Source organism: Arachis ipaensis, chromosome B10 (assembly GCF_059453495.1).
Source record: "Arachis ipaensis isolate K30076 ecotype BB chromosome B10, ASM5945349v1, whole genome shotgun sequence".
NCBI lineage: Eukaryota > Viridiplantae > Streptophyta > Magnoliopsida > Fabales > Fabaceae > Arachis > Arachis ipaensis.
In genome coordinates, this window is record NC_142435.1 from 29,001,972 (window position 1) to 29,074,060 (window position 72,089).

Below are 72,089 nucleotides of genomic sequence, written 5' to 3' on the forward strand. Positions count from 1 at the left end.
CCACTAATTCTTTAATTTAAGTTATGTTTTTGCGGTAATTATATATTTGCCATTATTATAATATGTTATAGTGACCATTATTACTATTGCCAGAAAATTATTATCTTTTATTACTTATAATTTTAATTTTTTTAAATTATTACAGTGGGCATTATCATTATTGCCACTAAACTTTATTATTACTTTCTTTTTATTATCCTTAAATGAAATTGAAAACTGGAGAGAGAAAGAGAAACTGAAAAAGGAAGAGAAGTATCGACACTGGGTTAATTCGCGTGCTTTCCTCCATCGCCGATCACCACCGCCGTAACCGTTACCATCGCCGACAGTCGCCGTCCATCATCCTACTCCTTGGACCTCATTTCCATCCGATCCACCTCAGATCCGCATCACTGTCATCATTTGTTCATCTCAGATTTTAGTCGCCAAGGTCTTCTAGCCACCGTTACTGTTCTTGTTACAACACCACACCTCCACTGCTTGTACCGCCGCCTGTACCACCGTCGTTCTTACATGTAGACGCACAAGATTGCCGCTGTCGGTAGGTCTTCTCCATTTATTTTTCGATTTAGGTTTCAATATTTAGAAGCTGTGATTCTCTCTCTGTATTACTACTTTTGCTCTGTTTGCTTGCTTGATCCTAATGAATCTGGCAGATCAAGCTAAAATTGAAGTGTTTAAGTGTTTCAGATCCTAATATTTTGTTTGCTCTGTCTTCTCCGTTCTTGCTTGCTTAATCTGCCATTCTTGCTTTCTTGCTCCGTTTATATTTGGATTTCAGATCCTAATTTTAAGTGTTTGAAATACTTTCTGTAGTGTTTCATTAAGATTTTGTTTGCATTATTGCTCAGAATATAAAAATGTTTCTAATTCTGTGGTTTTTCTAATTGTATGATTTTTAGAATATCATCCCTATACTTGGATGCAAGTTTAGAAAATGGATAACAATTCTGAGCTGGTTAAAAATTAGATGGACTGGTTCTGAACTAATTTAGAGCTTATTGAAAACTAGAGAAGTAGTCCATAATCAATATTGAAATTGCAGGTTTTTCTTTCACTTAAAAGTGTCTTATACTCCATCAAGAAATAGAAAAAGGATTGAGTTATCCATAATCAATATTGAAAACATGAAATCCACTTCAGGTTTTTCTTTCACTTAAAAGTATCTTATGTCCAAAGAGTTGGTATCACATATCAACTCAGTTCCTAATATCTTTACTTTTAATTTTTTTTATTTCAGGTTCAAGTAGAGGCCTCCTCTACCTTGGAAAGCAATCAATTACTCAGTCAGCATATTTCTCATCATTTTGCTTATTGGTTATATATAGCCATAAAACGAGTTAGCTTGATTCTATCAATACCGATAAGTGCATCAGTATAATGGGGGATATGTTTTTAAGGTTATCTAAAATTCTAAATTGTTTTATGTTTTTGTTATAATGGTATCTAAAATTTTGAATTACTTTTTGTTTTGTTATAATGGTATCTGAAATGCTGCTGCAAGTCAAGCTGCAAAGATGCCCTCTTCTTTTGGTGGCCCTGCTTATGATGAAAAGGTGCGTGTCTTTTTTTTCTTTTTCTTTTTTTTTTACAATCTAAATTTTATGAAAGCAATATTAAAATGACATAATAAATTTGGATGATGATGATGAGAGATTACAGAAAGACCTCATTGTGTGGGAATAACAACAGCAGCATTACCAAACACTTCCTACAGGTTCATTCTGTTGACAACATCATTGTACATTCTCATGACAACCTAATACCTCGTAATCTTCCATTCACAGATTTCACCCAACAAAGTTGTTTTCCAAGCCTCTGATACCCACTTCTCATGCCTCTTGTGCCCAAATATTGGAACCCCATTTGCACCATTATTCACACTACTCTGCTTTTGATCTAAAGTTCATTCTTTGTGGTGCATTATATAATATATGGATGCCACCGTGTTTCAAAGAACTTAGTCAATTTTGATGCAGATAAAGACAAGATTACCTCTTTATTTAGTTCTTTTCAAATTCTAACACATGGCTACAAGTCACTTACGTTGCCAATACTAGTTGTCGTTTTTGCTAGCAATCCAAATTAGTAGGGTGGTTAAAAGGAATATTGATTGCATGTGCAATAATTGATGAACCTTTCTGAAACCATAAAGTTAATTGAAACCAATCATTAGCTTAACTAGGGCCTAAAATGTATATGGCTAGCTTGATCTAATTTTGTTATATGTATACATTGTTTCTGGTAGAAATTAAATGGCAACTAAATCAAGCTATCAACTGTTTGTGTAATTTGTCATTTTATAGAAGAAATTAAAGATAGTACCTATTATTGATTGTTTAGTCTAACTCTTTAACTAATCTTTCATATCGTATTCTTTGACTGACTTATTAAGTCTTAACAACTAACCAGCCTTTTCTTTTCCAAATTAATATTAATATTAACACTCTGGTGATTGAATAATAAAATTAGATCTATTATTTTATTAATATAACTACATCTTAGAAATTTTTCAACTAGTTTGGTGGAAAATTTTAGAATTGCTGTCTTGTTCTTCTGTTAAAGAAACCTGAATTGAATTTAATTTTTGCAGGTGTCATTTAATTCTTGCAAGTTACATGGTATACGAGGTTGAATGCTCAGATCATTTGAAACAAAAGCTGGTAAAATGTCTTGTTTTATGATTAACAAATAACATGTCCTGCTTTGATGGAAAATTCTCCAAATCTTTATGTGTGTTCACTTCACATTATGGTTTAAGAAATAGTACTTCCTAATACTAGTATTGTATTATGTGGCTTTGAATCTACCATTCATTCTGCATTTTCTCATTCCTAAGATTTGCCATTCAAATATAATCATGCTCTTATGAAATGGGCAGGCTGAAAACATGATTGCTCATAAGGAAGAGATCTTTCTCTGCCCTAAAAGAACCTGGTTTATAGCAGAGACAGAAAAAAAGGTTGCTGCAAAACAACAAAGGTAAAATTTCTTGTTTCATTGTTGTGATATTCCTCAAATTACAAGCAATTAGTTTTTTCTTTTTTGTGAGGTCATTATAATGCATTTTGATATGGTTGACTCTTTCTCTTCTATTAAAGGCATCTATTAATAACGACAAGAGTTTTGGAAAGGTAATTAGTGCTCAGGAAGCCGAAGACCTCAAAATGAAGGAAAAAGGGAAGCGGGAGCGAGAGGTAAGGAGGTGACCCCCTATTTTGCATGCAGCTTTTTTATTATTGTACCTATTAGGATATATATTCAAACTTGTTTCCATGCATTATTCGGTAATTGCATGATGGATTTTTAACCAATGCAGAAAAATTTGTCGAGAAAGAAGCGTAGAAAATTGGAAGCGGCTAGAGAGATGTTGGAAGATGAAGGAGATGATGACAAACTAGAAGTATGCACTTCCTGTTTGCATTTACGGTTTAATCCGTATTCCTTAACCTCTGTTGAACTTTAATACATGAACTGCAGGTTAAGGGGGCAAATAAGAAAGAAAAGGGTGGACTTTCGCTTGTTGATGTCACTTATCGACGAGCAAAAGCAGTGAAGGCTGTCAAGAAGGCAATGGATTCAGGTAAGATCGTGAAGAAAAACAAAAAGAATACTGCTCGGAATAAATCCGTGGCGTGTTTAAGTCATTCGGAACTTCCAAGGTCAGAAAGATGCTTATTAACAAGGTTGCAGAACTCCATCCTACACAAGTTTGCATTTATTGCAAGGCGAAGTTGTGGAACATGCGGCAGGCCAGAATGATCCCTCAAAGTGCTAGTTCCTGGTTGGGTTCCTATGAAGATGGTGTTGAGTATTATGTGTGCCTCAATGGCCACATGCTTGGGACATGCACCTTGTTACCATTGTCTGATTCAGAAGAGGTATCCTCATCAGAGGAGGAATAGTTAACTGATTCTTAGGTACTTTCTCTCTACTTATTTATGTTTAAATATTTATATCCATAAGAGGTCTTCATGATAGAAGTATAAAAGGATACTGTGGAAGATTTAAATGGGAAGTGGCATCCTCATTTCAACATATAATCCCTAAATCCAATGCTATAACCTGGCCTCACTTTAGGCTCAATTATCATGCTATTTGGTGCTTTAGAAGTGTGCCTGTTTGTTAAATTTTATTTTTATTTTAGATCATTATCATGTTTAGTGCTAGCTTTAATGATTGAATTTGAAGGATTTCTGATGAGCGGATAATTTATACGCTTTTTGGCAGTGTTTTTACATAGTTTTTAGTATGATTTAGTTAGTTTTTAGTATATTTTTATTAGTTTTTAAATAAAAATCACATTTCTAGACTTTACTATGAGTTTGTGTATTTTTCTGTGATATCAGGTATTTTCTGGCTGAAATTGAGGGACCTGAGCAAAAATCTGATTCAGAGGCTGAAGAAGGACTGCAGATGTTGTTGGATTTTGACCTCCCTGTACTCAAAGTGGATTTTCTGGAGCTACAGAAGTCCAAATGGTGCGCTCTCAATTGCGTTGAAAATTAGACATCCAGGGCTTTCCATCAATATGTAATAGTCCATACTTTGCCCGAGTTTAGATGACGCAAACTGGCGTTCAACGCCAGCTCTCTGCCCTATTCTGGAGTTAAACGCCAGAAACAGGTTACAAACTGGCGTTTAACTCCAAGGAAGACCTCTACACGTGAAAGCTTTAATGCTCAGCCCAAGCACACACCAAGTGGGTCCGGAAGTGGATTTCTGCATCATTTACTTATTTCTGTAACCCTAGTAACTAGTTTAGTATAAATAGAACTTTTTACTATTGTATTTATATCTTGGAACCTTTTGATAATCTTTGGAACGTTTTTCCTTAGACTTGGGGGCTGGCCTCACGGCCATGCCTGGACCTTGTTCTTATGTATTTTCAACGGTAGAGTTTCTACACACCATAGATTAAGGTGTGGAGCTCTGCTATTCCTCATGAATTAATGCAAAGTATTATTGTTTTTCTATTCAACTCAAGCCTATCTCTTCTCTAAGATATTCATTCGCACACAAGAACATGATGAATGTGATGATTATGTGACGCTCATCACCATTCTCACTTATGAACGCGTGCCTAACAAACACTTCCGTTCTACATGAAAACAAGCTTGAATGCATATCTCTTAGCCTCCTGATCGTGAGATCAGAGTCTTCGTGGTATAGGCTAGAATTATTGGCGGCCATTCTTGAGATCCGAAAAGTCTAAACCTTGTCTGTGGTATTCCGAGTAGGATCTGGGAAGGGATGGCTGTGACGAGCTTCAGACTCGCGAGTGCTGGGCGTAGTGACAGATGCAAAAGGATTACTGAATCCTATTCCAGTATGATCGAGAACTGACAGATGATTAGCCGTGTGGTGACAGTGCATTTTGGACCATTTTCACTGGGAGGACGGGATGTAGCCATTGACAATGGTGATACCCTACATAAAGCTTGCCATAGAAAGGAGTATGAAGGATTGGATGAAAGCAGTAGGAAAGCAGAGATTCAGAAGGAACTAAGCATCTCCATACGCTTATCTGAAATTCTCACCATTGAATTACATAAGTATCTCTATCTTTATTTTATATTTTATTTATCTTTTAATTATCAAATCTCCATAACCAATTGAATCTGCCTGACTGAGATTTACAAGGTGACCATAGCTTGCTTCAAGCCGACAATCTCCATGGGATCGACCCTTACTCACGTAAGGTTTATTACTTGGACGACCCAGTGCACTTGCTGGTTAATTGTGCAAAGTTGTGACAAAGAACTAAGATTATGAACGTGCGTATTAAGTTTTTAGCGCCGTTACCAAGGAATGAACGATCACGATTTTGCCACACCAAGTTTTTGGCACCGTTGCTGGGGATTGTTCGAGTTTGGACAACTGACGGTTCATCTTGTTGCTCAGATTAGGTAATTTTATTTTAATTTTAAGCTTTTTGTTTTTATTATTTTTTATTTTCGAAAAATTTTCAAAAAAAAATTTAATAAATTATTCTATGTTCTTCAAAATTTTAAAGAAGGAATTCTAGAGTTTCTTCATGATCTGTTGAAGCCTGGTTGGCTGTCAAGTCATGTCTAATTTTTTTGGACTGAGGCTTCCACTTATCATGGCAAGAGTCCTTGGACTTTCATCTAATCATCTGTTATATGCCTGATTTGTATCTGCTGAAGCTTGGTTGGCCATTGGCCATGTCTAGTGTTTTGGACCGGAGCTTTCACTGAAAGCTTGGCTGGCTAGTAAGCCATGTCTAATTCCTGGACCGGAGCTTTAGACTAACATTGCATGATTCCTGGAATTCTTATTAAAAATTTTGAAATCCTCATTTTTCTTCTTCCAATTAATTTTTGAAAAAATAAAAAAAAATTTATAAAATCAAAAATAATTTGATGTTCCTTGTTTGAGTCTAGTGTCAAATTGTAAGTTTGGTGTCAATTGCATGCTTTTAATTTTTCTTTAAAATTTCGAAAACTCATGCATGTGTTCTTCATGATCTTCAAGTTGTTCTTGATGATCTTCTTTGTTTGATCTTTGCAATTTTATGTTTTATGTCTTTTCTTGTTTTTCATATGCATTTTCAATTTGTTAGTGTCTTAACATTAAAAATTTCTAAGTTTGGTGTCTTGCATATTTTTCTTTTCTTAAATATTTTCAAAAATAAGTTCTTGGTGTTCATCTTGACATTCAAAGTGTTCTTGGTGTTCATCTTGACATTCAAAGTGTTCTTGCATGCATCATGTGTTTTGATTCATAATTTTCATGTTTTGAGTCTTTTGGTTGTTTTTCGCTTTCATCATTAAAAATTCAAAAATAAAAAAATATCTTTCCCTTTTTCTTCTCATAAAATTCGAAAATTTGAGTTGACATTTTCAAAAATTTTTAAAATCTAGTTGTTTCTTATGAGTCAAATCAAATTTTCAATTTAAAAATTCTATCTTTTTCAAATCTTTTTCAAAAATCAAATCTTTTTTCATTTTTTCTTTCATATTTTCGAAAACTTTAAATTTTGATCTTCAAAATCTTTTTTTTATTTCCATTCCATATTTTCAAAATTAATGCTAACAATTAATGTGATTGATTAAAAAATTTTAAAGTTTGTTACTTGCCTAGTAAGAAAGGTTCAATCTTTAAATTTTTAAATCATATATTTTTGTTTCTTGTTAGTCAAGTAATCAACTTTAATTTTCAAAATCAAATCTTTTTAAATTTCTTTTTCAAATCTTTTTTTCAAAATAAATTTCAATCACATCTTTTTCAAAATCAATTTCAAAATCTTTTCTAACTTCTTATCTTTTCAAAATTAATTTTCAAATCTTTTTCAAATTAATCTTATCTTGTTTGATTCTTATCTTTTTCAAAATCACCTAACTAATTTTCCCTCTTTAATTTTCGAAAACTCTTTCCCACTTTTTCAAAGTTCCTTTTTAATTAACTTTTGTTTTAAAATTCTAATTTAATTTAATTTCATTTTTTTAAAAAACTTTCGAATTTTAATTTTAATTTTAAATTAAAAACAAAAATATTTTTCTTTTCTTTTCAATTATTTTCGAAAATTCTTCCCTCTCACCTCCTCCTAATTATTTATTTATCTACTAACGCTTCTCTTCTTCTTAAAAATTCGAACCCTCTCCCTCTTTTTGTGTTTGAATTCTTTTTCTTCTCTTCTACTCACATAAAGGAACCTCTCTACTGTGGCAAAGAGGATCCCTATTATTTTCTGTTCCCTTCTTTTTCATATGAGCAGGAGCAAGGACAAGAACATTCTTGTTGAAGCTGATCCTGAACCTGGAAGGACTCTGAAGAGGAAGCTAAGGGAAGCTAAAGCACAACTCTCTGGAGAAAATCTGACAGAAATTTTCGAAAAAGAAGGAGACATGGCCGAAAATAATAACAATGCAAGGAAGATGCTTGGTGACTTTACTGCACCAAATTCCAATTTACATGGAAGAAGCATCTCAATCCCTGCCATTGAAGCAAACAATTTTGAGCTAAAGCCTCAATTAGTTTCTCTGATGCAACAGAACTGCAAGTTTCATGGACTTCCATCAGAAGATCCTTTTCAGTTCTTAACTGAATTCTTGCAGATCTGTGATACTGTTAAGACCAATGGGGTTGACTCCGAGGTCTACAGGCTTATGCTTTTCCAGTTTGCTGTAAGAGACAGAGCTAGAATATGGTTGGACTCTCAACCTAAGGATAGCCTGAACTCTTGGGATAAGCTGGTCACGGCTTTCTTAGCCAAGTTCTTTCCTCTTCAAAAGCTTAGCAGGCTTAGAGTGGATGTTCAAACCTTCAAACAGAATGAAGGTGAATCCCTCTATGAAGCTTGGGAGATATACAAGCAACTGACCAAAAAGTATCCTTCTGACATGCTTTCAGAATGGACCATCCTGGATATATTCTATGATGGTCTGTCTGAATTATCTAAGATGTCATTGGACCATTCTACAGGTGGATCCATTCACCTAAAGAAAACACCTGCAGAAGCTCAAGAACTCATTGACATGGTTACAAATAACTAGTTCATGTACACTTCTGAAAGGAATCCTGTGAGTAATGGAACGCCTCAGAGGAAGGGAGTTCTTGAAATTGATACTCTGAATGCCATATTGGCTCAGAATAAAATATTGACTCAGCAAGTCAATATAATTTCTCAGAGTCTGAATGGATTGCAAGCTGCATCCAACAGTACTCAAGAGGCATCTTCTGAAGAAAAAGCTTATGATCCTGAGAACCCTGCAATAGCAGAGGTGAATTACATGGCGAAACCCTATGGAAATACCTATAATCCCTCATGGAGAAATCATCCAAATTTCTCATGGAAGGATCAACAAAAGCCTCAACAAGGCTTTAATAATGGTGGAAGAAATAGGTTTAGCAATAGCAAGCCTTTTCCATCATCTACTCAGCAACAAATAGAGAATTCTAAGCAGAATCCATCTAGCTTAGCAAATTTAGTCTCTGATCTATCTAAGGCCACTCTAAGTTTCATGAATGAAACAAGGTCCTCCATTAGAAATTTGGAGGCACAAGTGGGCCATCTAAGTAAAAGAGTCACTGAAACTCCTCCTAGTACTCTCCCAAGCAATACAGAAGAGAATCCAAAAAGAGAGTGCAAGGCCATTGATGAGCGGATAATTTATACGCTTTTTGGCATTGTTTTTAGTATGTTTTTAGTACATTTTAGTTATTTTTTATTATATTTTTATTAGTTTTTAAATAAAAATCACTTTTCTGGGCTTTACTATGAGTTTTTGTGTTTTTCTGTGATTTCAGGTATTTTCTGGCTGAAATTGAGGGACCTGAGCAAAAATCTAATTCAGAGGCTGAAAAAAGACTGCAGATGCTGTTGGATTCTGACCTCCCTACACTCGAAGTAGATTTTCTGGAGTTACAGAAACCCAATTGGTGCGCTCTCAATTGTGTTGGAAAGTAGACATCTTGAGCTTTCCAGCAATATATAATAGTCCATACTTTGCTCGAGATTTGATGGCCCAAACAGGCGTTCCAAGTCAGCCAAGAATTCTGGCGTTTAACTCCAGAACTGGCACAAAAGCTGGAGTTAAACGCCCAAACTGGCATAAAAGCTGGCGTTTAACTCCAAGAAATGTCTCTACACATGAAAGCTTCAATGCTCAGCCCAAGCACACACCAAGTGGGCCCCGGAAGTGGAATTTTACAATAAACACCCTAGCTTACTCATTTTCTGTAACCCTAGGTCACTAGTTTACTATAAATACTACTTTCAGTGATTCATATTGTACCTCATGACACTTTACACGTTTCTTATTGTATTCTCTATGGCATGAGTCTCTAAACCCCATTGTTGGGGGTGAGGAGCTCTGCTGTTCTTTATGAATTAATGCAATTACTACTGTTTTCCATTCTATCACGCTTGCTTCTATTCTAAGATATTCATTCGTACTTCAACCTGATGAATGTGATGATCCGTGACACTCATCATCATTCTCACCTATGAACGCGTGCCTGACAACCAGCTCCGTTCTACCTTAGATTGAATGCATATCTCTTAGCCTCATGATTCAGATCAGAGTCTTCGTGGTATAAGCTAGAATTATTGGCGGCCATTCCTGAGATCCGGAACGTCTAAACCTTGTCTGTGGTATTCTGAGTAGGATCAGGGAAGGGATGGCTGTGACGAGCTTCAAACTCGCGATTGTTAGGCGTGTGACAGACGCAAAAGGATCAATGGATCCTATTCCAGCATGATCGAGAACCGACAGATGATTAGCCGTGCGGTGACAGCACATTTGGAACATTTTCACTGAGAGGACGGGAAGTAGCCATTGACAACGGTGATGCCCAACATAAAGCTTGCCATGGAAGGAGCCTTGCGTGCATGAAGAAGAAGATAGTAGGAAAGCAGAGATTCAGAAGACAAAGCATCTCCAAAGCCTCAACCTGTTCTTCATTACTGCATAACAAGTATTTATTTCATGTTCTTTTACTTTTTACAATTAAATATGAGAATTATTGATATCCTGACTAAGAGTTACAAGATAACCATAGCTTGCTTCAAGCCGACAATCTCCGTGGGATCGACCCTTACTCACGTAAGGTATTACTTGGACGACCCAGTGCACTTGCTGGTTAGTTGTGCGGAGTTGCAAAAGTGTGATTGTAATTTTGTGCACCAAGTTTTTGGCGCCGTTGCCGGGGATTGTTCGAGTTTGGACAACTGACCGTTTATCTTGTTGCTTAGATTAGGAATATTTTATTTTTATTGGTTTAGAGTCTTTTATTTGAGTTTAGTTTTATATTTTAAGTTTGGTGTCAATTGCATGCTTTTATTTTCTTTTAATTTTTCGAAATTGCATGTCCTCAGTTCTTTCTTGATTTTTAAAAATTCTAAGTTTGGTGTCTTCTTTGTGTTTTCCTTTAATTTTTCGAAAATTTTTGTTTGATTCTCTAAAAATTTTAAGTTTGGTGTGTTTTTGTGCTTTTATTTACTTAAAAATTTTTCAAAAATTTGTTCTTGGTGTTCATCTTGATCTTCAAAGTGTTCTTGGTATTCATCTTGACATTCAAAGTTTTCTTGTTTGTTCTCTGTGTTTTGATCTAAAATTTCTAAGTTTAGTGTCATTTTGTTGTTTTTCTCTTTCCGCATTAAAATTCAAAAATAAAAAAAATCCTTTCCTTATTTTACTCATAAATTTCGAATTTTGCATTAATTTAGTCAAAGATTTTCAAAATCATATCTTTTTTTAGTCAAGTTAATATTCTAATTTCAAAAATTGATATTTTCAAATCTTTTTCAAAAATAAAATCTTTTTAATTTCTTCAATCATATCTTTTTTTTTTAATTTGCAATCATAGCTTTTAAATCATATCTTTTTAATTGCTAATTTCAAAATCTTTTTTTAATTAATTAATTAATTTAGTTTTCAATTTGCTTTTATTTTATTTTATTTTATTTTTGTTTTCAAAATTTTATTTTATTTTCCATTTATTTTACTTATTATTTTCGGTTACTTTTAAACAAAAAAAAATATAATTCATATCAATTCCCTTTTCTCCATCATGGACATAAGTGGAAGTGAACAGTCTAGAAGGACTCTGGGGTCATATGCTAACCCCATTACAGCTGCATATGGGAGTAGCATCTGTATACCTCGCATCAAAGCAAGCAGCTTTGAGCTAAATCCTCAGCTCATTATCATGGTGCAGCAAAATTGCCAGTATTCCGGTCTTCCACAGGAAGAACCTATTGAGTTTCTGGCACAGTTCTTACAAATTGCTAACACAGTACGTGATAAAGAAGTGGATCAGGATGTCTACAGATTATTATTGTTTTCATTTGCTGTAAAAGATCAAGCTAAGAGATGGTTAAATAACCAACCCACATCAAGCATAAAAACATGGAGACAATTAACAGACAAATTTCTGAATCAATTTTACCCTCCAAGAAGGATGACACAGCTAAGGCTGGACATCCAAGGCTTTAAACAAGAGGATCATGAATCCCTTTATAATGCTTGGGAGAGGTACAAATGGATGCTGAGAAAATGCCCCTCTGAAATGTTTTCAGAGTGGGTACAGTTAGACATCTTCTACTATGGACTTACAGAAAAAGCTCAGATGTCCCTAGACCACTCAACTGGTGGATCTATACACATGAGAAAAACAATTGAAGAAGCTCAAGAGCTCATAGATATAGTTGCTAGAAATCAACATCTGTACTCAAATAGTGAGTCCTCCATAAAAGAAAAGGCTATGGCAGTAACTACTAATCCTAATCCTCAAGAACAGATTGTTGAACTTAATCAGCAATTACTCCTTATGACAAAATAATTAGCAGAATTCAAAGAGATGCTCCAAGATACTAAAAATGCTAACAAGAATATAGAAGCACAATTGAATCAGACAAGACAGCAGCTATCTAAACAGATAACAGAAGGTTGCCAAGCTGTCCAACTAAAGAGCGGGAAGACATTGAATAACTCAGCTCAAAGTAGCAAAAAAGTCAAGAAAGGAACAAATGACAGAGGATGACCAAACCACTGCCCAAAATCCCTCTGAGGACATTAAGAGCCCAGAGAGGAATAACTCTGGCATTCAAACGCCGGAAAGGGGGGGAAAAACTGGTGTTAAACGCCAAATAGATGCCCAAATCTGGTGTTCAAACGCCAGAAAAGGGTGGGAACCTGGTGTTAAACGCCCATTCAGCCCCCATTCCTGGCGTTTAAATGCCAATGAGGGATCAGACACCTGCAAGTGCTGATAGTAACCCCTCTAAGAAGGCTTCTCCAACCACTTCTGTAGGGAATAAACCTGCAGTAACTAAGGTTGAAGAATATAAAGCCAAGATGCCTTATCCTCAGAAGCTCCGCCAAGCAGAACAGGATAAACAATTTGCCCGCTTTGCAGACTATCTCAGGACTCTTGAAATAAAGATCCCGTTTGCAGAGGTACTTGAGCAAATACCCTCTTATGCTAAGTTCATGAAAGAGATCTTAAGTCATAAGAAGGATTGGAGAGAAACTGAAAAAGTGTTTCTCACTGAAGAATGCAGTGCAGTCATTCTGAAAAGCTTACCAGAGAAGCTTCAAGATCCAGGAAACTTTATGATACCATGCACATTAGAGGGTGCTTGTACCAAGACAGCCCTATGTGACCTTGGAGCAAGTATTAACCTAATACCTGCATCTACTATTAGAAAGCTTGGCTTGACTGAAGAAGTCAAACCAACCCGGATATGTCTTCAAATTGCTGATGGCTCCATTAAATATCCATCAGGCATCATTGAGGATATGATTGTCAAGGTTGGGCCATTTGCCTTTTCCACTGATTTTGTAGTGCTGGAAATAGAGGAGCACAAGAGTGCTACTCTCATTCTAGGAAGACCTTTCCTAGTAACTGGACGAACTCTTATTGATGTATAAAAAGGGGAAGTGACCCTGAGAGTCAATGAGGATGAGTTCAAGTTAAATGCTGTCAAAGCTATGCAGCATCCAGACACATCAAATGACTGCATGAGCACTGATATTATTGACTCTTTGGTGGAAGAGATCAATATGACTGAAAGTCTTGAATCAGAGTTAGAGGACATCTTTAAAGATGTTCAGCCTGATCTGGAGGAATCAGAGGAAATAAAAGAACCTCTGAAAATCCCTCAGGAAGAGGAGAAACCTCCTAAACCCGAGCTCAAACCACTACCACCATCCCTGAAATATGCATTTCTGGGAGAGGGTGACACTTTTCCAGTGATCATAAGCTCTGCTTTAAATTCACAGAAAGAGAAAGCACTAATTCAAGTGCTAAAGACACACAAGACAGCTCTTGGGTGGTCCATAAGTGATCTTAAGGGCATTAGCCCAGCAAGATGTATGCACAAGATCCTATTGGAGGATGATGCTAAGCCAGTGGTTCAACCACAGAGGCGGCTAAATCCAGCCATGAAGGAAGTGGTGCAGAAAGAGGTCACTAAGTTACTAGAGGTTGGGATTATTTATCCTATTTCTGATAGCCCCTGGGTGAGCCCTGTCCAAGTTATCCCCAAGAAGGGAGGCATGACAGTGGTTCATAATGAAAAGAATGAACTGGTTCCCACAAGAACAGTTACAGGGTGGCATATGTGTATTGATTACAGAAAGCTCAATACAGCCACCAGAAAGGATCATTTTCCTTTACCATTCATAGACCAAATGCTAGAAAGACTAGCAGGTCATGAATACTACTGCTTTTTGGATGGCTATTCATGCTACAACCAAATTGCAGTGGATCCTCAAGACCAAGAGAAAACAGTATTCACATGTCCATCTGGAGTATTTGCTTACAGAAGAATGTCTTTTGGTCTCTGCAATGCACCTGCAACCTTTCAGAGGTGCATGCTCTCTATTTTCTCTGATATGGTAGAGAAGTTCCTGGAAGTCTTCATGGATGACTTCTCAGTATTTGGAGACTCATTCAGCTCCTGTCTTGATCATCTAGCACTTGTCCTGAAAAGGTGCCAAGAAACTAACTTGGTCTTAACTGGGAAAAATGTCACTTTATGGTGACTGAAGGAATTGTCCTTGGGCACAAAATTTCAAGCAAGGGAATAGAGGTAGATCAAGCCAAGGTAGAGGTAATTGAAAAATTACCGCCACCTGCCAATGTAAAGGCAATCAGAAGCTTTCTGGGGCATGCAGGATTCTATAGGAGGTTCATAAAGGATTTTTCAAAAATTGCAAAACCTCTGAGCAACCTGCTAGCTGCTAACACACCATTTGTGTTTGACACAGAGTGTCCGCAGGCGTTTAAAACCCTGAAAGCCAAGCTGGTCACAGCACCAGTCATCTCTGCATCTGACTGGACATTACCATTCGAATTAATGTGTGATGCTAGTGACCATGCCATTGGTGCAGTGTTGGGACAAAGGCATTACAAGCTTCTGCACGTTATTTACTATGCCAGTCGTGTTCTAAATGACGCACAGAAGAATTACACAACCACAGAAAAAGAGCTGCTTGCAGTGGTTTATGCCATTGACAAGTTTAGATCCTATTTAGTAGGATCAAAAGTGATTGTGTACACTGACCATGCTGCTCTTAAATATCTACTCACAAAGCAGGATTCAAAACCCAGTCTCATAAGATGGGTGTTGCTTCTGCAAGAGTTTGATATAGAAATAAGATACAGAAAAGGGACAGAGAACCAGGTAGCTGATCACCTGTCCCGGTTAGAACTAGTGGCTGGGACGTCCCTTCCTTCCACTGAGATCTCTGAGACCTTTCTGGATGAGCAACTCTTTGCCATTCAGGAGGCACCATGGTTTGCAGACATTGCAAATTATAAAGCTGTGAGGTTCATACCCCAGGAGTACAGCAGGATGCAAAAGAAAAAACTAATTTCTGATGCAAAGTACTACTTATGGGATGAACCATATCTCTTTAAGAGATGCACTGACGGAATGATCCGCAGATGCGTCCCTAGAGAGGAGGCACAGAAGATCCTGTGGCATTTCCATGGATCACAGTATGGAGGACATTTCGGAAGTGAGCGAACAGCCACTAAAGTCCTCCAATGTGGCTTCTATTGGCCTACTCTCTATAGAGATGCCCGAGAGTTTGTGCGTAACTGTGACAGTTGCCAAAGAGCTGGTAACTTGCCTCATGGTTATGCCATGCCTCAACAAGGGATCTTAGAGATTGAGTTGTTTGATGTATGGGGTATTGACTTCATGGGTCCTTTCCCACCATCATACTCAAACACTTACATTCTGGTGGCAGTAGGCTACGTATCTAAATGGGTGGAAGCAATTGCCACACCCACTAATGATACCAAGACTGTGCTGAAGTTCCTCTAGAAACATATTTTCAACATATTTGGTGTTCCCAGAGTACTAATCAGTGATGGGGGAACCCATTTCTGCAATAAACAGCTTTATTCTGCTATGGTTCGATATGGAATTAGCCACAAAGTAGCAACTCCGTATCATCCACAGACAAATGGGCAGGCTGAAGTCTCTAATAGAGAACTAAAAAGAATCCTGGAACGGACTGTAATTGCCCGTAGAAAGGATTGGGCAAAGAGCTTGGATGATGCTCTGTGGGCATACAGAACAGCATTCAAGACTCCTATAGGAACCTCTCCATACTAGCTTGTGTATGGTAAGGCTTGTCATCTGCCCGTGGAACTGGAACATAAAGCCTACTGGGCAACCAGATTCCTAAACATGGATGCTAAGTTAGCTGGCGAGAAAAAATTACTCCAGCTAAATGAGCTGGAAGAGTTCAGACTCAATGCTTTTGAAAATGCAAAAAATTATAAAGAAAAAGCAAAAAAGTGGCATGACAAGAAATTGTCATCCAGAGTCTTTGAGCTAGGACAAAAAGTTCTACTATTTAACTCTAGGCTCAGATTATTCCCTGGGAAATTAAAATCCCGGTGGAGGGGACCATATGTGATTACAGGAGTGTCACCATATGGATATGTTGAGCTTCAAGATATTGATTCTGACAAAAAGTTCATTGTCAATGGACAGAGAATCAAACATTATCTTGAAAGCAATTTTAAGCAAGAATGCTCAAAACTGAGGCTTGAATGAAGCTCAGTAAAGGTCCAGCTAAAGACAATAAAGAAGTGCTTGCTGGGAGGCAACCCAGCCATTAGCAAGTTATTTATTTTAAATTAATACTTGTAGAGGCTTGATATACATTTTCATCAAAGGTTAATCATCAAAAATGAAGGAATTTATAGAGTTACAGAAGGATTCAGTGCAAAAAGCAGAGAAAAGGAGCTTGCTGGCAAGAAAACGCCAGTAAGGGGCATTTTGGGTGTTAAACGCCAGAATGGGTATCATTCTGGGCGTTCAGCAAAACACCGAGTGATAAAGGAGTTTCTGGTGTTTAACGCCAGCCACGGTACCTGGCTGGGGGTTAAACGCTCATAATGGCCAACAACTGGGCGTTAAACGCCAGAATGGATACCATTCTGGGCGTTTAACACCAAAAAGGCAGGGGGAGGAGATTTTGTTTCCAACTTGAAATTTTTTCAAATTTTCATGTTTTGACTCATAATTTTCTGCATAAACATGTTTCAAACTTTCATCATTCACCCTCAATTTTCATCATTCAATAATTTTCTAAATTATTTTTCAAATTTCTTTCAAATCCTTTCCAAATCTTCTTCAAAAACTCAAATATCTTCTCAAATTCTTTCCATATCTTTTCATATCTCTCTCAAATTTTTTGAAAGCCATCCCCTCCTCCTATAAAAATAATTTTGGCCATCCCCTCCTCTACACCATTTGAATTTACCTCTTCTCCTCTCTCTCCCCTTTCCCTTCTTTTGCTTGAGGACAAGCAAACCTCTAAGTTTGGTGTGCTTTTCCATGATCACTGAGCTAAGACTCATCAAGATCATGGCACCTAAGGGAAAACAAACCAAATCAAGAGGCAAGAAAGAGAATACTTCAAAGAGTCTTTAGAATCAAGAGAGGTTCCTAACCAAAGAACATGCAGACTATTACTACAAAATAATGGGTCTGAGGTCAGTGATCCCGAAAGTTAAATTCAATCTGAAAGAAGATGAATATCCGGAGATCCAAGAGCAAATTTGAAACAGAGGATGGAAAATTCTAGCCAATCCTAACACAAAGGTTGGAAGAAACATGGTTCAGAAATTCTACTCAAATCTGTGGCTGACAGATAAGCAGAGAATGACTGGAACCGCTTTTTATACCTACAGAACCATGGTCAGAGGAAGAATTATTTGCTTCCATCTGGACAAAATAAGAGAGGTCTTCAAACTACCTCAACTACAAGATGATCCTGAATCCTTTAATAGGAGAATGGTGAGAGTAGATAAGGGGTTGGATTAAGTGCCTCCCTAGAACTAAGTGGATAACCAATTCCAAAGGTGTCCCAAACCAACTCAAGAGAGGAGATCTCAAACCAGTTGCAAGAGGCTGGCTGGACTTCATTGGGCGTTCTATATTGCCTACTAGCAACCGCTCTGAGGTCACTGTCAAAAGAGCAGTGATGATTCATTGTATTATGCTTGGAAAAGAAGTGGAGATTCATCATCTGATTTCTTGTGAGATTTACACAATTGCAAACAAGAACTCCACTGAAGCCAAACTGGCCTACCCAAGCTTAATTTCTCTGCTATGTAAAGATGCTGGGGTGAGGATGGGAGTAGATGAATTCATCCCAATTGAACACCCAATCACCAAGAAGTCAATGGAAGGACAAGTGCAAGACAACTCCATCAAAAAGAGGGCGCAGGAGTTCCTCCCAGAAATTCCTGAAATTGACTACTGGACCCGCTTAGAAGCATCTGTTACCAAGCTGCAGGAAGCTATAGAACAACTTAAGGAAGAACAGCAGAATCAAAACTGCATGCTCTGCAAGCTGCTGAAGGAACAGGAGAAGCAGGGGCGTGAGCTACAGGAGCTGAAGTGCCAGAAGCTCTCCCTTGAAGGACCAAGCACCCCACAAAAAGAGGGAGCATCCACTTCTCAAAATCAAGGTTGTTGAGTCCTAACTCTGTGATAACCTTTATTATTAAGAGTCTATTTTAAGAGTCATTTATTTTTCTGCTTTTAATTTTCTGTCTTCTATTATTATGGGTCTGCCTTTATATTTATTTTTGAGTCTTATTTTTATTCCATAATTAATAAAATTAAAGTTTATGTCTTAAAGCTATGAATGTCCTATGAATCCATCACCTTTCTTAAAAGGAAAATGTTCTTAATTGAAAAAGAAAAAGAAATACATGAATTTTGAATTTTAAAACAGTTTAATTATTTTGATGTGGTGGCAATACTATTGTCTTTCTGAATGAATGCTTGAACAGTGCATATTTTTGAATTTGATTGTTTATGAATGTTAAAATTGTTGGCTCTTGAAAGAATGAAAGAAAAAGGAGAAATGTTATTTGATAATTTGAAAAATCATAAAATTGATTCTTGAAGCAAGAAAAAGCAGTGAATAGAAAGCTTGCAAAAAAAAAAGAAAGAGAAAAGCAAGCAGAAAAAGCCAATACCCCTTTAAACCAAAAGGCAAGGGTGATAAAAAGGATCCAAGGCTTTGAGCATCAGTGGATAGGAGGGCCCACAGGAATAAAATCCTGGCCTAAGCGGCTAAACCAAGCTGTCCCTAACCATGTGCTTGTGGCGTGAAGGTGTCAAGTGAAAACTTGAGACTGAGCGGTTAAAGTCGTGGTCCAAAGCAAAAAGAGTGTGCTTAAGAACTCTGGACACCTCTAATTGGGGACTCTAGCAAAGCTGAGTCACAATCTGAAAAGGTTCACCCAGTTATGTGTCTGTGGCATTTATGTATCCGGTGGTAATACTGGAAAACAAAGTGCTTAGGGTCACGGCCAAGACTCATAAAGTAGCTGTGTTCAAGAATCAACATACTTAACTAGGAGAATCAATAACACTATCTGGATTCTGAGTTCCTATAGAAGCCAATCATTCTGAACTTCAAAGGATAAAGTGAGATGCCAAAACTGTTCAGAGGCAAAAAGCTAAAAGCCCCGCTCATCTAATTAATACTGATCTTCATAGATGTTTTTGGAGTTTATTGTATATTATCTTCTTTTTATCCTATTTGATTTTTAGTTGCTTGGGGACAAGCAACAATTTAAGTTTGGTGTTGTGATGAGCGGATAATTTATACGCTTTTTGGCATTATTTTTAGTATGTTTTTAGTACATTTTAGTTAGTTTTTATTATGTTTTTATTATTTTTTAAATAAAAATTACTTTTCTAGGTTTTACTATGAGTTTGTATGTTTTTCTGTGATTTCAGGTATTTTCTAGCTGAAATTGAGGGACCTGAGCAAAAATCTGATTTAGAGGCTGAAAAAAGACTGTAGATGCTGTTGGATTCTGACCTCCCTGCACTCGAAGTGGATTTTCTGGAGCTACAGAAGCCCAATTGGCACGCTCTCAATTGCGTTGGAAAGTAGACATTCTGGGCTTTCCAGCAATATATAATAGTCTATACTTTGCCCGATATTTGATGGTCCAAACAGGCGTTCCAAGTCAGCTCAAGAATTCTGGCATTTAACTCCAGAACTGGTACAAAAGCTGGAGTTAAACGCCCAAACTGGCATAAAAGCTGGCGTTTAACTCCAAGAAATGTCTCTACACATGAAAGCTTTAATGTTCAGCCCAAGCACACACCAAGTGGGCCCCAGAAGTGGAATTTTACAATAAACACCCTAGCTTACTCATTTTCTGTAACCCTAGGTCACTAGTTTACTATAAATACTACTTTCAGTGATTCATATTGTACGTCATGACACTTTACACATTTCTTATTGTATTCTCTACGGCATGATTCTCTAAACCCCATTGTTGGGGGTGAGGAGCTCTGCTTTTCTTCATGAATTAATGCAATTACTACTGTTTTCCATTCTATCACGCAAAAGTGTGATTGTACGACCTAGTGCAAAAACTTGGACGACCTAGTGCACTTGCTGGTTAGTTGTGCGGAGTTGCAAAAGTGTGATTGTAATTTTATGCACCAGCCATAACCTTACATGGTGTGGCCGAACCCAGAGAGGAGGAGAAGGACGTGAATCCTAGTGAGGAAGACCTCCTGGGACATTCACTGACCAATAAGGAGTATCCCTTTGAGGAACCAAAGGAATCTGAGGCTCATCTAGAGACCATAGAGATTCCATTAAACCTCCTTTTACCATTCATGAGCTCTGATGACTATTCTTCCTCTGAAGAGGATGAAGACATCAGTGAAGAGCAGGTTGCTAAATATCTAGGAGCCATCATGAAGTTGAATGCTAGTTTATTTGGTAATGATACTTGGGAGGATGAACCTCCCTTGCTCACCAACGAACTGAATGCATTGGATAAGCATCAGTTACCTCAAAAGAAATAGGATCCTGGTAAATTCCTAATTCCCTGTAACATAGGCACCATGACCTTTGAGAAGGCTCTGTGTGACCTGGGATCAGGAATAAACTTAATGCCACTCTCTGTAATGGAGAAACTTGGGATCTTTGAGGTGCAAGCTACCAGAATCTCATTAGAGATGGCAGACAACTCAAGAAAACAGGCTTATGGACAAGTAGAGGACGTGTTAGTAAAGGTTGAAGGCCTTTACATCCCTGCTGATTTCATAATCCTAGACACTGGGAAGGATGAGGATGAATCCATCATCCTTGAAAGACCCTTCCTAGCCACAGCAAAAGTTGTGATTGATATGGATAGAGGAGAGTTGGTCCTGCAACCAAATAAGGACAACCTTGTGTTTAAAACTCAAGGATCTCCTTCTGTAACCATGGAGAGTAAGCATGAAAAGCTTCTCTCTGCAGAGTCAACCAAAGCCCCCACAGTCAAACTTTAAGTTTGGTGTTGGGAGGCCACAACCAAACTCTAAGTTTGGTGTTGAACCCCCACATTCAAACTCTAAGTTTGGTGTTGGGAGGTTCCAACACTGCTTTGAACATCTGTGAGGCTCCATGAGAGCTCACTATCAAGCTATTGACATTAAAGAAGCGCTTGTTGGGAGGCAACCCAATGTTATTTAATTATATCCATTTATTTTCTATTGTTATTTTATGTTTTTCTAGGTTGATGATAATGTGGAGTCACAAAAACTACTGAAAAATCAAAAAACAAAATGAAAAATAGCTTTAAAAACAGCTCACCCTGGAGGAAGAACTTACTGGCGTTTAAACGCCAGTAAGAAGCATCAAACTGGCGTTTAACGCCAGAAAGAAGCATCAAGCTGGCGTTAAATGCCAGAAACAAGCACCAGACTGGTGTTTAACGCCAGAACAGAGCATGGAAATGGCGTTAAACGCCATAAATAAGCAGCAAGCTGGCGTTTAACGCCAGACATGCATACTAAGGGCGTTTTACACGCCTAATTGGAGCAGGGATGTTAAGTCCTTGATCCCACTGGATCTGTGGACCCCACAGGATCTCCACCTTTTCTTCTCTCCTCTTCATACCTTTTCATAACTCTCTTCCACAAATACCCTTCACCAATCACCTCAATCACTCTTCCCCATCACCTCTTCACCATTCACATCCATCCTCTCTTCCCCAAAAACCCCACCTACCTCCAAATTTCAAACTCTTTTCCCTCCCAAACCCAACCCTAATGGCCGAACCCTAAACCTTCCCCCACTCCTATATAAACCCCTCATTCCTTCTTTATTTTCACACAACACAACCCTTTCTTCTTTCCCTTGGCCGAATACACACCTCTCTCCCTCTCCTCCATTTTTCTTCTTCTTCTCCTTCTTTCTTTCTTCTTTTGTTCGGGGACGAGCAAACATTTTAAGTTTGGTGTGGTAAAAGCATTACTTTTTGTTTATCCATAACCATTAATGGCATCTAAGGCCAGAGAAACCTCAAGAAAGAGGAAAGGGAAGGCAATTGCTTCCACCTCTGAGTCATGGGAGATGGAGAGATTCATCTCAAAGATCCATCAAGACCACTTCTATGAAGTTGTGGCCAAGAAGAAAGTGATCCTTGATGTTCCTTTCACGCTAAAAAAGAATGAGTATCCGGAGATCCGACATGAGATCCGAAGAAGAGGTTGGAAAGTTCTCACCAACCCCATTCAACAAGTCGGGATCTTAATGGTTCAAGAGTTTTATGCAAACGCATGGATCACTAGGAACCATGATCAAAGTGTGAACCCGAATCCAAAGAATTGGCTTACAATGGTTCGGGGGAATTACTTAGATTTTAGTTCGGAAAATGTAAGGTTGGCGTTCAACTTGCCAATGATGCAAGAAAACGCACGCCCCTACACTAGAAGGGTCAACTTTGATCAAAGGTTGGACCAAGTTCTCATGGACATATGTGTGGAAGGTGCTCAATGGAAAGTTGACTCAAGAGGCAAGTCGGTTCAATTGAGAAGACTGGACCTTAAGCTTGTAGCTAGAGGATGGTTGGAGTTTATTCAATGCTCAATCATTCCTACTAGCAACCGGTCTGAAGTTACTATAGACCGGGCCATCATGATCCATAGTATCATGATTGGGGAGGAAGTAGAAGTTCATGAGATTATACCTCAAGAACTCTATAAGGTGGCTGACAAGTCTTCCACTTTGGCAAGGTTAGCATTTCCTCACCTCATTTGCCACCTCTGCAATTCGGCTAGAATTGACATAGAGGGAGACATCCTCATTGATGAGGACAAGCCCATCACTAAGAAAAGGATGGAACAAACAAGAGATCATGGACCTCAATAAGAGCATGAGGAAATTCCTCACTATAAAATCCCTGAGATGCCTCAAGGGATGCACTTCCCTCCATAAAACTATTGGGAACAAATCAATACTTTCCTAGGAGAATTAAGTTCCAACATGGAACAACTAAGGATGGAGCACCAAGAGCACTCCATCATCCTCCATGAGATTAGAGAAGATCAAAAAGCTATGAGGGAGGAGCAACAAAGACAAGGAAGAGACATAGAGGAGCTCAAGAGCACCACTGGTTCTTCAAGAAGAGGAAGACGCCACCCTCACTAAGGTGGACCCGTTCCTTAATCTCCTTGTTCTTATTTTCCTGTTTTTCGTTTACTATGCTTTATGTTTTATTTATGTTTGTGTCTTTACTATATGATCGTTAGTGTTTAAGTGTCTATGTCTTAAAGCTATGAATGTCCTATGAATCCATCACCTCTCTTAAATGAAAACTGTTCTAAAAATAAAAAAACAAGAAGTACATGGTTTCGAATTCATCCTTGAAACTAGTTTAATTATTTTGATGTGGTGACAATACTTTTTATTTTCTGAATGAATGCTTGAATAATGCATATGTCTTTTGATATTGTGGTTTATGAATGTTAAATATGTTGGCTCTTGAAAGAATGATGAAAAAGGAGAAATGTTATTGATAATCTGAAAAATCATAAAATTGATTCTTGAAGCAAGAAAAAGCAGTGAATACAAAAGCTTGTGAAAAAAAAGAGAAGAGAAAAGAAAAAAAAGAAAGAAAAAAAAGAAAAAGCAAGCAGAAAAAGCCAAGAGCTCTTTAAACCAAAAGGCAAGAGCAAAAAGCCAATAGCCCTTAAAACCAAAAGGCAAGGGTAATAAAAAGGATCCAAGGCTTTGAGCATCAGTGGATAGGAGGGCCTAAAGGAATAAAATCCTGGCCTAAGCGGCTAAACCAAGCTGTCCCTAACCATGTGCTTGTGGCGTGAAGGTGTCAAGTGAAAACTTGAGACTGAGCGGTTAAAGTCAAGGTCTAAAGCAAAAAAAGAGTGTGCTTAAGAACCCTGGACACCTCTAATTGGGGACTTTAGCAAAGCTGAGTCACAATCTGAAAAGGTTCACCCAGTTATGTGTCTGTGGCATGTATGTATCCGGTGGTAATACTGGAAAACAAAGTGCTTAGGGCCACGGCCAAGACTCATAAAGTAGCTGTGTTCAAGAATCAACATACTGAACTAGGAGAATCAATAACACTATCTGAAATCTAAGTTCCTATAGATGCCAATCATTCTGAACTTCAATGGATAAAGTGAGATGCCAAAACTATTCAAGAGGCAAAAAGCTACTAGTCCCGCTCATTTGATTGGAGCTAAGTTTCATTGATATTTTGGAATTTATAGTATATTCTCTTCTTTTTATCCTATTTGATTTTCAGTTGCTTGGGGACAAGCAACAATTTAAGTTTGGTGTTGTGATGAGCGGATAATTTATACGCTTTTTGGCAATGTTTTTACATAGTTTTTAGTATGATTTAGTTAGTTTTTAGTATATTTTTATTAGTTTTTAAATAAAAATCACATTTCTAGACTTTACTATGAGTTTGTGTTTTTCTGTGATTTCAGGTATTTTCTGGCGGAAATTGAGGGACCTGAGCAAAAATCTGATTCAGAGGCTAAAGAAGGACTGCAGATGCTGTTGGATTTTGACCTCCCTTCACTCAAAGTAGATTTTCTGGAGCTACAGGAGTCCAAATAGCGCGCTCTCAATTGAGTTGAAAAGTAGACATCTAGGGCTTTCCAGCAATATATAATAGTCCATTCTTTGCTTGAGTTTAGACGATGCAAACTGGCGTTCAATGCCAGCTCTCTGCCCTATTCTGGAGTTAAATGCCAGAAACAGGTTGCAAAGCAGAGTTAAACGCCAGAAACAGGTTACAAACTGGCGTTTGACTCCAAGGAAGACCTCTACACGTGAAAGCTTCAATGCTCAGCCCAAGCACACACCAAATGGGCCTGAAAGTGGATTTCTGCATCATTTACTTATTTCTGTAACCCTAGTAACTAGTTTAGTATAAATAGAACTTTTTACTATTGTATTTATATCTTGGAAACTTTTGATCATCTTTGGAACGTTTTTCCTAAGACTTGGGGGCTGGCCTCACGGCCATGCCTGGACCTTGTTCTTATGTATTTTCAACGGTAGAGTTTCTACACATCATAGATTAAGGTGTGGAGCTCTACTGTTCCTCATGAATTAATGCAAAGTACTATTGTTTTTCTATTCAACTCAAGCCTATCTCTTCTCTAAGATATTCATTCGCACACAAGAACATGATGAATGTGATGATTATGTGACGCTCATCACCATTCTCACTTATGAACGCATGCTGACAAACACTTCCGTTCTACATGAAAACAAGCTTGAATGCATATCTCTTAGCCTCCTGATTGTGAGATCAGAGTCTTCGTGGTATAGGCTAGAATTATTGGCGGCCATTCTTAAGATTCGGAAAGTCTAAACCTTGTCTGTGGTATTCTGAGTAGGATCTGGGAAGGGATGGCTGTGACGAGCTTCAAACTCGCGAGTGCTAGGCGTAGTGACAGACGCAAAAGGATTACTGAATCCTATTCTAGTATGATCGAGAACCGACAGATGATTAGCCGTGCGGTGACAGCGTATTTTGGACCATTTTCACTGAGAGGACGGGATGTAGCCATTGACAACGGTGATTCCCTACATAAAGCTTGCCATAGAAAGGAGTATGAAGGATTGGATGAAAGCAGTAGGAAGCAGAGATTCAGAAGGAACTAAGCATCTCCATATGCTTATCTGAAATTCTCACCAACGAATTACATAAGTATCTCTATCTTTATTTTATATTTTATTTATCTTTTAATTATCAAATCTCCATAACCAATTGAATCTGCCTGACTGAGATTTACAAGGTGACCATAGCTTGCTTCAAGCCGACAATCTCCGTGGGATCGACCCTTACTCACGTAAGGTTTATTACTTGGACGACCCAGTGCACTTGCTGGCTAATTGTGCGAAGTTGTGACAAAGAACTAAGATTATGAACGTGCGTATTAAGTTTTTAGCGCTGTTACCAAGGAATGAACGATCACGATTTTGCATACCAATTTCCTTGCACTAATTTATACATTTGTTAAAATTAGGCCTTTTTGCTATACCGTATAAGATCTGATAGTATTGGTCAATATTAATAAACAACTTTTTATAGTTATACGGTCTTATCCATTCTTGAAGGTATATGTGATAACTGCTACATTGCTCATAGCATCTCTCGTTGTCTTTGAATAGATTGGCAGCAAGTCCTGACAAGAAGGTTGAACTTCTGTGTCAGATTTCTCTTCAAGTGCGCCATTACCATTTAGCTTTGAGCTTTAGGTTGTGGTGTATCAAATCATGCCAGCATTTCCGAGGAAGGACCATGATGCTGCTAACCAACATTTCTCATGAATTTTGGCATGGATGGTTGTTAGTCATTACTGCTAACTATGTGATATACCATGTATCCAGTGAGACATGTACCATATCCAGTCACCAATAGAGGTGATTAAATGAGCAGCTCCTACCACCTGTGAGTTTTAATTGTTGCCTTTTGGTGCTTTTGTGTTATCATGGTGACTGGTTGAATACTGGTTATTTAGATGTTCCTAGTTGAATACCTTACTAATTCTTTGCTTAGACAGAATTGAAGTTGAAACTAAGATTTAAAAGAAAGTCAGTGATTTTTATTATCCTTTTTATAATCTTTCTATTAAAGCTGGTTTTCAATTGATTAGGCAAAGAGAGCTGGTTAAAAGTTGAAGAGCCGAATTGTAGCGGAGCAATCCATACATAAATGGTCTCATATAATTGAGCGATTGAGAACTTTGCTTTATTCTCTTTGCTGTATTATTGTATTTCATGTGAGCTAGGCTCTATTTGTTTTCTTTTGATCATTAACTATGTGATAATCATTGATGTAACATAGATTTGTAGTATTTGTGTTGTTTGAATTTGTATTATACTTTATTACATTTCAAGAGAACTTTGTGTATAAATATTTAATTATATTGAATTTAATAAAATTCTTCATTTTGTAGTAATTAATTTTAGTATATTTATATTATGTAGTATAATAATAATAATTAATGATAAAATTTGAAATTTTAGAAAAATGATAGGTGGTTATTTCTAAAAGAGTGAGTGTAATTAAAAAATCTTAAGATTTTAGCGGCAATAGTAATGGCAACTAAAAGTGAATAATATTACAATTTTAAAATTATTTTTAGTGGCAATATAAATTGCCGGTAAAATGAGTTTTGGTGGCAATAGTAATGGCTACTAAAAGTGAATAATATTGAAATCTTAGAATTACTTTTGGTGGCCATATAAATTGCCAAAAAATGGCTGCTAAAAATTATATAGTTTTTGCGGCCATTAAAAAGGTCTTTACCGGCAAATGTTATAATTGCCACTAAAACCTTTTAGCGGCAAAGCATAAGACGGCTAATGTCTAATTGCCGGTAAATGTATTAGAGGCTATTTTTATTGCCGCTAAAAGCAAAATAAATGGCTGCTAAAAGTGATGTTTCTTGTAGTGAGCATACTCTGTGTGTGACTATGTGCTACTTAGGATATCAGACTGGTATGTGTAGCATACGTATTTTGTGAGCATGCATTTGGGACTTTAAAGCATTAAACTTGAGATATTGAGATTGATCACCTTAATATCAATTATTTGGTGTGAATAGGGACCAAATGTCGTCTCAAAGATCCGAGCGAGGTGGCCAGAGGGAAAATCTTAGGACGGAACCGATGTAAGGACCTCGAGATGGAAGCTCGGGTGCTGGTACAAGCAATGCGGGTCAATACTACAGGTCTATGACCCCTACTGACTTCCTCAGGAGTGGTTCACCTCAGTTTAATAGAAATGTCAATGCGTTGGAGGCTGATCGGTGGTTTCGAGATGTAGAGAGATTTTTGTACACTCAGCACGTTCCTGAAGTACAGTCAGTGGAAATAGTGACCCACATGATGGAGGGAGATGCTCAGAAATGGTGGCAGGAGTTATGTCATACTTTGCAGACAGAGTTAACATATGTTCCTTGGAATAGATTCAAGACGAAATTTTACGAGAAATATTTCTTGCATGCATTTTGCACTGCAAAGGAGTTGGAGTTAATGCAGCTGAAGCAAAAGAATATGTCGGTTGCTGACTATACCCGTGAATTCAACAACCTGTGCCGTCTCTCAAGAGTTTGTCAAGGAAATCCAGCTGACTATGAGGAGTGGAAGTGTGCTCAGTATGAGAAAGGACTTAGGAGAGACACATTTAACTACGTGTATCCGCAAAGGTTAACGAATTTCATTGAATTGGTTAAGAAAAGTCAATTTGCAGAAAATCACTCTATGAAGTGGGCGATGTTACAGGAAGGCTATGGAGAGACTGCTCCAGATGAGTCGCATAGAGCCGGGCTAGGTGAATGTTACGTGTAAGGTCCCACATCGGTTGGAGAGGGGAACGAAGCATGCCTTATAAGGGTGTGGATACCTCTCCCTAGCATGACGCATTTTGACGAGTGAGTGTGGGGGGCTTCGGCTAGTATCCCTATCGTCAAAGGCAAAACCGTGAGGCCTTGTGTGCCAAAGCGGACAATATCATGCTAGCGGGTGGTCTGGGCTATTACAGATGGTATCAGAGCCAGAACCCGGATCGATGTGCCAGCGAGGGCGCTGGACTCCCTTAGAGGGGTGGATTGTAAGGTCTCACATCGGTTGGAGAGGGAAACGAAGCATGCCTTATAAGGGTGTGGATACCTCTCCCTAGCATGACGCGTTTTGACGAGTGAGTGTGGGGGGCTTCGGCTAGCATCCCTATCGTCAAAGGCAAAACCGTGAGGCCTTGTGTGCCAAAGCGGACAATATCATGCTAGCGGGTGGTCTGGGCTGTTACATTATGAGTGCGGAAAACCGGGGCATATGGCTCGAGACTGTTCACATAGGAAACGCCGAAATGTAGCCGAATCCGATTCTCAGACTTGAGGTAACCATAAATTAGCCGTTAAATTTCGAACTTCCTTGCATATTATTAATATGTGATATTCATTCGTAATATATGACACACGTTGATAATTGAAAAGCCCAAGTCAACAACTGGTCGAAGGCTATTAGTTGTTAAGATGGAGTAACGTTTATTTAACTTAAAAGGGTGAATCGGTTCGGACTGGCGTTAGGTTTAAAATAGATAAGGGTTAGAGATGAAGATATTCCGAAAACTACTTTCAGGACATGTTATGGTCATTATGAGTATACAGTGATGCCTTTTGGATTGACTAATGCTCCGGCAGTATTCATGGATTATATGAACAGAATTTTCTAGTCGTACCTGGACAAGTTTGTTATTGTCTTTATTGATGATATTCTTGTCTACTCTAAGACTGGAGAGGAGCATGCTAATCACTTGCAAACTATGCCGTAAATTCTGAAAGACAGGAAGTTATATGCTAAGTTATCTAAATGCGAGTTTTAGAAGAGTAAGGTAAAGTTTCTCGATCATGTGGTGAGTAAGCAGAGAATAGCTGTGGATCCTGCTAGGATGGAAGCAATAATTAGTTGGGAAACAGAGATCAAGAGTTTCCTAGGTTTGGCGGGATATTATCACAGATTCATTAAGGGATTTTCACAGCTCGCCTTACCTTTAACTAAGTTGACTAGGAAGGATACGCCTTTTGTGTGGTCTCCGAAATGTGAAGAGAGCTTTCAAGAATTGAAGCACATATTGACTTCTGCGCCCGTGTTGATATTGCTTAAATCAAGTAAACCGTTTGAAGTGTACTGTGATGCATCAATTGAAGGGTTTGGGGTGCGTTTTAATGCAGTACCGGAATGTTGTGGCATACGCCTTACGACAATTAAGGCCGCATGAGATGAACTATCCAACACATGATTTGGAACTTGCTACTGTTGTATTTACTTCAAAGATTTGGAAGCACTATTTCTATGGTGTTAAGTTTCATGTCTTCTCGGACCATAAAAGTTTGAAGTATCTCTTTGAGTAGAAAGAGTTGAATATGCGTCAAAGGAGATGGATGGAGCTTCTAAAAGATTATGATTTTGAATTGAAGTATTATCCAGGAAAAGCAAACGTTGTGGCGGACGCCTTGAGTCGAAAATCTTTATATGCAGCTTGGACGATGCTACGGGAAGAAGAATTACTAAGAGAATTTCAAGGTTTGAATTTGGGAATTAGAGAAGAATCTGGAATTTTGTGCAAATTTCAAGTGAATTTAAATAAGAACTTCTGAAGGCTCATCGAAACAGTGAAGCGTTACGTAAGGTATTACCAGCAGTTGAACAGGGAAAATAGTGGAGAGTGTTAGAAGGATAGGATGGTTTGTGGAGGTTCAAGAACCGGATTGTTGTGCCAGATATTGGAGACCAGTGATAAACCCCAATTTTGTGGTTTATCTTGTGCTTATTTATTTTATCACCTTTTCCCACATTTATTCAATGAAATAGCATGGTTTTGTAATTCTCCCTTAATTTGTGCTTAAGTGTAAAAACATGCTTTTTAGGCCCTAAATTGGTGATTTTAATTCACTTTAATTCCATTCGATGCCTTGATGTGTTTGTTGAGTGATTTCAGGTTTATAAGGCAAGTATTGGATGGAAGAAATGAAGAGGAAAGCATGCAAGTAGAGAATTCATGAAGAAATGAGCTCAATGGAGAATTGAGGGCCACGCGCACGAGTCATGCACGCGTACGCGTGTATTGAAGATTCGCAATCCACACGCACGCGTCAAGCACGTATACGCGTGAGTAGAGGTTTTGCCAGCGACGTGCACGCGTCGATGTTCGCATGTGACCCACTTAAAGTAAAATCGCTGGGGGCGATTTCTGAGCTGCTGATGAGCGGATATTTTATACGCTTTTTGGGGTTAATTTCATATAGTTTTTAGTATGTTTTAGTTAGTTTTTAGTTTATTTTCATTAGTTTTTAGGAAAAAATCATATTTCTGGACTTTACTATGAGTTGTGTGTTTTTCTGTAATTTCAGGTATTTTTCTGGCTGAAATTGAGGGAGCTGAGCAAAAATCTGATTCAGGCTGATAAAGGACTGCTGATGCTGTTGGATTTTGACCTCCCTGCACTCAAAGTGGATTTTCTGGAGCTACAGAACTCGAAATAGCGTGCTTCCAATTGCGTTGGAAAGTAGACATCCAGGGCTTTCCAGAAATATATAATAGTCCATACTTTGCTCAAGGATAGACGACGTAAACTGGCGTTCAACGCCAGTTCTCTGCCCAATTCTGGCGTCCAGCGCCAGAAAAGGATTAAAAGTTGGAGTTCAACGCCAGAAATGGATCCAAACCTGGCGTTGAACGCCCAAAATGGCCTTATGCACGTGAATTGCTTAAGTCTCAGCCCCAGCACACATCAAGTGGGCCCCAGAAGTGGATCTCTGCACCATCTGTCATAGTCTACTCACTTTTTGTAAACCTAGGCTACTGGTTTAGTATTTAAACAACTTTTAGAGACTTATTTTATATCTCATGACATTTTTAGATCTAAACTTTGTACTCTTTGATGGCATGAGTCTCTAAACTCCATTGTTGGGGGTGAGGAGCTCTGCTGTATCTCGATGAATTAATGCAAGTATTTCTGTTTTCCATTCAAACATGCGTGTTCCTATCTAAGATATCCATTCGCGCCTAACTATGGAGAAGGTGATGATCAGTGACACTCATCACCTTCCTCAATCCATGAACGTGTGCCTGACAATCACCTCCGTTCTACATCAGATTGAATGAATATCTCTTAGATTCCTTAATCAGAATCTCCGTGGTATAAGCTAGATTGATGGCGGCATTCATGAGAATCCGGAAAGTCTAAACCTTGTCTGTGGTATTCCGAGTAGGATTCAGGGATTGAATGACTATGACGAGCTTCAAACTCGCGAGTGCTGGGCGTAGTGACAGACGCAAAAGGAGGGTGAATCCTATTCCAGCACGATCGGGAACCTCAGATGATTAGCCGTGCTGTGACAGAGCATTTGGATCATTTTCACAAGAGGAGGGGATGTAACCATTGACAACGGTGATGCCCCAACACACAGCTTGCCATAGAAGGACGTGCGTGCGTGAACCAGAGGACAGAGGAAAGCAGAGGTTCAGAAGACAAAGCATCTCCAAAACTCCAACATATTCTCCATTACTGCATAACAAGTAACCTTTAACCCATGCTCTCTTGTTCATTCGCAATTCAACTGATAAATATAATTGACTTCCTGACTAAGAATTGCAAAATAACCATAGATTGCTTCAAACCAACAATCTCCGTGGGATTCGACCCTTACTCACGTAAGGTATTACTTGGACGACCCAGTGCACTTGCTGGTTAGTGGTACGAGTTGTGAAAAGTGTGATTCACATTTCGTGCACCAAGTTTTTGGCGCCGTTGCCGGGGATTGTTCGTGTTTGAACAACTGAAGGTTTATTTTGTTTCTTATATTAGAAAAATTTTTCTTTTTGGTTTAGAGTCCCTTATTATTGTCGTGTTAGAATTTTAGAATCCTTATTTTCTTTTTAAAATCTTTTTCAAAAATAATTTTTCTATTAAATCCTGTGCCAAACTTTAAGTTTGGTGTTTTCTTGTTGGTTTTTCTGTGTTTTTCGAAAATTTTAAGTTTGGTGTTCTTGTGAGTCTGCAAAGTGTTCTTGAGTTTTCCTTGTGTCTTGATCTTAAAATTTTTAAGTTTGGTGTTCCTTGGTGTTTTTCTCTTTCCTCACTAAATTCAAAAATATCTTTTCTCTCTAATTTTAAAACAAATTTTCGAAAATCAATTTCAAAAAATTTTTTCAGATTTTTTTTAAAAAAAAATTAAAATCTTTTCCAAATCATATCTTTTTCAAAACTTCCTTACCACTTTCTCTCTCCTCATTTTTTCGAAAATCTTCACCTATTTTTATTTATTTTATTTTAACTTATTTTATTTTCGGAATAAATAAATAAATAAATAAATAAAAATAAAAATATTTTTTTTCTACATCATCTCCCTTTCTCCATCATGGACCTAAGCGGAAATGAACAGTCCAGGAGGACTCTGGGGTCATATTCTAACCCCTCTACTGTTTCATATGGGAGTAGCATCTGCATACCCTCCATTGGAGTCAGTAGCTTTGAGTTGAATCCTCAGCTCATTATCATGGTGCAGCAAAATTGCCAATATTCCGGTCTTCCACAGGAAGAACCTACAGAGTTTTTGGCACAGTTTCTACAGATTGCTGACACAGTACATGATAAAGAAATAGATCAGGATGTCTACAGACTATTACTGTTTCCATTTGCTGTAAAAGATCAAGCTAAGAGGTGGTTGAATAACCAACCTAAGGCCAGCATAAGGACATGGAAACAACTGACAGAAAAATTCCTGAATCAATACTTTCCCCCAAAACGGATGACACAGCTAAGGCTGGACATCCAAGGCTTTAAACAAGGAGATAGTGAATCTCTTTATGATGCCTGGGAGAGATACAGAGAGATGCTACGAAAATGCCCTTCTGAAATGTTTTCAGAGTGGGTTCAGTTAGACATCTTCTATTATGGGCTTGCTGAAGGAGCTCAGATGTCTCTAGATTACTCAGCTGGTGGATCTATCCACATGAGAAAGACAATTGAAGAGGCTCAAGAGCTCATTGATACAGTTGCCAGGAATCAGCATCTGTACCTAAGCAGTGACCCTTCCATGAAAGAAGAGGTTAAAACAGCAACTGCTGAACTCAGTCCTGTAAAACAAGCTGCTGAATTCAATAAGCAATTGGACTTTCTAACAAAGCAGTTGGCCGAATTCAAGGATAGACTACAAGAGACAAGGATGGCTAATATACATATGGACGAACAGTTTAAGCAAACAAAGCAGCAGCTGTCAAGGCAAATAACAGAAGAATGTCAAGCAGTTCAACTAAGAAGTGGGAAAACATTAAATACCCCACCTCAAGGTAACAAAAAGCTAAGAAACGAGCAAACCACCCAAAATTCACCTGAGGACAGTAAGAGCCCAGGGGAAAGTAATTCTGGAATTAAAACGCCAGAAATTTGGTGGAAAGCTGGCGCTGAACGCCTAGACCATGCTCAGGACTGGCGTTCAACGCCAGAAACAAGGCAGGACTGGCGTTCAACGCCAGAAATAGGCAAGAATCTGGCGTTGAACACCCAAAATGGGCAAGACCTGGCGCTGAACGCCCAAAATGGGCACAGTTCTGGCGTTCAGACGCCAGAAACAGACAATGAGTTGGCATCTCACGTCACTCCAGCTTCTAACTCTGGCACTCAATTGCCAGTGAGGGATCAGACACACACACGTGCTGATGACAACCCCTCTAAAAAGGCTTCTTCAACCACTTCTGTAGGCAATAAACCTACAGCAACTATGGTTGAAGAATATAAAGCCAAGATACCTTATCCTCAAAAACTCCGGAAAGAGGAGAAGGATAAGCAATTTGCTCGCTTTGCAGATTACCTCAGGACTCTTGAAATAAAGATTCCATTTGAAGAAGCACTTGAGCAAATACCTTCTTATGCCAAGTTTATGAAAGAGATCTTGAGTCATAAAAAGGATTGGAGAGAAACAGAAAGAGTTCTCCTCACTGAAGAATGCAGTGCAGTCATTCTGAAAAGCTTTCTTGAGAAGCTCAAAGATCCTGGGAGTTTTCTGATACCATGCATATTAGAAGGTCAATGCACCAAGACAGCTTTATGCGATCTTGGGGCAAGCATCAACCTAATACTTGCATCCACTATTAGAAAGCTTGGCTTAACTGAAGAAGTTAAACCAACCAGGATATGTCTCCAACTTGCTGATGGCTCCACTAAATACCTATCAGGCGTGATTGAAGACATGATTGTCAGAGTTGGGCCATTCGCCTTTCCCACTGACTTTGTTGTGTTGGAAATGGAGGAGCACAAGAGTGCTACTCTCATTCTAGGAAGACCCTTCCTAGCAACTGGACGATCCCTCATTGACGTCCAACAGGGGGAAATAACCCTGAGAGTCAATGATGATGAGTTTAAGTTGAACGCTGTCAAAGCTATGCAGCATCCTGACACATCAAAAGACTGCATGAAAGTTGATCTTATTGACTCTTTGGTAAAAGAGATCAACATGGCTGAGAGTCTTGAATCAGAGTTGGAAAACATCTTTAAAGATGTTCAGCCTGATTTAGAGGATTCAGAGGACATGAAAGAGCCTCTGAAAATTTTTTTGGAAGAAGAAAAACCTCCTAAACCCGAGCTCAAGCCATTACCACCATCCTTGAAATATGCATTTCTGGGAGAAGGTGACACTTTTCCAGTGATCATAAGCTCTGCCTTAAATTCACAGGAAGAGGAAGCACTTATTCAAGTGCTAAGGACACACAAGACAGCTCTTCGGTGGTCCATAGGTGACCTTAAGGGCATAAGCCCAGCTAGATGCATGCACAAAATCTTATTGGAGGATAATGCCACACCAGTGGTTCAACCACAGAGGCGGCTAAATCCAGCCATGAAGGAAGTGGTGCAGAAAGAGGTCACCAAATTACTAGAGGCTGGGATTATTTATCCTATTTCTGATAGCCCCTGGGTGAGCCCTGTCCAAGTTGTCCCAAAAAAGGGAGGCATGACAGTGATTCATAATGAAAAAAATGAACTGGTTCCTACAAGAACAGTTATAGGGTGGCGCATGTGTATTGACTACAGAAGGCTCAATACAGCCACCAGAAAGGATCATTTTCCTTTATCATTCATAGACCAGATGCTAGAAAGACTAGCAGGTCATGATTATTACTGCTTTTTGGACGGCTACTCAGGCTATAACCAGATTGCAGTAGATCCTCAAGATCAAGAGAAAACAGCATTCACATATCCATCTAGAGTGTTTGCTTATAGAAGGATGCCATTTGGGCTGTGTAATGCGCCTGCAACCTTCCAGAGATGCATGCTCTCTATTTTCTCTGATATGGTGGAAAAATTTCTGGAAGTCTTCATGGATGACTTCTCAGTATATGGAGACTCATTCAGCTCCTGTCTTGATCACCTGAAACTTGTTCTAAAAAGATGCCAAGAAACCAACCTAGTTTTAAACTGGGAAAAATGTTACTTCATGGTGACTGAAGGGATTGTTCTTGGGCATAAAATTTCAAACAAGAGAATAGAGGTGGATCAAGCAAAAATAGAGGTAATTGAAAAATTACCACCACCTGCCAATGTTAAGGCAATCAGAAGCTTTCTGGGGCACGCAGGATTCTATAGGAGGTTTATAAAGGATTTTTCAAAAATCGCAAAACCTCTAAGCAATCTGCTAGCTGCTAACACGCCATTTGTGTTTGACACAGAGTGCCTGCAGGCATTTGAAACGCTGAAAGCTAAGCTGGTCACAGCACCAGTCATTTCTGCACCAGACTGGACATTACCATTTGAGCTAATGTGTGATGCCAGTGATCACGCCATTGGTGCAGTGTTGGGACAGAGGCATGATAAGCTTCTGCACGTCATTTATTACGCCAGTCGCGTTCTAAATGATGCCCAGAAAAATTACACAACCACAGAAAAAGAATTACTTGCAGTGGTTTACGCCATTGACAAGTTCAGATCATACTTAGTAGGATCAAAAGTGATTGTGTATACTGATCATGCTGCTCTTAAATATCTACTCACAAAGCAGGATTCAAAACCCAGGCTCATCAGATGGGTGTTGCTTCTGCAAGAGTTTGATATAGAAATAAGAGACAGAAAAGGGACAGAGAACCAAGTGGCTGATCATCTATCCCGGATAGAGCCAGTAGAAGGGACGCCCCTCCCCTCTCTTGAGATCTCTGAGACTTTTCCAGATGAGCATTTATTTGCCATTCAGGAAACACCATGGTTTGCCGATATTGCAAACTATAAAGCTGCAAGGTTCATACCCAAGGAGTACAACAGGATATAAAAGAAAAAATTAATTACTGATGCAAAGTACTACTTGTGGGATGAACCTTATCTCTTTAAGAGATGTGCAGACGGAATAATCCGTAGGTGTGTGCCTAGAGAAGAAGCACAGAGGATCCTATGGCATTGCCACGGATCTCAATATGGAGGCCATTTCGGAGGTGAGCGAACAGCCACCAAGGTCCTCCAATGTGGTTTCTATTGGCCCACACTCTATAAAGATTCCCGAGAGTTTGTACGTAACTGTGACAGTTGCCAAAGAGCTGGTAATCTGCCTCATGGTTACGCCATGCCTCAACAAGGAATCTTGGAAATTGAGTTGTTTGACGTATGGGGAATTGACTTCATGGGACCTTTCCCACCATCATACTCAAACACTTATATTCTGGTAGCAGTTGACTATGTATCAAAATGGGTTGAGGCCATTGCCACACCTACCAATGATACTAAAACAGTGCTGAAGTTCCTCCAGAAACATATCTTTAGCAGGTTTGGTGTCCCTAGAGTACTCATCAGTGATGGGGGCACTCACTTCTGCAATAAACAGCTTTACTCTGCCATGGTTCGGTATGTGATTCGCCACAAGGTGGCTACTCCATATCATCCATAAACTAATGGGCAAGCTGAAGTCTCTAATAGAGAATTAAAGAGAATCCTGGAACGGACAGTAAATACCCGTAGAAAGGATTGGGCACGGAGCTTGAATGATGCTCTGTGGGCTTACAGAACAGCATTCAAGACCCCTATAGGGACCTCTCCATACCAACTCGTGTATGGTAAGGCATGTCACCTGCCCGTGGAACTGGAACATAAGGCCTACTGGGCAACCAGATTTCTAAACTTTGATGCCAAATTAGCAGGAGAAAAACGATTGCTCCAGCTAAATGAGCTAGAGGAATTCAGATTCACAGCTTTCGAAAATGCCAAGCTTTATAAAGAGAAATAAAAAAAGTGGCATGACAGAAAGCTGTCATCTAGAATCTTTGAACCAGGACAGAAGGTTTTGTTGTTTAACTCTAGACTCAGGCTATTCCCCGGGAAACTGAAATCCCGGTGGAGAGGACCATACGTGATTACAAGTGTATCACCATATGGTTATGTGGAGATTCAAGATATTGATTCTGATAAGAAGTTTATTGTCAATGGACAGAGAATCAAGCACTATCTTGAAGGCAACATTGAGCAAGAGTGCTCAAGGCTGAAGCTAGATTAAAAGCTCAGCAAGGTCCAGCTAAAGACAATAAAGAAACGCTTGCTGGGAGGCAACCCAGCCATGGGGCAACAATCCTCTAAGCATTTTGCCCTATTTTTATTTTTATTTGTTTATATACAGTTCACTGACACTAAGGTGAGGAATCATTTGTATAAGTCCACAGAGTTACAGAAGGACTCGGCACACAAAACAGAGAAAAAGAGCTTACTGGCAAGAAAACGCCAGTAATGGTAGCAATCTGGGCGTTCAATGCCAGAAATGGGCACCCACTGGGCGTTGAACGCCAGTAATGGCAGCAGCTGGGCGTTGAACGCCCAGGAGAGCAGCATTTGGGCGTTGAACGCCCAAAACAGGCAGTGTTTGGGCGTTCAAACGCCAGGATGGCAGGGAGGAGACAAAACTCATTTTTATTCAAATTTTTTCATTCTAAATCTTGATTTTCATACTTCAATACATGATTTCTTACATAAACATGTTAAGAACCCTGATTTCTAAAATCCCTAATTTCTAAAAACCCTACCTTAAAAATATCAAATGTATTTTAATCCATAAGCACCAGGCCTCTTTGCAAATTCAATCCAACTCTTTTCAAAACTTTTTTTTACAAATCTATCTTTTCAACTCATCAATATCTTTTTCAAAACCTCCACTTTATCTTTTTCAAAATCTAAATCTATCTTTTTCAAAAATCTTTCATATCCTCTCAATTTTAAATTATATCTTCTCTTATCATATCTTCTATCTTATCTTTTCCAAATAAATCTTTTTATCATATCTTTATCTCTTTTTTTCGAAAACCCACCCTCCCTCCCTATAAATTTGAGTTCGGCCTCCCTCCCCTCCCATCAACAATTGCACCTAGCTCTCCTTCTATCCCTCTCCTTTCTTTTCTTTTGCTTGAGGACAAGCAAACCTCTAAGTTTGGTGTGTTTATCCGCAATCACTAAGATCATGGCTCCCAAAGGAAAACAACCCACTCCAAGAGGCAAGAAAGAGAGCGTTCCAAAACCACTTTGGAATCAAGGGAAGTTCTTATCTAAAGAACATTCAGACCATTATAACAAAATAATGGGTCTGAGATCAATGATCCCGGAAGTTAGATTCGATCTGAAAGAAGATGAATATCCGGAGATCCAGGAGCAAATTCGAATCAGGAACTGGGAAGTCCTAGCTAATCCTGAAACGAAAGTGGGAAGGAATATGGTCCAGGAGTTCTATGCTAATATGTGGCAGACTGACAAGCAAAAACTATCTAGAACTGCTTTCTATGAATATCGGACCATGGTCAGAGGAAAGATTATTCATACCATCCCTGATAAGATCAGAGAGATCTTAAAGCTACCTCAGCTGAAAGATGATCCAGACTCCTTCAACAGGAGAATGATGAGAATAGACAAGGGCCTAGATAAGATTCTAGAGGACATATGTATCCCTAGAGCCAGGTAGACCACCAACACAAAGGGTGTCCCAAATCAACTCAAGAGAGAGGATCTCAAACCAGTCGCCAGAGGATGGCTGGACTTCATTGGGCATTCTCTGTTGCCTACTAGCAACCGTTCTAAAGTCACAGTTAAAAGAGCAGTGATGATCCATTGCATCATGATGGGAAAGGAAGTGGAGGTTCATCAGTTGATCTCAGCTGAATTCTACAAAATTGCTAACAAAAATTCTAAAGAGGCCAGGTTGGCTTATCCAAGCGTGATTTCTCTGCTCTGCAAGGACGCCGGAGTAAGAATGGGAATAACTGAGTATATCTCAGTTGAGAAACCAATCACCAAAGCATCAATGGAAAAACAACAAGCACAGGAGGATCCTACCAAGAAGAAAACACAGGAATTTCTCCCAGAAATCCCTCAATCTGAATACTGGGAGTATCTTGAGACGTCTGTCACCAAGATCCGGGAAGCTATGGAGCAAATAATAAAAGAATAGAAGGAACACAGTCAAATGCTGACCTATATATTTAAAGAACAAGAGGAGCAAGGGCGTGACTTAAGGGAATTGAAGCGCCAGAAGTTTTCTCTTGAAGAATCAAGCACCCCACGGATAAGAGGAACACCCATTTCCCAGAACAAAGGTTGTTAAATTCCAATTTCTGCTTTAACTCTGTGATAGTGTCGTTATGGAAGTTCACCTTAGGAGTCATATAGTAGTAATTAGTATCTATTTTGATTTTATCTCCAATTAAGCCATAGTTTATTTTTCTCATCATCAGCAAACATGAATAAAATAGTAGATCTTTTGAATAAGAGGCAATAAAATTTCGAGTTTTAATAAGAGAAATTCTAATTAGTTACATGTGGTGGCAATACTTTCTGTCTTCTGAATGAATGCTTGAACAGTGCATATGTCTTTTGAATTTGTTGTTTAAGACTGTTAAATATGTTGTCTCTTGAAAGAATGGTGAACATGAGACATGTTATTGATAATCTGAAAAATCATAAAAATGATTCTTGAAGCAAGAAAAAGCAGCAAAAAAAAAAAAAGAGAAAAGCAGAAAAAGCCAATAGCCCTTAAAATCAAAAGGCAAGGGTAATAAAAAGGATCCCAAGGCTTTGAGCATCAGTGGATAGGAGGGCCTAAGGGAATAAAATCCTGGCCTAAGCGGCTAAATCAAGCTGTCCCTAACCATGTGCTTGTGGCGTGAAGGTGTCAAGTGAAAACTTGAGACTGAGCGGTTAAAGTCAAGGTCCAAAGCAGAAAGAAGAGTGTGCTTAAGAACTCTGGACACCTCTAATTGGGGACTTTAGCAAAGCTGAGTCACAATCCAAAGGGTTCACCCAATTATGTGTATGTGGCATTTATGTATCCGGTGGTAATACTGGAAAACAAAGTGCTTAGGGCCACGGCCAAGACTCATGAAATAGCTGTGTTCAAGAATCATCATACTAAAATAGGAGAATCAATAACACTATCTGAATTCTAAGTTCTTATAGATGCCAATCACTCTGAGCTTCAATGGATAAAGTGAGATGCCAAAACTGTTCGGAAGCAAAAAGCTACTAGTCCCGCTCATCTAATTAGAATCTGAGCTTCACTCAAAAACTCTGAGATATTATTGCTTCTCAATCCATTAGTCTTCTATTTTATTTGTCTAGTTGCTTGAGGACAAGCAACAGTTTAAGTTTGGTGTTGTGATGAGCGGATATTTTATACACTTTTTGGGGTTAATTTCATATAGTTTTTAGTATGTTTTAGTTAGTTTTTAGTTTATTTTCATTAGTTTTTAGGAAAAATTCATATTTCTGGACTTTACTATGAGTTATGTGTTTTTCTGTAATTTCAGGTATTTTTCTGGCTGAAATTGAGGGAGCTGAGCAAAAATCTGATTCAGGCTGATAAAGGACTGCTGATGCTGTTGGATTTTGACCTCCCTACACTCAAAGTGGATTTTCTGGAGCTACAGAACTCGAAATGGCTTGCTTCCAATTGAGATGGAAAGTAGATATCCAGAGCTTTTCAACAATATATAATAGTCTATACTTTGCTCAAGGATAGACGACGTAAACTGGCGTTCAACGCCAGTTCTCTGCCCAATTCTGGCGTCCAACGCCAGAAAAGGATTAAAAGTTGGAGTTCAACGCCAGAAATGGATCCAAACCTAGCGTTGAACGCCCAAAATGGCCTTATGCACGTAAATTGCTTAAGTCTCAGCCCCAGCACACATCAAGTGGGCCCCAAAAGTGGATCTCTGCACCATCTGTCATAGTCTACTCACTTTTTGTAAACCTAGGCTACTAGTTTAGTATTTAAACAACTTTTAGAGACTTATTTTATATCTCATGACATTTTTAGATCTAAACTTTGCACTCTTTGACGGCATGAGTCTCTAAACTCCATTGTTGGGGGTGAGGAGCTCTGCTGTGTCTCGATGAATTAATGCAAGTATTTCTGTTTTCCATTCAAACATGCGTGTTCCTATCTAAGATATCCATTCGCGCCTAACTATGGAGAAGGTGATGATCAGTGACACTCATCACCTTCCTTAATCCATGAACGTGTGTCTGACAATCACCTCCGTTCTACATCAGATTGAATGAATATCTCTTAGATTCCTTAATCAGAATCTCCGTGGTATAAGCTAGATTGATGGCGACATTCATGAGAATCTGGAAAGTCTAAACCTTGTCTGTGGTATTCCGAGTAGGATTTAGGGATTGAATGACTGTGACGAGCTTCAAACTCGCGAGTGCTGGGCGTAGTGACAGACGCAAAAGGAGGGTGAATCCTATTCCAGCACGATCGGGAACCTCAGATGATTAGCCGTGCTGTGACAGAGCATTTGGATCATTTTCACAAGAGGAGGGGATGTAACCATTGACAACGGTGATACCCCAACACACAGCTTGCCATAGAAGGACGTGCGTGCGTGAACCAGAGGACAGAGGAAAGCAGAGGTTCAGAAGACAAAGCATCTCCAAAACTCCAACATATTCTCCATTACTGCATAACAAGTAACCTTTAACCCATGCTCTCTTGTTCATTCGCAATTCAACTGATAAATATAATTGACTTCCTGACTAAGAATTGCAAAATAACCATAGATTGCTTAAAACCAACAATCTCCATGGGATTCGACCCTTACTCACGTAAGGTATTACTTGGACGACCCAGTGCACTTGCTGGTTAGTGGTACGAGTTGTGAAAAGTGTGATTCACATTTCGTGCACCAGCTGCCTAGGCCCAATTCCAACTCGTTTCTGAGGGTATTTAATGAAGAATTGAAGATTGAGCAAATGGGGAGCACTTAGTTAGTCATGATGAGCCTTTAGTTAGTTTTCTAGAGAGAGAAGCTCCCTCTTCGCTCTAGAATTAGGTTAGGATTAGGTTAAATTCTCTTGGATCTAGATTTGATTACTTGATTTCATCTTTTTTCCTCTACAATTCCTTGTTATAATACTTCAATTCTTCTTGGTTCTTTTGTTAATTTTACTTTTATGCTTCTTTCATGTTTATGAATTCTCAAGTTGGATTTGGTTTACATTTAATGAAATTTGATGTTTGATGTTCTTTTATTGTTAATTTGAGTTGTGAATTTCACTTTCCTTGCAATTGGTAGTTGGTAGATTTATATTTCTTGCACTTTTACTATGCTTTCCTTTTATGCCTTCCAAGTGTTTGACAAAATGTTTGGTTGGATGTTAGAGTAGATTTTGAGCATTCTTGGCTTGGAAAGAGTAATTAGGTAATCTTGAGTCATGAATACCCAATTCATGTTGGTGATCTAGAGTTGTTAGTTAATATGATTTCCATTGCCTCTAACCTCTTGCCAATTTAATTAGTGAGTTGATTAGGACCTTTGGATTGAGATTAGCTAGTCTTGTTTGACTTTTCCTCTTGTGAAGATAACGTTATACCTTCTTCCATTGTTAGGGATGATGAAATAAGATGAATTCTTGTTAATTATTGTTATTAGTGACTAGGATGGAAAGCCTATGATCTCAATCCTTTCCATGAATGTCTCTCTCTTTATTACTAGCTTTCTTTAGTCACTTGCTTGATTTACTCTTCTTGTCATTTAAATTCTTGCCCATTTAATTTCTTGCCCTCTTATCAATCAAACCCCTTGCATCTTCATAGCCAATAATTGACCACTTCATTGCAATTTCTTGTGAGATGACCCGAGATTTCAATACTTTAGTTAATTCTTATTGGGGTTTGTACTTGTGACAACTAAAATTTTTTATGAGAGAATTGTTTGTTGGTTTGGAGCTATGCTTACAACGAATTTCTTATTTCTATGAGAGAAATTCTAGACCGACATGACAATTTTTTCAACATCAAAATGGCGTCGTTGCCGGGAAATTGCAATGGTGCTATGTTATTGGCTATTGTATATATGTGAATATGTTTCTTTGTTTGGTTTTGTTTGCTTTAGGGGCTAGTTTTTATTAGTCTTATTAGTTTTTGTTTTATTTCCGCTTTCACTATGAATTCTCATCACTTTGGCTATGAGTGTGGTTCAAACTATGTTGTAGGAAATGGAAGCTTCAATGAGGATGTGCATCAAGGATTTGGAGATCAAAGGTGGGAGGAGCCCCAAGCTTATGGACAACCTTCTTGGCAACAACCTCCTTCCGAATCAAGTTTGACAAGAGTGCTTGGGGACATGACTATTCTCCTCACAGAGATGCGCAAAGACCAAAAGGCATTTTATTCCATCCAAGCCGTTCAAGCGCCACCCCAACATGACTACTCTTCGGATTCTTATGGGTATAATCCTAATCCTAATGCATACCAATCTAATGTATGTGATGACCCTTATTGTTAATTTCAACCACAAACACCACATACATATGAATCCCTCCCTCAACATAGCCCTCAACAACCATACTCACAAGCCTCATACCACCATCCACCTCCATATAATCCTAACCCATATCCATCATACCAACCACCATATGAATCATATCTAGAGCCACCACCATTCCAACACCAATACTCCCAAGAACCACAAATTTCATACACACCACCTCAAGACTTTCACCAATATGAACCACCTTCCAACTATAGTACCTCCCCCTCCAACAATGAACCCTCTCTTCCACCACCACCTTTATCGGAAGACCTAATGCGAGAGCAACAAGAACTTCTAGCTAGGTGTATAAATCATGAAGAAGTGTTTAAGGAGCTAGAAGCCAAGATGGCTATCATAGTGGAAGCCGTTAGCAACATGGTCTCATCCCGCCTAAGCCTATGCGATCAAGGCACTCCCATTGTTGAATGTGGAGAAGCACCCAAAGAGCTTAGCGAGGGAGTGAATTTGGAACTCCAAGGTGAGGAAGAGAAGTCAAAGCAAGAAGTACAACAAGAGGAGGATGTAGAGATTATTGAACAAGAGGAAGTAGTGGTTGGCGCCTTATGATATGTTGAGTACATAGAGGAATCACAAATTGAAGAGCCTTCTTCTATGGAGTCTGAAGTTGATGTTGAGCAGGAGAGTGCACAACCTCCAAGGCACAATGTGATTGAAAAATTGGAAGAAGTGTCCCAAGTAATAGACCCTCCTATCTATGATGATTCCGCATCAACATATGATCCTTTTGAGTTTGAAGAATCCTTCCCCACTATGCTTGGAATTGATGATGAGGTAGACTTTACTAAACCTCCTATTTATGATTTGAGTGATGGGGAAGAGATAGAAGAATTTGGTGAAGAAGAATGTGAACTTGAGGAAGCTTGGCAAGAGGTAGAGCTTAAAGAACCTTGCCAAGTGGTGGACGCCTCTAGAAGGGGATGGACGGGAGTGGAGCGTGCTTTATCAAGACCGTTGGAAACTCCTCCACCTATGTTGCCATTTAATCCTTCATTTGAGTGGGTAAAACTCCCAACTCTTAGCTTTATTATCCCACTTGAATTTAGTTTGCTTGAAACAGATGGCCAACTTAGGGCGCTTTGTGGAATTAAGCGCAAGAGGAGGATGTTTAGTGGTTGGCGTTGTAAGTCTAGGCTCATTATGGTCGGAAGCTCGAAATTGAGGAGCATGGATTGGTGTGGTGCTCAATTGAATGGGTCTAGGAGGGTAGTTTAGTCTCTTCATGAGAATTCGTCTTCTCCACCACCCAAACAGAATCAAAGTGATCAAATTGAAGACGGGTATGAAAACAAAGTATGGGATCTCAGATTACAAGGTGTGGATCAACTTTGGGAGCTTATGGTTTGTGAAGAACTCCATCAAAGCTTGGAGTTATTAACTTTGAATAATGAAGCACAATGGAAGTCCAAGCATTGGTGGATGTTCAAGGATGGATTTAAGCACAAGCTACCTTGATGAGGAGCTCCCCATAAGTCTAACTTAAGGACAATAAACAAAAGTGCTAGGTGGGAGACACCCCACCATGGTAACATCTTTCCCTTTTTCCTTTTTTGTAAATATTGGTAAAATAGGTGTAATTCCTTGTTTTGATTGCTTAGTTGAGTTTATTTGGGAGTCTAGTAGGTTAAATAAGGATTTATGATGTTTTGGTAGCTGTTTGGAGGTTTGGAATGCTTGGTTTGGTGCAAGAACATGAAAAAATTTTGAAAAATAGAGCACCATCCACGCGTACGCGTTCCCAAGTATGTTCAACCATCCACGCGCACGCGTCATGCACGCGTACGCGTGGATTCAAAATTCCCACTTCCAAGCCATTTCCCCGAGAGTTGTGTGAACACTGTGCGAAACGCGCCCACCAACCCACGCGTAAGCGTACCTCACGCGTCCGTGTCGATCTCTAAATAACCCATTGGTGCACAAATTGTGAATCACACTTTTCACAACTCGTACCACTAACCAGCAAGTGCACTGGGTCATCCAAGTAATACCTTACGTGAGTAAGGGTCGAATCCTACGGAGATTGTTGGTTTGAAGTAATCTATGGTTATCTTGCAATTCTTAGTTAGGAAATCAATTTTATTTATCAGTTGAATTGCGAATAAACAAGAGAGTATGTGTTAAAGGTTACTTGTTATGCAGTAATGGAGAATATGTTGGAGTTTTGGAGATGCTTTGTCTTCTGAATCTCTGCTTTCCTCTGTCTTCTGATTCACGCATGCACGTCCTTCTATGGCAAGCTGTGTGTAGGTGGATCACCGTTGTCAATGGCTACCATCCATCCTTCCAGTGAAAAGGGTCCAGGTGCGCTGTCACTGCACGGCTAATCATCTGCAGGTTCTTAGTTGTACCGGAATAGGATTTACTATCCTTTTGCGTCTGTCACTATGCCCAGCACTCGCGAGTTTGAAGTTCGTCACAGTCATCCAATCCCAGAATCCTACTCGGAATACCACAGACAAGGTTTAGACTTTCCGGATTCTCATGAATGCCGCCATCAATCTAGCTTATACCACAGAGATTCTGATTAAGGAATCTAAGAGATATTCATTCAATCTGATGTAGAACGGAGGTGATTGTCAGACACACGTTCATGGATTGAGGAAGGTGATGAGTGTCACTGATCATCACCTTCTCCATAGTTAGGCGCGAATGGATATCTTAGATAGGAACACGCATGTTTGAATGAAAAACAGAAATACTTGCATTAATTCATCGAGACACAGCAGAGCTCCTCACCCCAACAATGGAGTTTAGAGACTCATGCCATCAAAGAGTACAAAGTTCAGATCTAAAATGTCATGAGATACAAAATAAGTCTCTAAAAGTTGTTTAAATACTAAACTAGTAGCCTAGGTTTACAAAAAATGAGTAAACTATGATGGGTGGTGCAGAGATCCACTTCTGGGGCCCACTTGGTGTGTGCTGGGGCTGAGACTTAAACAATTCACGTGCATAAGGCTGTTTTGGGCATTCAACGCCAGGTTTGGATCCATTTCTGGCGTTGAACTCCAACTTTTAATCCTTTTCTGGCGCTGGACGCCGGAATTGGGTAGAGAACTGGCGTTGAACGCCAGTTTACGTCATCTATCCTTGAGCAAAGTATGGACTATTATATCTTTCTGGAAAGCCCTGGATGTCTACTTTCCAACGCAATTGGAAGCGCGCCATTTTGAGTTCTGTAGCTCCAGAAAATCCACTTTGAGTGCAGAGAGGTCAGAATCCAACAGCATCAGCAGTCCTTTTTCAGCCAGAATCAGATTTTTGCTCAGCTCCCTCAATTTCAGCCAAAAAAAACCTGAAATTACAGAAAAACACACAACTCATAGTAAAGTCCAGAAATATGAATTTTTCCTAAAAACTAATGGAAATAAACTAAAAACTAACTAGAATATACTAAAAACTATATGAAATTAACCCCAAAAAGCGTATAAAATATCCGCTCATCACCCATCAACACGCACGCATGACTCACGCGTACGCGTCGCCCCCCGTTTCGCCATTTCCATGCGCATGCGTCGAGCACGCGTACGCGTGGACGCCTTTTCTTCACTACACTTCTTTTCTCATCTTCTTTCCATTTCCCTCCTTCTTCTCTCTTCTCCTCTTTTCTTTCCACCGTTCAAGCATCATCCAATACTACCAAACACCATGTAACACCATTTCTTTTAGTTAGTTAGTTAGTTTAATTTTTGTCTAATTTTTGTTTTCCATTATAAGTGTTGGATTACTAATCTTGTTTATTGTTTACTGCTGCTTATTACTAATAGGATGTTAGTTTAACATCATTGTTGTTAATTGTCATTGTTAGATTTCTTTGTTGAGGTTGTATTTGGTTACTTGGTTTGGAAATTTTCATGCTTAATGTTTTTGAATACCAAGTACATGTTACATTGCCTTCATGCATCTTAACTCTTTGAATTGCATGTTTTGGCCACCATGCATTAATCATCTGTTGTTAGGCAATTGTACATTATCGATGCATTGTTTCTTAGGTGTTGCTTATTCATGACTGAGCCTTATTTACCTCACCTATTTCATGCATTGAGATTGTGGAATTGTGAAATTGGATCGAAAGCTTACCTAAGTGACATATTTTTGAGCTCTCTAAGCTTTGTGGACCATGCTTACTATGTGATTGATTTTCACTTTTATATTCTCTTTCTTAAGTTCCATAGCATCCATGTGCTCCACTTCTATGTCACTTAGGTGTTGCAAATAAACTTCAATATGTGTCATCGTTTGATGTGTAAGTTTCACATTCCATCTTGTTCATTAAAGTTACCTTGCACATCAATCAATGTCCATCCATTATCCAATTCACAATTGCTTGAGTTTGCTTGAATGCTTTTATGCTTTCTTATTGCTTGTCCGGTTGTCTTAACCTACAAGTTCTCTTCAAAGTATCTCAAGCACACTAGAATGAGTGACGTGCATACTTTCTTTGCGTAATTGTGACATATCTCTCTATGATAGTGTGTATGTTCTAAAGGGCGCCTAATTTATAATTCACACACCTATTTTTCACTAATGTCACACTAATTCACTCACTCCATTCTAGTGATTCACCTCATTCCAACAATGCACGCTTCCTTGCTTTTGTATTTTCTCATCTTACGGTGTTATTTTCCATTTTTCATGTCCGACGCACCATAAGCAAAAATGGAAGCGGAAGAAAGAACACGCAGCAGGTTGGACCACCAATTGAAGGTGGAAATTCGGGAAGTCGCCGTACTCCCTTACTCATCTTTGAGGACGGTGCAAACTTTTAAGTGTGGGGAGGTCGTCTGACCAGTCGGCGCTTCGCTTTTGGGTGACAAGTTTCTAATCCTAACACTTTTGCATTTCATTTTTAGGTCTTCTAGGAATTTTTGTAGCACTTTCTTGTTTTATATATAATAAGCTTAGTCAAAATAATGAAATTTTTCAAGAAGTTTATCTATAGGGTACCCCAAGTGATTGAAAATTTTTTTTTTAGAACTTGCTTGAATTATACACATTGTGGAACATGTTTTGAGCTAAGAACACAAGCATGTGAGTTTCGAGCCTAATTGTGTGGTTACATCATACAACCACTTATTTTCATTCTTGTGTGCATTATTCTCTTTCTATAATTGTAATCTTTGATTTGTTTGATTCTTTATGTCCATTATTTTGTGTATACATGCACTTATATGATTGAGGCCATTGTTTCAAATAGCTCACTTGCCCAAATAGCCTACCTTTTATCTTCCATTGATAGCCAATTTTGAGCCTATGCTTAACCAATTTGTTCTTAATTTTAGCACATTACAAGCCTAAATGAAAAATAATAAATGTCCCTTGTTTAGATCTTTGATGAGCTTAGGCTAGTGAGAGTGTTCATTATTTAATTTTGGGAGAGTTGGGAACATTGGGTACAGATAAAAGTGTATTTTTGTATTTTTGTTGAAAATCATGGGAATTGGGTACATACTCATGTGTTAATCAAATGTAAAACCATATGCATTGATACTTTTGTATATACTTTATTGCAGAAAAAAAGGTATATATATACAAAATAAAAGAAAAAAATATATATAAAAAATAGAAAAGAAAAAGAAAGAAAAAGAAAAGCAATAAAAAGGGGATAAAAGTGCCCAAGTAAAGCTCAATAAAAATCAATGCATATGTGTGGTAACCAAAAATAAAATGCATGAGTATGTGAAAAAGTGAAGAATAGGTAGTTAGGTTAGCTTTGAAATTATATAGGTTGTCATAGGTTAGGTGGGAAGTTTAAGTTAATCAAAGATTCAAATTTCTAGTCCACTTGACCATATGCATCCTTACCTTGAGCTTAGCCCCATTACAACCTATGGGAAAGACCTCATGATATTTGTATGCATGCATGAAATAATTGTTGATTGTTATATGAAAAAAAATCTTAGAAAGCATGATTAGGGGAGAATTGAGTGAATCAACCCCATACACTTGAGTGACTAGAGCGGATACACATCCGGTGAGGGTTCGATCGCTTAATTACATGCTTCCACCCATGATCATCTTTTCTTGCAAGTTTGTGAAATCTTTTCAATAATTCAATTCAATTGTGGGTTTGCTTTGATTACTAGTGCTTTAGCCCTTGTAACTGTGTATGCTTTCTTGGGAAATGATTTATTTTGACCAAGTACTTGCATTTATTTAGATAGATTGCATATAGGTAGTTGCATTTAGGTAGTTTACATGGAATAAATGTTGATACCCTTTGTTTCTTTCTTGAAATTAGCATGAGGACATGCTTGGTTTAAGTGTGGGGAGGTTTGATAAACCCCAATTTTGTGGTTTATCTTGTGCTTATTTTGGAAGATTTTATCACCTTTTCCCACATTTATTCAATGAAATAGCATGGTTTTGTAATTCTCCCTTAATTTGTGTTTAAGTGTAAAAACATGCTTTTTAGGCCTTAAATTGGTGATTTTAATTCACTTTAATTTCATTCGATGCCTTGATGTGTTTGTTGAGTGATTTCAGGTTTATAAGGGAAGTATTGGATGGAAGAAATGAAGAGGAAAGCATGCAAGTGGAGAATTCATGAAGAAATGAGCTAAATGGAGAATTGAGGGCCACGCGCACGCGTCATGCACGCGTGAGTAGAGGTTTTGCCAGCAATGCGCACGCGTCAAGTACGCGCACACGTCGACGTTCGCACGTGACCCACTTAAAGTGAAATCGTTGGGGGCGATTTCTGAGCTGCCCAGGCCCAATTCCAACTCGTTTCTGAGGGTATTTGATGTGAATTGAAGATTGAGCAAAGGGGGAGCACATAGTTAATCATGATGAGCCTTTAGTTAGTTTTCTAGAGAGAGAAACTCCCTCTTCTCTCTAGAATTAGGTTAGGATTAGGTTAAATTCTTTTGGATCTAGATTTGATTACTTGATTTCATCTTGTTTCCTCTACAATTCCTTGTTATAATACTTCAATTCTTTTTGGTTCTTTTGTTAATTTTACTTTTATGCTTCTTTCATGTTTATGAATGCTCATGTTGAATTTGGTTTACATTTAATGAAATTCGATGTTTCATGTTCTTTTATTGTTAATTTGAGTTGTGAATTTTACTTTCCTTGCAATTGGTAGTTGGTAGATTTATATTTCTTTCACTTTTACTATGCTTTCCTTTTATGCCTTCCAAGTGTTTGACAAAATGCTTGGTTAGATGTTAGAGTAGATTTTGAGCATTCTTGGCTTGGAAAGAGTAATTAGGTAATCTTGAGTCATGAATACCCAATTCATGTTGGTGATCTAGAGTTGTTAGTTAATATGATTTCCATTGCCTCTAACCTCTTGCTAATTTAATTAGTGAGTTGATTAGGACCTTTGGATTGAGATTAGCTAGTCTTGTTTGACTTTTTCTCTTATGAAGATAACATTATACCTTCTTCCATTGTTAGGGATGATGAAATAAGATAAATTCTTGTTAATTATGGTTATTAGTGACTAGGATGGAAAGCCTATGATCTCAATCCTTGCCATGAATGTCTCTCTCTTTATTATTAGCTTTCTTTAGTCACTTGCTTGATTTACTCTTCTTGTCATTTAAATTCTTGCCCATTTAATTTCTTGCCCTCTTATCAATCAAACCGCTTGCATCTTCATAGCCAATAATTGACCACTTCATTGCAATTCCTTGTGAGACGATCCGGGGATTCAATACTTCGGTTAATTCTTATTGGGGTTTGTACTTGTGACAACCAAAATTTTTGATAAGAGAATTGTTTGTTGGTTTGGAGCTATGCTTACAACAAAGTTCTTATTTCTATGAGAGAAATTCTAGACCGACACGACAATTCTTTCAACATCAACCTGCGACAGAGAATCTTGAAGGAAGCTCATAAGAGCGGGTTTTCAATTCATCCAGGAAGCACTAAAATGTAGCAGGATCTGAAAATGATGTTTTGGTGGCCAGGGATGAAGAATGATGTGGCATTGCACGTATCTAAATGTTTAACATGTCAGAAAGTTAAGATTGAGGATCAGAGACCATCAGGGACCCTTCAGCCTTTGGAGATTCCACAATGGAAATGGGAGAGTATCGCAATAGATTTTGTGATAGGTTTGCCTAGAACCTAGTCTGGTTGTGACGCTATTTGGGTGGTTGTGGATCGACTGACAAAATCAGCTCATTTTCTTCCTATCCGAATAAGTTGCATAATGGAGGAATTGGCTCGAATGTATATCAAAGAGATTGTCAGGTTACATGGTGTGCCTTCTACCATTATATCTGACAGAGATTCCCATTTTACATCAAGGTTCTGGAGAGCTTTTCAGCGTGCATTTGGGACTCAGTTAAGCTTGAGTACTGCGTATCACCCTCAGACAGATGGTCAGTCAGAAAGAACTATTCAGACCTTAGAGGATATGCTAAGGGCTTGTGTATTGGACCAGCCGGCGAGCTGGGATCGGTATATGCCATTAATAGAGTTTGCTTATAATAATAGCTATCATGCAAGCATTGAAATGGCTCCATATGAGGCTCTGTATGTTAGGAAATGTCAGTCTTCACTATGTTGGCATGAAATTGGAGAAAGAAGTTTGTTAGGGCCTGAGATGATAGCTGAAACCACTGAACAGATAAAGAAGATTCGTAACCGAATGCTTATAGCCCAAAGCCGCCAAAAGAGTTATGCTTATCAGAGGCGAAAGGCTTTGGAGTTTGAAGAAGGAGAACATGTCTTTCTGAAAGTTACACCAACCACTAGAGTGAGAAGAGCTATTAAAACTAAGAAACTGAATCCCTGTTATATTGGACCATTTGAGATCCTGAAGAGAATTGGGCCAGTGGCTTATAGAATTGCCTTACCACTGTATCTTTCGAATTTGCACAACGTGTTTCATGTGTCACAGCTTCGGAAGTATACTGCTGATGCAAGTCATGTTCTAGAACCAGAACCAATCCAGGTAAAAGAAGATCCAACACTTCCAATAATTCCAGTGAGAATTGATGATACTAGTATTAAACGATTACGCAGGAAGGAAGTATCATTAGTAAAAGTAGCTTGGAGTCGAGCTGGTATCGAGGAACATACCTGGGAGCTCGAATTAGATATGCAAAAGGACTATCCACATCTCTTTTCAGGTAACTAGATTTGAATTTTGAGGGCAAAATTCTTTCTTAGGTGGGTAGAATGTAAACCCCGATTAATTGGTAGATAATTAGTCAGTAAATTAGATTTTAATAAGGAAGACTAGAAATGCAAATATTATATCAAATTAGGATAGAGCTCATTGAAACGAGAATTTTGACACCAATTTCGAAGAAAACGGTCCAAGATTAGGCCGAACGGGCTGAACCGATTGAACCGGTCCAAGATTTTTACACCCACGGGTACGCATGACAAAGGGACGCGCGCGCGAGCTGCAGTTTTACATTTCCACGCGAACGCGTGCGCTACACGTACGCGTGGACTCTATTTCAGCAAACTTGATTTTTATTGTTTTAAATGGTGTTTCAAACTTCTAAACCTCTATTATCATTCCATTGGTCATAAATAGTAGTGTTAAACCTAATAATCAGATGAAGATAGGAAAAGAGGAAAGCTTGAAGGTGAAGTAAAGTTGAAAAGTGTTGAACTAATTATGAGATGTTACTGATAAGTCATATATGATACTTGACTGGATACTCTGACAAAAGATTATGTATGAAACTTGGCTTGAATGATTAAATGATCTAAGATACGAGGTTCTCTGGATAAAGTGCCGTGGCTTGCCACCACGTGTACCAGGTTGAAAACTTGATACTCTGTTGACCTACGACGTAAGTGTGACTGGGCACTATATAAATTCCTGGGAATGTTACCCCCATTGAGCAATATTGATTATTTGAGAAAAAGCTATGCATAGACTCTTGGGGATGCACGTCGGGGGACAGTCTAAGTTCAATTCAGACTTGTCGGGTTGGCTGGATAACCAACAGATGAGTCTCATCAGCCATAGGACAGGCATGCATCATGTGCATATTACTTGAATTACTTGCTTGTGCTTTAATTGGGTGTGCCTATATGTACTTGCCATGTTAAATGTGTATTTGTTACCTGCAGTATTTGTAACCTTCTTGTGCTTGCCTTTATCTGTCTATTTGTCTGTGAAAAATGCATGATGGAGTTGGAGGTATGGAGGAATGACAGTATGGGACTTAGATTTAAGGTTAAGTTAGGTTTAAATATTCTTAGAAAACCACCTTTTATGGCTTCAGTTTAATACTTTAAGCTCTATAATCTGAGTGTCGGCGTTCTAGGATTGCCTCTGGCATTCCCAGGACCTTATATATTATGTGTGTGACACCTTTACCATATTGAGAACCTCTGATTCTCATTCCATACTATGTTGTTATTTTTTTCAGATGCAGGTCGAGAAGCGTCTTGTTAGGCGTCTGAGCTCCTGAAGCAAAGTGGTTACCAGGTTATTTTGTTGCACAATGATATATATGTATGTACTTAGCTTTCTCTCCGCATAACTTATTCTTTTTTATCCTCTTAGAGGTTTATGGAGAGGCAGGGTTTTGCTTATGTACATTTGGGTTTTTGATATGTATATATATATGTAAATATTCTTCGGCCAGCCTTGACTTCGCAGACTGAGTTAGGAGCTTGTTATTTTATATCTTTGGCTCTCTATTCCTACTTTTATTATTTTATGTTTGATAATTATAGTTTTCTTCACACGCAAGTCATTCCGTTTCCAGAGTGTTGTGCTTTTTATTTCGCGATTTTGTTTTACCCATTTTTCAAGGCTCCTAGTTTATTATATTCTTTCTACTATTATATGTACACATTTTATTTTAGAGGTCGTAGCACCTCACCACCTCTGTATTACATCCTAGGTGTAATGCTCTGTGTAGTATGGTGTTACAATAAAGCTCAAATTAATGTAAGAAGTTATAAAAAGTAACCCATATAAAGCGACCTGACGAGGTCAGACTAGAAATGGGATTACTAAAAATAACTTGAGAAGGACTGACAGAGGAGTCAAACCAAAAGAAAGAATCACTGAAAAGGGAGCAAACATCACACAAAGTCCAAAAGGGTTGAAAAATCTAAGGCCAAAGTGCTTAGCCAAAGGGTTATAAGTCCTAAAAAAAAGGCGAAAGCACAACCCCCAAAATCGGGCTAAAAAGTCGTCACCAAAAAACTAAAAAGGTTCTATGTAAAGAACACTAAAAAGTTATTGGAGATCGACTAAAAAGCCCAGGCAGCAAGCCGCAAGGATGACAGTACCAAAACAAAAAGTTGTCAACACAACTAACACAGGGCGTGATCCAAAAGGCAGGGGAAAAATTCACAAGCATTCCAAAAAAGAGGTCGGGATCGACAAAGTACCAGACATCTAAAAAACACAAAGAAACCCACGAGGAACGTGAGGGTCGAAAAAATAGCACTTCTTCGCAAAGTAAGCCAAGCCATCATGCAAACAAATCAAAGACTAAAACATTAAAAAATCAAAGGCTGCCGTTGTTAAAGGTGTTTTGTTTTTTAAAATAAAAGTTGTTGGAAAGCAACTAGAAGAGTGTCCGAAATAAAGGTCATCCACAAAGACTTACAAGTTTCAAGAGGTCCACAGATCGGACCGTACCAAACATATAATCAAAACAAAGATATAAAAAGAAAAATCATAGGGGATCCAAGTTCGCCCCAGTAGCTGCATCCTTAGGAGGAGGAGGCATGGTCGAGATCGGGGTGGCGTTGACAACTCCATCTGGCCCATTCAGAATCTCCAGGTCAGGCTCGGGCTCAGGAGGGACCACCTCGGCAGAAGGAGCTGCAGTAGTAGAAGCTGAGGAAGCCTTAGTTAGTGGCACAAGAGGAGGACCCTCATCATCATTTTCTGGGGCAGGCACAATCTTGCCGTCCTCCACCACGTTGTCCATGCTGAATAAAGAGAGGTCGACATCGGGAGCGAGAACCCGAACTTGGGCCTTCAGGTTTTCGTACATGTCGGTCATACTGCTCACTATATGGCCCTGAAGCTCGGCATAATCATCTTGGGCAGACTGAAGTCTCTCATTGGTTTCCAACAGCTCGTCATAGGTCCGGGTATAGCTCTCCTTGGACTTCTTGGCCATCTCCTGGGCCAGATTGGCAGTCGCTTCTATAGCAGTAGCCCGAGCCTTCTCCTTCTCTACATCAATCTCCAATTTAGCAACCTTGGTATCCATCTCGTCCTTCAGACCCTTCACCCTATCGTATTCAGCCTTGGCCTCCTCCAAAATGGCCTTGGTAGCATGGACAGGGGACTCCCGGACAACCCGAGATAAGGCCGCACTAAGATTGGCCATCCGAGTACTGTTGCTTGATATAAAATCAAGATGATGCAGGATGGAGATGTCATCCAAAGGAATTTTACCATGAGGAGCGATCAACTCTGTGGCAAAAGTCACACCATCAAACTCTTTATCCTCCATATTATAAGGGCCGATAGTTCTCGGCTTCTTGGGAGGAGGGCCGGCTGAAGTAGGGGAAGAGGAAGCGCTAGAGGTCGAAAAAGGGGGATCAGTAGGAACCGTCCGGACTCTAGGGGTCGGGATGACTTTCCTTGGCTCCTGAGGATTAGATGCCAGTTTCTTTGGAGGCAATTGAGAAGAGCTCTCCCCCGACGTCTTTTTGGACAAGTTCTGAGTAGCCACTGCCTTCTTGGCTTTGCGAAACATCTTCATCAAATCTGAAGAAGACATCATCTCTGAAAAGAAGCCAGCAAAACAGTCACACAGTAGATAATGACAAAATCACGATCAATAAAAGAAAACTAATATGAAAGATAAGATTGGACATTACCTAGCTCAGAATGGAGAAGAGTGGGATCCCCTAAGAATTTTTTAGTGTCCAGATGAGGAGGCTCCTCCCAATGCTCCTCTAAAACACCCACAAAATCCTGTTCTACTTCATCCAAACTCTCCCCAGGATACTTAAGAACTACTGTATCTTTTTGCCACCATAAAGGAAAGGTCGGCTCATCATTTTCATCCAGAAAGAAAGGCCGAGCACCCTCAACAGCTTGGAATTTAAAAAAGAAGTTCTTAAAGTCTCGAAAGGAGTCATCAAATATTGAAAATACTTTCTTCCCCTGGGTAGCTCGGAATGAGATCCAAGAAGCCTTCTTCTTGGCCACCCTGGGTTTGGTCAGCACAAACAGGTAAAGAAAAAGGGACAAGGTAGGTCGGACACCTAGCTCCTGACACAACAGCTGGAAGATCTTCATAAAAGCCCAAGAGTTCGGGTGAAGTTGCGACGGGGCAACATTATAGTTCCACAAGAGTTCAGTCTCAAATTCGGTAAAAGGAAGGGTAATACCTAACTGGGTAAAAAATAGTCATAGGCATAGAAAAAGGGCACTCTTCCTGACCTATGGGAGGGAAACTAACTCTCTCCTCAGGATCGGGCGATACCAGCTCATAATTCTTCTCATCATCCCTACTACTACAGATCCTATGAAACCTCCTAAGCTTCTCACAGTACTCAGGGTTGGCTACAGTAACACACATTAAGACTATGGAATCTAACCAGTCAGCCATACCCGCAGGGACCTTTGTAGACATCTCAACAATATTTCTACATGAAGACATAAAACACTACATCTACAGCAAGAAAATAAGAAGTGTCACTACCAAACAACTCGGACAAGATCAAAACCAGGACGAAAAAGTGAAGCAAACACATAGCAAGCAAAAGGGCATCCCAGGATTTGCAAGAAGCAAGAAAATTATCACCAACACCCAGGAACATCCCTTGGAGGCAACAACACAGATACAACAAAGGAAGAATATAGGGAATCAAAAATAAAACCCTAGTCCCGTCACCAGAACCCAAAGAGAAAATGCAAACGGTTCACCCAAGCATCGACATTTCCGCAAAAATGAAGCAACAAAGATAAAAAGATTTCAAAGAAATAAAGCATGCAACAATCATCAGAAGCAAAACAGAATAGTAAAGTAATACAAAGAGGTATGAAATAGAAGAACCAACCTGGAAAAGAGAAGAAGGTAGGAGGACAAATGTGCAAGCAGCAAGTCACGAACAAAGATGGAAACTCCGAAAAACCAAGAAAGAAACAATCTTGGGTGCTGGGGCAAACAGAGGATGAAGGAAAGGAAGCTTCTTTCGCTGAGCAAATGAAACGCATGAATGATCTACGAGCAAAACTCCAGGAAAGAAGCGAGCTTGGGGCAAAATCAAAGGGGTCAGACAAACGAAGTTTTGCAAAGAAGCAAAGAAGCAGGGAAGCAGAAGAAAGAAGGAAACTTCTCTAAATTCAAATTGAGCAAAGGAACGAAATGGCAAAGGGAATTAAAAGCCCTATTAGAAGGCTTTAAAAGCCCTTGCGTAAACCCAAAACTGATGCACTAGGAAATGACGCCGCATTTAAAGAAAAAAGACATTAAAATGATGCGAAACTCATGAACAAGAGGAGCAAACCAGACAAAGATGCTTGAACACGACTTCTCCAAAGAGATTGAGGCTCAGAAAGCACGATCTCATAGAAAGGTCCAAGCTCAAACAGGGGCACTGTTCATACCGTGGACCGAGCTATAAGGTCCGGGTTAGACGAGGTCAAAGCGACCAACCTCTTTGAAGTTTGGCCAACCGCCAACCTCTTCACAAAGAGCTCGGACGAGTCACCACAGAGGCCCAAAGAGGCCCAAGAAAGAAGAGTCACCGCCTACCAGAAGGCGGCTGGCCAAAAGATAGGTGATCTCACCCACAAAAGATAAGATAAGATAACAAACTTATCTCAAAGGAGGTCATTCTACACTACTATAAATACACTGGAGCACCCAGGTATAACTCATACTCCAATTCTACTAAAAACCTGCATAAAGCCCGTACTGACTTAAGCATCAGAGTCTCTTGCAGGTACCACCCCCCTCCGGTGAACAAGGACCAACAACTTCTCCTGCATTAACAAGTCAGATGCAGCAGCCCAGTCCAAATCTAAAGATCTCATCTGAGATCGACCTTCCTATTTCAGGTAACCCTCAGAACACTAACGTTTCAAAATCGTCTCAATTTTGTCCCACCGTCAATTCTGTTAACGGATCCCTAACGGTAGGACAACATTGAGTCAATTTTGAAACGTTAGGGACTTAAATAGCACGATTGAAACGTTTGGGACATCATATCTTTTTTTAAGGGATTTTGTCAAATCAAATCTTTTTAACTTCTCCCCACTTTCCAAGGAAGTGTCTTTTCGGTTATTATGATTCTAATTTTTAAATTCCTTTTTTTAATAACTGTTTAATTAGTTGTGATTATTTTTAAAAGGGAGGTTTCTTCACTATGAATTTATGATAGTTTCACACCTATCCTCTCTCCACATCCCTTCCTCTTCGCCACTATCTTCATATTCTCTTTCTCTATTTCTCTCCATCATGAAAAAGAAACTTCCCACAAGAAGAAGCAACCGAACCCCCATCCCTCCTAAAACCCTACCATCATCCAAACAACCTCAATCTCATACTCACATTCACAAATACTCACACATATCTTCTTCGCTCTCTTTACATTCTTCTAAATTTATGGCACGTAAAGTTATTCGTCCAAAGGTTCAACTCCAAGGAAGGAAGTGGCCTCATCTCAAAAGAAAGATCTGAAGGGAAAGGAGAAAATGCACGAAGAAGATGACTCTTGATGAGCGGATAATTTATACGCTTTTTGGCATTGTTTTTAGTATGTTTTTAGTATGTTTTAGTTAGTTTTTATTATGTTTTTATTAGTTTTTAAATAAAAATCACAATTCTGGACTTTATTATGAGTTTGTGTATTTTTCTATGATTTCAGGTATTTTCTAGCTGAAATTGAGGGACCTGAGCAAAAATCTGATTCAGAGGCTGAAAAAGGACTGCAGATGCTGTTGGATTCTGACCTCCTTTCACTCGAAGTGAATTTTCTGGAGCTACAGAAACCCAATTGGTGCGCTCTTAATTGCGTTGGAAAGTAGACATCCTGGGCTTTCCATCAATATATAATAGTTTATACTTTGCCCGAGATTTAATGGCCCAAATCGGCGTTTCAAGTCAGCATAGAAATTCTAGCGTCAAAATGCCAAAACTGGCATAAAAGCTAGAGTTAAACGCCCAAACTGGCACAAAAGCTGGCGTTTAACTCCAAGAAAAGTCTCTACATGTGAAAGCTTCAATACGCAGCCCAAGCACACACCAAGTGGGCCCGAAAGTGGATTCTGCATCATTTACTCATTTCTGTAAACCCTAGGTTACTAGTTCTCTACAAATAGGACCTTTTACTATTATAAAAGAGGGAGAATGATCTTTGGACGTTTAGTCCTTAGACCTTTGAGGCTGGCCATTTGGCCATGCTTAGACTATTTTCACTTATGTATTTTCAACGGTGGAGTTTCTACACACCATAGATTAAGGTGTGGAGCTCTGCTGTTCTTCATGAATTAATGCAAAGTATTATTGTTTTTCTATTCAATTCAAGCCTATTTCTTCTCTAAGATATTCATTCGCACACAAGAACATGATGAATGTGACGGTCATCATCATTCCCACTTATGAACGCGTGCCTGACAAACACTTCTGTTCTACATGCAAACAAGCTTGAATGCGTATCTCTTAGCCTTCTGATCTACGATCAGAGTCTTCGTGGTATAGGCTAGAATTATTGGCGGCCATTCCTGAGATCCGAAAAGTCTAAACCTTGTCTGTGGTATTCCGAGTAGGATCTGGGAAGGGATGACTGTGACGAGCTTCAATCTCGCGAGTGTTGGGCGTAGTGACAGACGCAAAAGGATCAATGGATCCTATTCCAACATGATCGAGAATCGACAGATGATTAGCCGTGCGGTGACAGCACATTTGGAACATTTTCACTGAGAGGACGGGAAGTAGCCATTGACAACGGTGATGCCCAACATAAAGCTTGCCATGGAAAGGAGTATGAATGATTGGAAGAAGGCAATAGAAAAGCAGAGGTTCAGAAGGAGCAAAGCATCTTCATACGCTTATCTAAAATTCCTACAAATGAATTACATAAGTATCTCTATCTTTATTTTATGTTTTATTCATCTTTTAATTATCAATTATCCACAACCATTTGAATCCGCCAGACTGAGATTTACAAGATGACCATAGCTTGCTTTAAGCCGACAATCTCCGTGGGATCGACCCTTACTCACGTAAGGTTTATTACTTGGACGACCCAGTGCACTTGCTGGTTAGTTGTGCAGAGTTGTGACAAAGAGTCAAGATTATGAATGGGCGTATTAAGCCTTTAACGCCGTTACCAAGGAATGAACAATCACGATTTCGTGCACTAAGTTTTTGGCGCCGTTGCCGGGGATTATTCGAGTTTGGACAACTGACGGTTCATCTTGTTGCTTAGATTAGGTAATTTTATTTTATGTTTAAGCTTTTTACTTTTTATTTTCGAAAAAAATTTTCAAAAATACAAAGATATTTCTATTCTGTTCTTCAGAGTTTTTAAGAATGAATTCTAGAGTTTCATGATGATTTGTTGAAATATGGCTGGTTGTGAAACCATGTCTAAACTTTTGGACCGAGGTTTCAACTTATCATCACAAGAGCTTGATGATTTCTATCAGTCTTGCTGTTGAAAGTAATGATCTGCTAAAGCTTGGCTGGCCATTGGCCATGTCTAGTGTTTTGGACCGAAGCTTTCACTGAAAGCTTGGCTAGCTAGTAAGCCATGTCTAATTCCTGGACCGGAGTTTTAGACTAACATTGCATAATTCCTGGAATTCTTATTAAAAATTTTGAATCTCTTTATTTTCTTTTTCCATATAATTTTTGAAAAATCACAAAAAAAAAAATTTATAAAATCATAAAAACAAAAAAATTATTTTATGTTTCTTGTTTGAGTCTAGCATCTAATTTTAAGTTTGGTGTCAATTGCATGTCTTCATTCTTCTAATTTTTGAAAATTACATGCATTATATTCTTCATTGATCTTCAAGTTGTTCTTGATGATTTCCTTGCTCTGATCTTTAAATTCTCTTGTTTTGTGTCTTTTGTTGTTTCTCATATGCATTTTTCAAATTGTTATAGTCCTTAGTATACAAACTTCTAAGTTTGGTGTCTTACATGCATTGTTGATTTAATCTTAGTTTTCCATGATTAGTTGCATTTTGATTATTTCTCATCATTAAAAATTCAAAAAAATTTTTAAAATTGTGTCTTTTCAAGTCAATAATACAGAGAATTGAAGATTCAGAACATGCAGCAGAGGAATTACATAGAAAAAGCTGGGCGTTCAAAACGCTCAATGAAGAAGGAAAACTGGCGTTTAAACGCCAGCCAGGGTACCTGGCTGGGCGTTAAACGCCCAAAAAGGTAGCATTTTGGGCGTTAAACGCCAGAATGGATGCCATTCTGGGCGTTTAACGCCAGGAGGACACTAGAGGGAAGATTTTGTTTTTAATTCAAATCTTTTTCAAATTTTCATAATTTTTCAAAATCAATTTTTTTTTCAAATCATATCTTTTCAAAATCAATTTCTTTTCAATTTTTTTATTTATTACTATTTTTGAAAATCCTTGCTACAATTAGTGATTTAATTCAAAATTTTCAAGTTGTTACTTGCCTATTAAGAAAGGATCAAAAGTTTTAATTCTAGAATCATATCTTTTAATTTCTTGTTGGTCAAGTAATCAACTTTAATTTTAAAAACTTTCTTCTTTTAAATTTGATTCTCAATCATATCTTCTCAATCATGTCTTTTCAATCACATCTTTTTCAAAATTAAGTTTCAATCATATCTTTTTTATTTTTAATTTCAAAATCTTTTTCAAAAATCACTTAATTTCTTTCCCAATCTTAGTTTTCGAAAATCATTTACCAAATTTTCAAAATTGCTCTTAATTATTTCAAAATCTTTTTACTTTATTTTCGAAAATTCTTCCCCTCTTCCCACATCCTTCTATTTATGGGCTAACACTCCTCCTCGATGTACAATTCGAACTCTATCCCTCTTGATAAGTTCGAATTCTTTCTTCTCTACCTTCTCCTTCTATTCTTCTTTACCTCTGACACCTCAAGGAATCTCTATACTGTGACATAGAGCATTCCATATTTTCTTCTCCTCTCTTTTCATATGAGCAGGAGCAAGGACAAGGGAATTCTTGTTGAAGCTGATCCTGAACCTGAAAGAACCTTGAAGAGAAAGCTCAGAGAAGCTAAAATATAACTCTCTGTAGAGGACCTAACTTTTTAAACAAGAAGAAGACATGACAGCTGAAAACAACAACAATGCCAACAATGCAAGGAAGGTGCTTGGTGACTTTACTGCACCTACTCCTGACTTCTATGGGAGAAGCATCTCAATCCCTGCCATTGGAGCAAACAACTTTGAGCTTAAGCATCAATTAGTTTCTCTGATGCAACAGAATTACAAGTTTCATGGACTTCCATTGGAAGATCATCATCAGTTCTTAGCTGAATTCTTGTAAATCTATGACACTGTCAAGACCAATGGGGTTGATCCCGAGGTCTACAAGCTTATGCTCTTTCCCTTTGCTGTAAGAGACAGAGCTAGAACATGGTTGGATTCACAACCTAAAGAAAGCCTGAACTCTTGGGAAAAGCTAGTCAATGACTTCTTGGCAAAATTCTCTCCACCTCAAAAATTGAGCAAGCTTAGAGTGGAAGTCCAAACCTTCAGACAGAAGGAAGGTGAATCCCTCTATGAATCCTGGGAAAGATACAAGCAATTGATCAGAAGGTGTCCTTCTGACATGCTTTCAGAATGGAGCATCATAGGTATCTTCTATGATGGTCTGTCTGAACTGTCCAAGATGTCATTGGACAGCTCTGCTGGAGGATCTCTTTATTTGAAGAAGATGCCTGCAGAAGCTCAGGAACTCATTGAAATGGTTGCAAATAACCAATTCATGTATACTTCTGAAAGGAATCCTGTGAATAATAGGACAAATCAGAAGAAAGGAGTTCTTGAGATTGATACTCTAAATGCCATATTGGCTCAGAACAAAATATTAACTCAACAAGTCAATATGATTTCTCAGAGTCTGTCTAGAATGCAAGCAGCAACAGGCAGTACCAAAGAAGCTTCATCTGAAGAAGAAGCTTATGATCCTGAGAACCCAACAATGGAAGAGGTGAATTACATGGGAGAACCCTATGGAAGCATCTATAATCCTTCATGGAGAAATCATCCAAACCTCTCATGGAAGGATCAACAGAGGCCTCAACAAGGCTTCAACAACAATAATGGTGGAAGAAATAATTTTAGCAATAGCAAGCCTTTTTCCATCATCTTCTCAGCAACAGACAGAGAATTCTAAGCAGAGCCACTCTGACTTAGCAACTGTAGTCTCTGATCTAATTAAAACCACTCAAAGTTTCATGACTGAAACAAGGTCTTCCATTAGAAATTTGGAGGCACAAGTGGGTCAGCTGAGCAAGAAAGTTACTGAACTCCCTCCTAGTACTCTTCCAAGCAATACAGAAGAGAATCTAAAAGGAGAGTGCAAGGCCATCAACATAACCCACACGGCTGAACCTGGAGAGGAGGAAGAGGTAGTGATCTCCACTGAGGAAGACCTCAATGGACGTCCACTGGCCTCCAAGGAGTTCCCTAATGAGGAACCATGGGAATCTGAGGCTGAAGAACTGAAGATTGATGGTTTAGAAGTTATAATAAACTCTCGTTGTAAGTATAGTTACTAAACCAAGCAATCAACCTTTCTTACAAACATTTTGGTTGTCACAAGTAACAAACCCCTTTTAAAATTGATAACCGAGTATTTAACCTCGGGTCGTCTTCTCAAGGAATTGCAGGGAGGTATGTTCTTATTATTGGTTATGAGTTTGTAAATTGGGGTTTCGGAAGTAAGGAGGGAATATGTTATATGACAAGTAAAATAAAATAATAATAATAAAATCTCTTGGCAAGGTATGAGAAATTGGAATTCCAAATTAGTTACCCTTCTCAATAATAAAGAAGATTGAATCTTAATTCCACTTAGTTAACCTTTGCTAAAGCAAAGGAAAGTCAAGGGATTAATTAGTTTGACCTTCGAATCCTATTTATTTCCTAAGAAAAGATTGGGATTATTGAAAGTCAATTCAATTAGCAAAGATAACAGTTATCAATTATGTTGAGCTAAGATAACTCCTGAGTTACTGATTTCTTAACCAAGACTAAAAGGAAAAAAAAGTAAATCTACTGGAATAAAAAATGTCTTCAGATGGGAATAACAATAATGTAAAGAAAGCAATAATAAACTGAAATACCTCAATTAGCACTAATGAAGATATCAAATGTAACATGGAAGAGTTCATAAATTAAATTAGAAAAATAAATAAAAGGAACATTGAACCTGTGATGAAGAAGAAATAATCCTAAATCCTAAAACTAAATCCTAAGAGAGAGAGGAGAGAACCTCTCTCTCTAAAAACTACATCTACTCCTAAAATTGTGAATGTGAAAGCTTCTTTTTATGAATGGATGCATTTTCCCACTTTATAGCCTCTAATTTGTGTTTTCTGGGCCGCAAATTGGGTCAGAAACAGCCTAGAATTCGCTGGAGAAGAAATCTGCCACGCTGGTTTTTTGCCACTGCGACGCGACCGCGTGGAGCACGCGTTCACGTCGCCTAGCGTCAGGGAAACTATAGCATATTATATATCAAATTGAAGCTCCGAACGTTAGCTTTCCAACGCAACTAGAACCGTGTTGTTTGGACCTCTGTAGCTCAAGTTATAGCCGTTTGAGTGCAGAGAGGTCAGGCTGGACAGCTTAGCAATTTCTCCAACTTCTTGTATTCCTTCCACTTTTGCATGCTTCCTTTCCATCCTCTGAGCCATTCCTGCTCTGTAATCTCTGAAAGCACTTAACACACATATCAAGGCATCTAATGGTAATAAGAGAGGATTAATATTAGCAAAGATAAGTCCAAAGAAACATGTTTTCAATTAAAGCACATAATTAGGAAGGCAAATGTAAAACCATGCAAATAGTATGAATAAGTGGGTAAAGAATAGATAATCACTCAATTGAGCACAAGATAAACCATAAAATAGTGGTTTATCAACCTCCCCACACTTAAACATTAGCATGTCCTCATGCTAAGCTCGAGAGAACTATAAAAGTGAAGAGGAATGGTAAAATGTATGAAATGTAACCTATGTATATGAATGCAAAATGTTTCTACCTACTTGGTTAAAAGTAAACAAATCCTTCAAGAAGAAGTATGAACTGGATTTCACTAATTCAAATCATGAAAATGAAGTACAAATAGACTTGCAAGAAGAAAATAGCTCATGAAAGCAGGGAACAAGGAATTGAGCATCGAACCCTCACTGGTAGTGTATACACTCTAATCACTCAAGTGTTCAAGGTTCGATTCTCTCAATTATCTACTAACCTTGCTTTCTAAGGCTTGCTCTTCGTCTAACAATCAACAAAAATTTAATCCACAAATACACAAATCAAGAGGTCTTTTAAGGGTTGTAATGGGGTTAGGGTCAAGGTAGGATTGTATTTGGTCAAGTGGACTAAAATCTGAATCCTTAATTAACTTAAACTTTTCACCTAACTTTAGACAATCCATGTAATCATAATACAATATCTAACCATCCATTAACCATGTTTTCCACATATTCATGCATTCTAATTTCAAGTACAGTACATATGCATTGTTTTCAACATTTACTTTGGGGCATTTTGTTCCCTTTTTCTTATTTGCTCTTTTTCCTTTTTTTTTATTTTTTTATATACATATTTTTTTTCTTTTATTTTTCTCAATGCATATGATTAAATTATTGGATGCATGAATCATGTCCTAAACATTTCTTTCATATTTTTAGAAAATTCTAACATACTCAATTCTCAAACCAAATATTTTCAATCCCAATTTTCCCACACTTAATTCATGAGCACTCTCACTAGTCTAAGCTAACCAAGGATTCAAATTAAGGACATTATTGTTTTTCGCTTAGAGTTAATGATGTGCTAAAGTAAATAACAAAGGGATAAAATAGGCTCAAAATTGGTTTGCAATGGATAATGAAAAGGTTAAGGCCATATGGGTATGTAAGCTAAGTGAAACAAAGGCCTCAATCATATAAGTGCATGTATACATCAAACCATGGAAATATAGAACTAAGCAAGACAAAGATCACAATTTTAGAGAGAAAAACACACACCAAAAATAAAATATTGGTTGGTAAAATGCAACCAATTCAAATAGGCTAAAAAATCTCACAGGTTTTGTGTGTTCGAGCTCTAAGCCATGTTCCAGTATAATATTTCTTCAAACAAGTGTAACATTAAATTTTTATTCAAATTAGTGAAATGCTCTAAAAGGTTTCTTGAAAAAGAAAATATTACTTCAACCAAGTGGTAAAATATGCACAAAATCAAATAAATATGCAATCAAACATGCAAATGCAACAACTAACAAGGAAAATAAAACATTGGTGTTTGAGAAGGAAATACTAACCCATGGAGATCGCTATCGACCTCCCCACACTTAAAGATTACACCGTCCTCGGTGCATGCTGAGATGTGCAGGTGGACGGGTTGTTCCAACTGATGCTTTTCTTCAAGGATTGTGCAGATGGATTTGTTTGTCTCCCCTTAAGAAATTTTTCCGCTCCCTTCGTGGTGGCCATCCTGAAAGAAGAGGGAAAAGAAAAAGTAACCCAAAAATAAAGATAGAAAATAAATAAAATATGGGTGTTAATGCCAGATAATAAGGGTCTCAATTATATGGTAGCTACAACATGCAAATGAGAAAACAGTAGAAGTACATGGCAAATCAGGAATGCAAAAATTTGCAAAAATAGGGAAGAGAGTGTGGGTAAGGAGAGATAATAAAAATTCATGTCAATGTAAAAGTAATACAGGTATAAAAGATTAGCATTGATATAAACAATATTACCTATCCAGAATAAAACAAGTCACTAAGCACCCAAAATAATTCAAAGGAAGATGCAACAGTTAAATAAGAAAATTTTAACACCAAAGGAAAAATAATGAATTTAGAAAAGAAAACAAAAATATGCACAAAATTAAGGTGCAATGAATGAAATATGCAAATAAATTAAGTAAAATAAAATAAAAGATAAGAAGAATGAGAAGGGAAAGAAAGGAAGAAGAAGTAAGTAAGAAAGGAGGGAGAAAAAATTAGGATTGGGGGAGAAAAGATAAGATATTTGGCAAATTAGGATAAGCTGTGAGGCGCAAGCGACGCGGTCGCGTGAAGCACGCGGTCGCGTGAAGCACGCGGTCGCGCAACTTGCGCTTAAACTAATTGACGCGGTCGCGTCGGTCACGCGGTCGCGTGACCCGTTTTATGCTGCTGGCGCGAGGGCAGCCTCTCTCTCGCACAACTCTCTGTTCAAAAATCATTAATTGCCAAATATTGGGTGACGCGATCGCATGGGGCATGCGATCGCGCGAGTGGCCACTTAGTAGGATGTGACGCGGGCGCGTGGGGCACGCGGTCGCGTGAGATGGACTGCGCGTCCAGCGCCAGTCCAGCACCACTCTAGCACAACTTTCGACTGTGCACCATTATTACGTCGAAATCTTGGTCACACGGCCGCGTGGGGCACGTAGTCGCGTGGGAGGCGATTATTCCCATATGACGCGGTCGCATCGGCGATGCGGTCGCGTGGGACGATTTGTGCCATTGGCACGCCTCCAGCCACGCTCTCGCGTGACTCTCTGTTCAATTTTCTTTCTTCCCAATGCATTGGCGACGCGGACGCGTGGGTGACGCGGTCGCGTCGCGTGCGATTCTTTTTTTTTTAATGCAATATGCAGAATGCAATGCTTAATGTGAATGCTATGAAAACTTCCAGTTTCAATGAAAATTAAAATAAAATAAAAACAAACAACATGAAATAAAATTGAAAAAGAAACGATCATACCATGGTGGGTTGTCTCCCACCTAGCACTTTTAGTTAAAGTCCTTAAGTTGGACATTTGGTGAGCTCCCTGCTATGGTGGCTTAGGCTTGTATTCATCCAGGAATCTCCACCAATGTTTGTATTTCCAGTAACCTCCGGGGTCCCAAACTAGGCATGTAAAGCCCTTAAGAAGCTTCAAACAGATTCTTAGGCTCCCGGGGTGACAAATGTCAGAGCAGATTCCAGGATCCCAAATCTTGCTTTTACACCCATTTTTGTTGGGATTTGTATTTTTCCAGCCGGGTGATAAGTAATTTGAATTCTCATTGCAGCTACCAAACAGCTTCCTAGACCCATTCAATTGAGCTCTACACCAACCTTTGCGTTTAAACTTAAGGCTTCCAACCATAATGAACCTTGCAGGACAATTCTTACCACTGACCATCTTCCTCTTACTCTTAATGCCACAAAGAGCTCTAAGTTGACCATCCGTCTCCAGTAGCCCATATTCAAGTGGAATTAGAAAGCTAAGGGATATGAATTTTACCCACTTGAATGTTGTGAAGGATGATGGAAACTTAGGGGGAGGGGTCTCCAATAACTTTGGCAAGGTGATTCCAAGCTCCACTCCCTTGTGCTTTTTGACAACTTCCACCTCCTTGCAAGCTTCTTTAATTTCAACCTCTTCCTCTTGGTAGCTTTCTTCTAATTCAATCCTCTCTTTACTGCTTTCCAAGGGCATGGGAGGTTGTGCTTCTTCTTCTTTAATCTCCATCTCTTGATCAACCTCTTCCAAGTCTTCAACTATGATATGCTTTGGAGGTTGTACACCCTCCTCAACATCAATTTCAATCACCTTGGAAGGAGGATCTATAACCTGACTTTCCTATGGAGGTTCAACATTTCCTAAGTCTACAACCACTTCTTCCTCTTTAATAATTACAGCTTCCTCCACTTGTTTCAGTACAAAATCATGCTTTGTACTGTCCATTGGAGTTTCTAGTATCTCCTTCATGCTACGTTCTTCATTAGATTGTCCACATGAAGCCATGGGGTTCCTTGAGTATCCGAACATCGGGAAGCTAATTGATTTATTGCTTGATTCAATTGGTGAATGGTTGCTTGAAGTTTTGCACATGTTTTTGTGAGACGCTCTGTTGAGTCTTGAGGTGATGGATATGGACATGGTACATAGGAAAGTGGTGGTTCTTGATATGGTTCATATGGCTCATAAGGTGGTTGGTATGGTGGGTAAGGGTTAGGATCATATGAGGGTGTTTGGTGGTAATGGGCTTGTGAGTATGGTGGTCCAAAGCTATGTTGAGGAGAGGGTTTATAGGAATATGGTGGTGGTTGTTGATAGTCCATTGGAGGTGGTTGTTGCCATGAGGGTTGTTCAAATCCTTGTGGCTCCTCCCATCTTTGATTGTTCCAACCTTGATGCCTGTTCTCCTTGTAATTTCCTCTTCCTGCAACATAATTGTAACCAGACTCGTAGCCAAAGGGGTGAGAGTTCATAGTAGCAAATAAAAATTAAAAACAAAAATAAAAAAAGCAATTTTAAATTAAAAGGTTATTTAAATTTTGAATTTAAAAATTAAAATTTGAAATTTGAAAATTAAATTTTTGAAGTTTGAAATTTGAATTTTGAAATTTGATTTTTGAAATAAGATAAGATAAAATAAAAATTTTAAAATAAAAACCAATAACCTCTTAATTTACGAAAAAGCAAAAATAAAAACAAAAATAAAAACAAGTAAAAAGCAAATATTTACAATAACCAATAATAAGGCACACGTTTGCGATTCCCCGGCAACGGCGCCATTTTGAAGAACTGAAGATTGATGGTTTAGAAGTTATAATAAACTCTCGTTGTAAGTATAGTTACTAAACCAAGCAATCAACCTTTCTTACAAACGTTTTGGTTGTCACAAGTAACAAACCCCTTTTAAAATTGATAACCGAGTATTTAACCTCGGGTCGTCTTCTCAAGGAATTGCAGGGAGGTATGTTCTTATTATTGGTTATGAGTTTGTAAATTGGGGTTTTGGAAGTAAGGAGGGAATATGTTATATGACAAGTAAAATAAAATAATAATAATAAAATCTCTTGGCAAGGTATGAGAAATTGAAAGTCCAAATTAGTTATCCTTCTCAATAATAAAGAAGATTGAATCTTAATTCCACTTAGTTAACCTTTGCTAAAGCAAAGGAAAGTCAAGGGATTAATTAGTTTGACCTTCGAATCCTATTTATTTCCTAAGAAAAGATTGGGATTATTGAAAGTCAATTCAATTAGCAAAGATAACAGTTATCAATTATGTTGAGCTAAGATAACTCCTGAGTTACTGATTTCTTAACCAAGACCAAAAGGAAAAAAAAGTAAATCTACTGGAATAAAAAATGTCTTCAAATGGGAATAACAATAATGTAAAGAAAGCAATAATAAACTGAAATACCTCAATTAGCACTAATGAAGATATCAAATGTAACATGGAAGAGTTCATAAATTAAATTAGAAAAATAAATAAAAAGAATATTGAAGTTGTGATGAAGAAGAAATAATCCTAAAACTAAATCCTAAGAGAGAG

General features: G+C 38.6%; 2 protein-coding genes across 2 annotated transcripts; both read left to right on the forward strand.

The window, feature by feature from the left end:
* The first annotated feature begins 3,167 nt into the window (after positions 1-3,167).
* On the forward strand, positions 3,168-27,046 carry LOC148579533 (uncharacterized). Its single transcript, XM_088483616.1, has 5 exons — positions 3,168-3,197; positions 3,320-3,403; positions 3,481-3,583; positions 3,694-3,920; positions 26,466-27,046. Exons 1-4 carry the CDS (start codon positions 3,168-3,170, stop codon positions 3,903-3,905), a joined length of 429 nt encoding a protein of 142 aa, XP_088339742.1. The 3' UTR covers positions 3,906-3,920; positions 26,466-27,046.
* A 988-nt stretch (positions 27,047-28,034) lies between these two features.
* On the forward strand, positions 28,035-28,649 carry LOC107620331 (uncharacterized). Its single transcript, XM_016322510.1, has one exon. It carries the CDS (start codon positions 28,035-28,037, stop codon positions 28,647-28,649), a length of 615 nt encoding a protein of 204 aa, XP_016177996.1.
* The last annotated feature ends 43,440 nt before the right edge of the window (positions 28,650-72,089 follow it).

What these genes read in the sequence shown, in the direction of transcription:
- LOC148579533 (XM_088483616.1), top strand. Translation starts at nt 3,168, where the DNA reads ATGAAGGAAAAAGGGAAGCGGGAGCGAGAG. An exon ending in AAGGGAAGCGGGAGCGAGAG is followed by an intron (nt 3,198 to 3,319) that starts GTAAGGAGGTGA and finishes TAACCAATGCAG; the next exon opens with AAAAATTTGTCGAGAAAGAA. An exon ending in GAGATGATGACAAACTAGAA is followed by an intron (nt 3,404 to 3,480) that starts GTATGCACTTCC and finishes CATGAACTGCAG; the next exon opens with GTTAAGGGGGCAAATAAGAA.
- LOC107620331 (XM_016322510.1), top strand. Translation starts at nt 28,035, where the DNA reads ATGACCCCTACTGACTTCCTCAGGAGTGGTTCACCTCAGTTTAATAGA.